Raw genomic sequence first — 72,089 nt, forward strand, 5'->3', positions numbered from 1 at the left:
AATGCCGAAACGTTTAGAGATCGGTTTCGTTTACCCAAAGAATTATTTTTAAAGATTGTTGGAGACATCGAAGCAACCGAGGAATGGTTTCAAGAACGTTACGATGCGAGGGGCAAACCAAGTTTCACGCCGATACAAAAATGCACGTCCGCCATTCGCCAACTAGCGACAGGTAACCCTCCCGATCAATATGATGAATACCTAGCTATGTCGGCCAGAACTTCACGTGAATGTTTGCAATTTTTTTGCAACGCGGTCATTAAGTTGTATGCTAAAGAGTTTTTACGTAAACCGACGAGCCACGACATCTCACGTATTTACGCCGCACACGAGGCTAGATGGCATTTTCCCGGGATGCTCGGTAGCATCGATTGTACACATATCGAGTGGAAAAATTGTCCAAGAGAGTTGCGAGGGGCGTATGTTAGGGGAGACATCAAAAGACCAACCATCATACTAGAAGCGGTGGCGTCGAATGATTTATGGATTTGGCATTCGTATTTCGGTGTTCCAGGTTCAAACAACGACATCAATGTGTTGCACACGTCGCCGTTGTTCCAAAGTGTAACGGATGGTACCACACCTTCCTCTCCTTTCTATGTTAATGGTCGACATTACAGACGGGGCTTTTATCTTGTGGATGGTATCTACCCGTCTTAGTCTGTTTTTGTGAAAGCTCCCTCATTTCCTGTCGAGGCTAAAGAAAAGGCGTTAAAAAAATTGCAAGAATCGGCAAGAAAAGATGTTGAGAGGGCATTTGGTGTTTTAAAGGGTAGATGGGGTATACTACACCGACCGGTTCGTGCGACGAGCAAGAAATCAATACATAGCATAGTGTATGCATGTATCATATTGCACAATACGTTGATCAAACAAGACGGACGTGCAATATCCCCGGATTGGGTGCCGGATCCTCATACACAAGTTCAAGTTCCACAAAATATCCAACTAGAATTGCGTAATGAAGAAACTCACTTTCGGTTGAGATACGATTTAATCGAACTAGTAGGTTCTCTAGGTTTGGAGTTTCCGGATTCGGACGAGGAGTAGGTTTTTTTTTTTTTTAAATTGTATGTTTCTAGTATTGAAATTGAAGTAGTATGTTTTAAATTTAATGAAATTTTTAATTTTAGTGTTTTATTGTTAATTTCTAATTTAAAATAAAAAATTAAAAAATTAGTGAAATTTATAATTTTGTTTTAAAATAAAATTAAAAATTTCTAATTTTAAAATGAAAATTAAAAAAAATTGGGAGTGATAGAATTCATCACTAGTGATACCACTCCCCCCCCCCTACATTTCTATCACTAGTGATAGAAATTTGGTTGATGACATGCCATGATTTGATTGAATAGTTGGAGTGATAGAAACTATCACTAGTGAACCACCCCTCCTCCCCTTACTTTTGTTTTTTTTTTCTGGTATATTAGAAGTGTCTAGGTAAAACCTTGAACTTTAATAATTTCCGTTACGACCCCTTAAACATTAAAACTTACTGTTTAGTTTAATAATTTGCATTACTTTTGTTTTTTTGGTATATTAAAACTTACTATATTAGAAGTGTCTAATTAGAATCTTGAACTTTAATAAGTTTGACCCTCTCTTATTCTGTTTTCCCTTTGATTTTTTAGAATTGTCCAAACTTAAAAAAAAAAAGTTTGAATGTACCGTAATGAACTAAATCGGTAATCAAAAGTATAAAAATTAAGCGTAAAAAACGGTACAACAACACGCACAGAGCACAAACTAGAGCAAAAACTAGTATGAAACAGTACTAAAATCTTTTCTAACAAAGGTGTTTTCGAGGATAAGGAAACTTAAAAACCTTCTTCATGTGATTCGAGCAGAGGAGCACTGATGGTCGATGCGCTTTCGTTGTCTTCTTTGGCTTTCCCCCAAACTACCACATAAAATCCTATTGTTATTATGCAGCCCCCTAAAACACTGCACAATGCAAATACAATACAACAGATTAAACCGATTAAATAAACTTCATTTTTTTGTAATTTTTATATTTATATTTATGCTAGCCTGCTATTGGAGGAATATAAAAATGATTATTAAAGTTATAAAACATATATTTGTAGTTAAGGAAAGTTGGAATTAAATAATTCAAACTTTGACTCATTAGTTAGTAATAAACTAATAATCTATACATTCAGTTTAACTAAACTGATGACATTTCGAACTTTCACTTTGTTGTTAAGGAAAATCTCACTCGCATGATCATTGTAGAATTACATTTGATTTTCCTTATTATGAGCGAATTGAGGAAAAATGCCTTCTTTCTTTCAAAGTGAAATCACATGTTAATCTATGATAATTATACGAGTTAAACCTTAGCAACGAAAATGAAAGCTACGAGAGCCATAGTTTAAGTTATTAAGATCCAGTTGACCTATATTTAAAAATGTTACGATGGTTCAATTTCTAATCTTGAGCTTTAGACTTGTTTTTACTATATATTTTTCTTATAGATTTTTAAACATTTTAAAAACAAACTAATCCTTCCATACAATGAATAGTTTCACGAGGGTTTAATTTCCCATCTTAATCTTTCTTTAATCGGATAATATATTTAAAGTTATGTAATGTTGACTTTCTTGATGTATCTTAACAGAATAATTAAAAGGTTTATCATTGTTCTTTTTAAAAAATTATTATGATATGGTGTATATACTTTCTAGGACCCAAATAGTTGCGTTCAGTAAGCATAGTACGTTTTAGAAAATTATTATGATATGGTGTATATACTTTCTAGGACCAAAATAGTTGCATTCAATAAGCATAGTACGTTTTAACAAATTATTATGATATGGTGTGTATACTTTCTAGGACCAAAATAGTTGCATTAATCAATAAGCATAGTACGTTTTAAAACAATTCTAAATTGATTTTTTTTTCATTTAACATCTAAACCTTATTAATTTCGTTTATTTATAACATATAATGTTTCATTTCTAATTATTAAAAAAATATAAAATAACAACAAATAAGGAAAAAACTAAGAGGAGAAATATAGTATTTAAAATAATAAATCAATCGATCAATAAAAATAATTATAATTATAAGAAGAATATATGAATTAAGTTTGATTTTATAACTTTAGGATCAACTATTTTAAAATAAACATAAGTGTTTAACTTGTATTTTACCTGTTAATATAAAGCACTAAGTGAAAGAAATAAAATAAAGAGGGTTTAATTTGTATTTTAACTATTAATATAAGAGCCTGAGTGAAAAAATCTACCCAGAGATCAGGGATTGGTGTTCCTAGACGGGGTAAATTTAATTTTAACAAAATTGAAAAATTAAGTGAAACGTGTGTTACGTTTTGCTTTATTTTATATAACATTTTTATTGAAAAGTGCTTTTAATATGATAAAAAAACCGCACATTATGTTTTGCTATTTTTTTATATAGAGTATTTGTTGAGAAGTTCTTTTAATAAAATAAAAATACTACGCAACGTGCGTGTTAGGTGTTTGTTGAGAAATGTTTTTTTAACTATGTTTTTGTTTTAATTTTATTGAAAATTGTTAGGTCCCCGCCGTGAAGTGTGAGTTCTCCCGCTGGTAGTAATTAAAAAAATTATGTGTGAAGGCAAATGTGTAACTATTTAACTGTTATTTGGTATATTGAACTTTTAGATTGTAAAGTATGGAAAATCTGTTTATAATAATCCGTATAGCAATGTGATTAATACACTCGTAACTTTAACTTCAAATTCCTTCTAACGGACAAGCAACTTCGGTTGTCCCTAACTTTCATTTATATCGTTCTATAACAACATAAAACATTTTGATTGGGACAAAAAATTAGTCAATTATTAGTTAAGGACATACAAAGATACTCTTTTGTCACAATGAAATTATGGTTGGTAACGGGAGTGAAAGTTAGGAGTCTCATGTGTCACATTGTTCGTATAAATCATTATAGGCTAATGAGTGATATTTTAGATTATTCAATCCAATTTACCTTGTTATTTAATTTTAATCTATCATCTCCACCCCGATCGTCCCACCACCATATGATTAAGCAACACCACCTCGATCAACCCCACCCCACTGGCATCACTACCAACCCGACCACCCCTATCAACAGTACTAACAATAATCAAGTGCATAAAACACAAATAACTTGAGGTATTGTTCGCATAAGAGAATAAAAGAGAAGTTGAGATGAATAACCTTCCAAGTTGCAGTGAATCGCCAAGGATCAAGACACCCATACATACCGCTATCACAATTGTTAACGGCTTGAACATGGCCACATACACTGGACCTTTCACTCGCAGCACCCAAATTTGTACCACAACGTTAAAGAATCCAGAAGTAAACCCCTATACAACAAATACACAAATTCTTACGTTTTTTCTTCACATGTTACAAACAAGTGTATATTTTCTTACATTTTTCTTCATGATTGAATTTCTAGGCAAAACCAGTAATTGCATTTTTTAGAACCAAAGCGATTGAATATTTTTTTGGTGGGATCATTAGTCGGATTAACTTTCTTATACGGATATTAACATACAAAAATGCATATTCAATTCTTAAAGCGCACACACATATGTAGTGAAAGTGTAAAATACAAAATTCCTTAATGTACGAGCGTACGGTGTGAAATTACGCACGTTATAGAATGCAAAACCCTAATCACGTATGTTGGAAACCATAATCACGCATGTTAAAAAAACAATAAGCATGCATGTTGACAAATCATAACCGCTTTTCAACATGCGTGACTATGGTTTTTCAACATGCGTGATTAGGGTTTTACGTTTTACCCCGTGCGTAATTTCACAGCGTATGCACATATGTTAAGGAATATTGTATGTTAAAATTCCCCTATATATATATATATGTATAGGTTTAGAGTAAAATGAAAACTTATACGAGTTGTGAGAACTTAGAGAACTCGGCCTTACGAAAGGTTTTTTTTTCAATTTTTTTACCAAAAATCCTAAAAAAACAACTTTTCCAAAAAAAAACTTTTTTATCCATTTACGGCAGTTGTAAATGCTGCAAAAGTGATGTCCTACTTATGTCATCACTTTGTATAGCTGCTGCAAGGAGCCGAAAAACAACACTTCGAATTTTTTATGACACTCTTCTCTAACGTTTTAATCTCGGGGTGTGAAAAAATGGGGCCAAAACTCGCACGGGAATGCCGAGTTCTCTAAGTTCTCACAACTCGGAGGGGTTTTCCCTTGATCTTGATCCTATGTATGTGTGTGTGTGTGTATATATATATGTTCATTTGTGAATATACCCCTTCATAGTGAACACCATGGTTGCAAAAGTCGCTAGGCGCTCCCTAGTCGGTCGACCGGGGAGTTGAGAGTACTCGGTCTAGGCGGAGAGTACTCGGGGAGTATTCGGACATGTTAAATTATATAGAAATTAATTTTTGGAGATTAAATATATGTAAAATAACACAAATTTACTAATATTTATAACAAAATATGTGAAAATGATATTCATTCCTTAATATGATATGCATAGAAATTATGTTTTATTATTATTTAAGTCAAACTAGGCCCGAGTTGACCTACTGATCCAATTATGGCCAAGGTTGACCGCCTTTGACCGACTCCGAGTAATTAGGCGGAGTCGAAGAAAGTCGCCTCGGCAGCCTACCTTGTAGCGACTACTCGAGGAGTACTCGGCCTTGGAAACCTTATTTTACACTGAACACTAGTGAACTAATCCCAGCCCTTGATTATTAATACACAAGTGTAAATCAATGGCGAAGATTTGATGATGAGTGTATTTTATGATTTGATGTCTTCTTTTTGAAATGATTTGTTAATTATTGTGTTACATGTTAAATTAATGGTTTCTCGATTCGCTATTTTTTAGTATTCCCTATTGAACCCATATATATAGGGAGAGGATAATAAGAAAACTAGATGTAAACGAGAAAACTAAAAAACCCACCAATTGTTTTTTTTTTTAATTTTTCTTAAAAATCAAGATTTTTAATACATAAAAACTTTAAAAAAAATATAGTATTACACATGTGTAGCATATTTATAAGTTGCACATGCTTTTTAGCCTTAGGGTTTAGGTTTTTTCGTAATACTCACATGTGTAATACTAAATTTTTTAAATTGTCTCTTAAAAATGCTAGATTTTTATTTTTTTCTTAAAAATCGAGATTTTTAATACATAAAAAACTTTAAAAATTATAGTATTACACATGTGCAACATATTTATAAGTTGCACATGCACTTTAGCCTTAGGGTTTAGGTTTTTTCGTAGTGTTCACATGTGTAATACTAATTTTTTTTTTAAAAAAAATTGTCTCTAAAAAATGCTAGATTAATTTACAGCCAAAAAATGTTTAAAAAATGGTGTTTTTCTTTTTGCAGTTTTCGATTTTTCTTAATAAAACAAGTTTTCTCTTGAACACTTGGTCGAACAATGTAAACTCCAAACTAATCAAACAAAATAACACTTTGTTTTGATTTCTAGGTGTTTTAGAAAAATAGGAAGTGTTTCTTGGATGATTTTGAAAGTGTTTTGGTTTCTAGGGAGTTTACTTCTCTAGGTAGCGGACTTTAAGAATATATGACACAAAGTTATTCTTGTGGCATAAGAGCTCTTTGAATACGCTGACATAACACAACTAAGTGTGCCCCTTTGATTAGCAAACTCCCTAGAAACCTAAGCAAGTTTAAACATAGTCTTACCATGTATAGTATAGTGGCTAAAACAACATCAGGTCTTAGTTTCCAAGATTCTAAATCTCTGGCCATGATTAACGCTCCAAGTCCAGCTACTAACAGTCCACTTATGCCGAATACAAACACTACGATGAGGTCCACAGAATACTCTACCAATATCTTTGCCTGCATGCAACAATATTCACTTTTTTTCAAGAACATAGAGTGCACCTCTTGGAACCATGCATGAATAATTCAAATTTAACTAATACCTGGGCAACTAAAGCGAACGAAAGTAGAAAATATTGACTAGCAAGTAAAATGCCACCAATAATCCAGTCCGTGTTCATTGAGGTCGATAAAAGTGATGGACCGCTATAAACGGTTGCTGTAATTGCTCCTGATATCGACAATAGTGTGCCTATAATTTTAGCCTGACTGGTATAGCTTCGCAAATGTACCTTTTCCATACTGTAAAATGCAAATAATATAGTTATGGGACGTGATAGAATCACTATCCTTAAAGTTAATTAACACTTGCTATAAGTCGAGACAACATAAGTCGCTTAGCTATGGGAAAATAATATTCAATATATAAAAGTAAAATTAAATTAAATACTAAAACTAGACATGTCATCGGCTATACGTAAAAATAGTCGACGACTCATTTGGAACTAACGTCTAAACATCGTGTTGGTGTACACGGGTTCGTCGGCAAAGTAATCGGCCACCAATCAATCTATTGTGGGCACCTATACGTACGTTACAAATAAAAATAAAAATATAATAATGATATAATTAGTTACAGTGAAAATAAATTATTAAGACAAATAATAATAGCGATATAAAATCTATAAATACATATATAAACTAACATTCTCGGGTCTCTGTTTATGGCCATTTGCCTAGTTCATGGTTTCTTCTTCTTTACTCGCAATGATCAGTTGTGCCGTCTGCATTACAGTGTTTACAAAAAACTGTACGGCTTCACCAGATGATGACGAATCCCATGAAAATGAAGAAGACATGTTTGATTTTTTTGATAGAGTTCGGGATTTTTTAAAGATTGTGGGTGAATATATTTCAGAAAATGAGGGTTTGATTGGTTAATATAATAAAGATTTTTTTTTTTTATAAAATAGCCGTTGTAATGGCTATATTGACCAAGGGGGGCTCGTCGCATTCGTGGGTGAGGTGATGGAAGGAACGGGGACGGGCCTGAGGGGTGTAGATGGTCCTCGATGGAACTTTTGGCTGTGATTAGTGTTTCGAGAACTTTTGGCTTTTGACACCCGGGGACGGCCGCCATAACCAAGAACCTAATGTAAGGTTGTGATTTGTGTTTCAACATTTATGGTATGGGCACCTGATGTGGTCTCAAAATTGAGAATTTATGGTATGGGCACCGGATGTGGTCCAAAATTGAGAATTTGTGGTATGGACTCTGGATATACAAGATCTACTTGCGTATAATAATTCATGGTTAAATAATAATAAAAAAAATGATTGAGAAGATAACCTGAAGAAAAATGCAAGCACGAAGGTAAAAGCTGGTGAAAGGTTGCTCATGATCGATGATAGAGTTGGAGAACCATACTTGAGACCAATATATCCGAATATTTGTGACATGTACCTATCATATGACATTTTAGCTTTGTTATTATAGGTTAATCATGGGAAAATGCATCATGTATGCGACCATTTATTTACTTTTTACCACGTTATAATACTTGAGATGTATCAATCTTGGCACAAATTGGTATTGTATATTATTAGCTCTTTTTTTTTTCTTTTGAATGACCATTAATGTTAGCAACTAGCAAAAAACGAAACCGCAAATATCATACCATACAAATTAAAGTACAAAAGAAAAAAAAAACAACCAAAAGATATATCTTAGGGCCGGGCCGGGTTGCCCTAAATAGTGGTGTCAAACCGGTTGCGTTTATGGGTTAGCCGGTAAAACCTAACATGCATTAACCTGAAAAGAGTATTAGACAGTGACACATGACCCAAACATGACACAAGTTTTCACGAGTTACCTAAACACAACATGTTTAACTCTTAAAATTTTTATTTTTTAAAATATCAATACTCTAAAATTACAAATTTACAGTAGAGTATACAAATGTATGTAAAATAGTTACAATTAAAATATGAAAAATGATGTTTATTTCTTTTTCATTTTTCAAAGTTTGACATAAAATGCTAAATTATCACGTAAAGCACACCTTTAAAATTTTATAAAAGATACGTTAAAAGGGGTTAACTCAAAACCTATTCGTTAAATATAGATCGATACACGGCCCATGTATGCAAATCTGAAACCTTCAAACGGGTACCAATTCACAACTTATGAGTAGTATAATTAATAAAAAAAAAGGTAAAATCTATTATTAAACAGAAATGTGTTCAAAGAATCAAAGACGGATGCAAATAAAACATGTTTATTGGGAAAAAGAATGAAGAATACTTATTGGAAAATAGAAAATAGTAATGTCTTTATAACACACCAAATCATTGTATTGTATGAATAGCTGAAATATTCTACAAGAAAATAACGCTTACATGATCACACTTAGGATAATTATCTTCCCAGCGACAGAGAATTTGATGGGTGGGACACTTGTCCTTCTACAAGCAATCATTTCAAAAATTATAATTAAACGATAAGATTGTCCGTACTATGCTTGAGGTTTCGATTGATATCCATTTTGGCTCAGTATAGCATTCGAAAGAAATAGGCTTTTAAAAAAAAAACCAACATATGTTATACATGGATCGTAAACTATAAGAATAAATTTAAATTAGACAATGGGACAAACTGATTTTAAATTAATAGTAAATGAAAACGTAAACGTTATCTTAAATATAACTTTAATATAAAAAACCTAAAACAAGTATGATAAATCAGTAATATCCGATTTAAAACCCTTAATTTGTTTATAAAATATTATTTATAAGTTTGAATATGAAATACCTGTGCAGGATAAAGATGCATGGCAAGAGGAAGATGAAGCCAATAAGGAAGACATAAAAGGTGAAAACGTAAGAGTCAATGCCTTGAACACTTGCTGATTTGTAGAGTGTGTTACCTCCAACAAGGATGAACTCGACTATCATCATCCCTGCAAATGGCAATACATCTTTATACACCATCCTGCCTCTCTCTTCAACACCCATACTCGCTCTAGACAGGACTATCTATCTCTCCCTCTAGGTTATCTCTTTGTTATTCATGGGAAGGTTAGGGAATATGTAAAATATCACAATAATAATACCACACTAGCTTTCTATTTGTGACATAATTCTCCTTCATTGTTTGACAATGACTCCAAGAAGGTTAGAGAATACGTAAAATATCACTATAATGATACCTCTCACCTGCTTTCTAGTTGTGACATAATTCTCCTTCATTGTTTGAGAATGACAATTTAATTTGGGAAAATTCCTAAAATAAACAAGTTTTTGAACAAGAAAAACTTAACAAAATAAACATAGCTTTGCAAAAATAGACATACTAAAAAAAACTAAGGTCATGGGGTGTGGTTCCTCCTTCTACCACTTGATTCACGCGATTCTCGCAAAGACCCTATGGCCACCTAGGCGCCACCTCACCAGCTAATCCACCTCATTAATACTACCCCATGGGTCGGGTGGGGTTCCCCTTCCCCCTTTCATCACGTCACTTTGATAAAATGTGTGATAAATTTTAGTCCACAAAAAACATTGACATATACTTGAATGTGATTCATGAAAAAAAAACAATTAAAACAATAAACGTGTAAATTGTGAGCAACATATATATTGTAGCCAAAATTTAACCTTTGAAAAAGGTGTCATCTAAGACCACAAGGAGTGGGGGCGTGGAGAGGAGAGTGCCGCCTAAGACCACACAACCGTTCTTTCGATCCAAACAGTCCATTTTGTCGACCCAAAACCCTGACTACCCCAACAAAATCCTAGCCCATAACAAAACATTTCCTCTTCGCAAATTTCGCTACTAAACATCCCTCACCACCAACTTCCTATATCCCCAATGGACCCTACACCTGATATGGTTCCAGAAACCCAATCGCAAAATTAGATGAATTGTCAGCTTCAAGGGTCAACAAGTAAAGCCACAAGAAGAAGGCCCAATCGGAGAAGCTCCCAGGCAGACGTCGAGTTGCTATAAAATGGAGAATGGAGGAAGAAGTGGTTTTAACCAAATCTTGGATTTTCGTATCAGAGGACGCGGTGATCAGTACATTATTTTTCGTTTTTTAAAGAAAAATATATTCTTTTGGTTGACGATTTTTGTTTTAAATAAAATATTATTGCGGGCAAATTACACTTTTCGTTCTTTATGTCTGTATCGAATTGCAACGGGTGACCTTTAACTTCAATAATTACAGTCACAGTCCTTTATTAGTAAAATTCATTACACCATACCTCCTTTGACTCTAACAAGGTTAAAATTTTAAATTATGTTTATTCACTTAAGGATATACTGGTCAATTCATACTTTTATTTAAATGTTTAATAAATAAAACCAAAAAATTGCACATATACATCATCTTCTCAAATTCTCAAATTCACTAACCCTAAAACCATAACCACCACATCTTGCCACCACCACCACATACTGCCCGCCACCACTTTACAAAATTATATAACCCTACAAAAAGTAACTTGGGGTACCTTAGGCTAACTTAATAGTTGTGTCTCTTCACATCACACCCTTAAACAATACCCTTGCATTAATAAACACATACCACAACTCAAATCAATAAATGTCCCAATATACACACCCCTTTAATAAATTTATTTGGGTTATGTCTCATTTGTTTAAAAGTCACACCGTTTACTTCATTTTACTCACACCCTTTCATTTTATACATAACTGCCTCTCACATATGTACCTGATTAAACTCTTCCAATGAACCGAGACATACTTGAACCAACGCACAGGGATAAGATTCAACAATTCAATGGTTTAGATCACACCCCTTAAAAAAGTCACAACTTATATAATACTACAAAAAGTAACTTAGACACAATGGTTTGGATCACACCCCTTCAAAAAGTCATAACCCTTCAAAATACTTTTGTATATATCACACTCTTACAAAAAATCACAACCCTTCATAGATATACAAAAAAAAAGTCACAACTCTTCAATCTACTTTTAAATATAGCATACCCTTTACCAACGTGAGGTTTGTACCCCTTCGTTTAAAAGTCGTGTTGGTTAGAAATTATATAGATAAGTTTGTACCTCTTCGTTTAAAAGTCGCGTTGGTTAGAAATTATATATAAGTGTGTATCTCTTCATTTAAAAATTTATTATATATATATACAAAAAGTTTACTTGGGTCATACCCTTTCGCTTAAAAGTCGTGTCGGTTAGAAAATTATATTATTATTATATATTATATAAGTAACAAACACTTGGGAAGTAATTAACTTGTTTTTTAATAAAGCGATGGTTGCTGGTCTTTTTCATGGTTTTCAGCTTCCAAATGATGGGCCAACTCTCTCTAGTCTTTGTTACGCTGACGATGTTCTTTTTATTGGCAAATGGTCAGATCAGAATGTGGTGACTCTCATCCGGCTTCTGAGATGGTTAGGTCTTGTCACGGGGCTGAAAATTAATAATAAAAAGTGTAAGCTTTTTGGCATTGGAGTTCAGGAGGAGGAGGTAGCTCGTTTGGCGTCTAAATTGAATTGTGAAGCTGGGGCGCTCCCGTTTTTGTATCTGGGAGTTCCAATCGGGGCTAATATGAAGCGGGCCAAATTTTGGGAACTGGTGGTGAGCAGGGTGGGAGCTAGACTATCAAAATGGAAAGCGAGACACCTTTCTTTTGCTGGTAGGCTCACTCTCGCTAAGTCGGTATTGGGGAGTATTCCTTCGTATTATATGTCGTTGTTTTTGGCTCCAAAGGTTATCAATAATAAGATTGATAGAATTAGGAGGGATTTTGTTTGGGGTATTACGGACGCTAAGAAAAAATTTAGATGGGTCAGATGGGAGTCGATGTTGCGTTCGAAAAAGTCCGGGGGTCTGGGGGTTGGGAGATTAAGTGACTTCAACTTAGCATTGTTGACTAAGTGGTGGTGGAGATTCAGAATGAATCCGAATCAGCTTTGGGCTCGTGTGATTGGTTCGATTCACAATTTCAATTATGCGGATCAAATTATTCCGGTTTCTAAGTCCTTTCCAGGGGTGTGGAAGGATATTGGCTCCATGGCTCAGGAGCTGAGTAAAAGGGGTATCGATGTTAAGCATAATCTGGTCGTTAACAATGGCAGCTGGAAATGGCGAACATGCTCGGATGACTCGTTCTCAGTTAAGCAAGTGCGTAGTGATCTTGAAGACTCGATGAGGCCAGATTTGGGATGTCTTGCAGGTTTCGAGTGGTCCAGTTGGGCTCCGCCTAAAGCTAACCTCCTTCTTTGGCGAGCTACCCTTGGTAAGATTGCGAGTCGGTCGGTTTATCTCATAGAGGCATCTCTATGCCTGATGTCTCTTGTCCTCGGTGCGGCCTCGGTAATGAAGATTCCAACCATATTTTCATTAATTGTCTTTGGGCAAGAAGCATTTAGTGGAATGTGCTTTCGTGGATAAGGATTCGATTCCCTGACCACTGCGAGTCGATTGCTGACTTAATGAGTTATGTTAAAGAGACTCCCGGAGGAAAGGTGTGGAAGAAGCTGATTCGTACTATAGTTATGGCTACAATCTGGAGGATATGGAGTGCCAGAAACGCTAAAGTGTTCGAAGACAAGTTCATTCCTATAATGAAGACGGTAGAGCTCGTGAAAGAAGATGCTTTCCTTTGGATCAGTAATCGTTCTAATCTTAATCAGCCTGATTGGAGCAATTGGAGGTGCTTTGATTTAGTTGGCATTGTATGTTGAGTTTCTTTTGGTCGTTTTGTTTTGTTTTCTTTTAGTTGTTTTGTTGTATCTGAGCTTCTTGCTGGCTCTTTATATGCATATATAAAGTGATTTTGCTGTTAAAAAAAAAAACAAACACTTTACTACAGACTTCGTATATAAGAACTGAAAATTATACCCTTATACAATTAGCAACTTGGGTTATGTCTCATTTTTAAAAGTCACACCCTTTATTTCATTTTACTCACACCTTTTATATAAAAAGTAACTTAAGACACAATGGTTTGGATCACACCCCTTCAAAGAGTCATATTCCTTTAAACTACTTTTAAATTTTACATACCCCTTACAAAAAAAAGTCACAACTTTTAAATATGTCACACCCCTTAAAAAGGTCACAACCTTTCAAACTACTTTTAAATATATCACACCCTTATAAAAAAAGTCACAACTTTTAAATATCACACCCCTTTAAAAAGTCACAACTCTTCACACTACTTTTAAATATATCACACATTCACACCCTTACAAAAAGTCACAACTCATCGTATATAAACTTTCGTTTAACCGGTTACAAGAAATCTTTAAACTAATATAATTATAACAACTATTTTATAACACGGAATTTTGGAAATAATCGGTGGAATTCTAATATGCATGACATGAAATAGCATGAATTAAATTGGATTTACCATATTTAAACTAGATATAAAAACACACAATTTTTCAATAATGAATTTCTGATATGCATTCATTATTATATCATAAACAATTGTCTTTAACTTAGATTACAGAAGACAATAGGATGAACCGATGTGAACGTCTAATTAATTTTGCTTTTTGAATCGTCATCACTTTTCGAAGAGGGACGGACGAAAAACCTTTAAAAGTATAAATACATACCATAACCATTAATCCAAAAAACATCAGATTGACCAGAAAATCATCAATCTGATGGTTTCGCATCAATGTCGGGCGTTTAAGGTGATATGATATTACACCGTCTTGAGTTATTCAAATATACTATATTACCTATTGTTGAGTTAATCAAATTTAAGATACAATCGGCAAGTTTTCTATTGATTAAGAATCAAAAGTAATACAGGGATGCAATACAGAAGGGGGATGATAATATTAGATGGAAAGGTTAACGATGGGAAGAATCTTTCTCTGATCCATTTTAATGTTAGGCTTTTGTTAATCCTTGATCCATTTAATTGTTGGGTTGCACGATTGGTTACGTTTCGAATCGTCAGAGAGAGAAAGAGAGGAAACATAAATTGATTTTCTTCAATCTCATTTCAACTTTTCATATAGCCCTGTTATACTATCACCAAACTAATGGTTGGATTTAAATTCTAATAACATTAAATTTAAATTTATTATTTTGCTACGAGTGCGATTTTTTAATTTCCGTTTTCAGAAATTTATAAAATAAATGTCTTAGTTTGATGTTGTAACCATGGATAAAGCAAAAAGAAAAATATGTTTCGAATTAAACTAATAATGGCATCTCATATGTTAATACTAAAGACATTTATAATCAACATCCCGCCGCAACCTGCGGCTTTACGTCTAACTCGTAATATACATAACAAAAAGACAATTTATGGGGTGGCAGTCACGTCGGTTCAAGACACCTTCCTAGCCGATTCCGATTTCCAACTCTCTAATTTCTTATATAAATCCAAATCTCTATTAACCCCTCAAACTTCATTTGTAAACCCACTACAACACAAAAGTAACCATCTCCATCAAAGGTAACATTGTGTACAATTGATTCAGTCGATGATTTTCATATTATTTTCTCCTTGAATCGTGATTACTGTTAGCATAGTTAACTTTTTCTTGAATCTGGGGTTCTCAAAAGATAAAAGACAAAAAAATTGATAGTAAAGAATATGAATTTCAACAACTTGGTGTCAATGATTTATGTTTCAATCCGTTGTTTACATAGTAAATTATTTCTGTGTTTAAATCTACCCTACTTTCATTATCATCCACATGTTCTGAAATTTTTTTTGATCCATATTTATTTGTTAACAATTTAGTATTTCAAGATAAATCAGTTTGTTCATCAATTTTTTATTCTATTGGTTAAATTATCCTTTTTGCACATTCTAACATGTTTTCTGACGTTTGCTTTGCGGCTTTTGATCCATTTATGGTGTTTGTATTGTTGATCTATCACACTTTTTCTTCCGTAAGGCTTTTTAATCTATTAGTATTATTATGATTATTGAATTGATTGTTGTTGTAGACGATTGTGTGGATGGTTTAATGGTGATAATTCTATCTCATACAAGTTTCGTGTGTTTCGGACAACCTCTGCCTAAAATCAAAATGACCGTGATCTAACTTCTAAATATTGGTCCACAATTTAATGTTGACCCAACTATGATATGGAATATATGTTATTTGTATTTCCTATTAAAGTTTCCATCAAATCTATGTATTAGTAAAGTGTAAAACTGAATTTGGCCGTTTGCAACTCATAAGGGTATCCGGGGCACACTCGGGGAATGAATGCGGTGACCCCTAACCCCGATCGGGAACACCGCCGCCATCAACGCGGGGACCCGATTCGGGGAAGGGTTTCGGTGTGTATTCACCGCGTTGAATGGCACATTTTTTGAGGAACGGGTCATATTTAAAACGGTCGAATTTAAAAAAAAAATCACTTTTTAAACAAATATAAATAACCACACCCATCACTCATTTTTTATACTCTCAAACCACACCTTTCACTCATTTTTTATACTCTCAAATCACACCAACTTCACTCATTTTTTATACTCTCAAATCACACCCACTTCACTCATTTTTTATACTCTCAAACCACACCCACTTCACTCATTTTTTATACTCTCAAACCACACCCACTTCAAACCGATCAATGGAGAACCAACCCCGCGAAGCCAAGAAAAAAACTAAGGGACGGGGCTTGCAACCGTCTCGTGGTGGTTCGAGCGGTGCAAGTGCACAACCACAACCCCCTTTCGGATATACTTCACAACCCCCGTTTTTTTTCCAACAACCTTCACACCCCTCCTTTTACAACACCCAACCACCCACCTTCAACCCAATTTCGGCTATTTTCAAAATTTGTTATCAATGGATACTCCTCCTCAATCCCCCGCCTTCGACCCATATGGTTTTCGTTCCCCACAAGCATGGTTGTAAAAGTCCCGCCTAGGATCCGAGTACTCCCCGAGTACTCGCTACAAGGTAGGCTGCCGAGGCACGAGTACTGGTCTCCCAGGCCAATTACTCCCCGAGTAATCTCCGCCTAAGCCGAGTACTTCCCGAGTATTCCCGAATCCGACTAGGGAGCGCCTAGCGACTTTTGCAACCATGCCCACAAGTTCCATCTACACGAGGAAATGTTGAACGTCCTCTACCTATTTACGACGACGAGGACGATGAGGTAGTGCCCGAAACTCAAAATTTGGGCGACGAGGACGAGGACGATGAATATAATGTGGATGAAGACGTGGGCAACGAAGAAGATGACGCTCGGGATAAAAAGGGAAAAATGACGAGCGCAAAATGGACAAAGGTCCAAGAAGAGGCGTTGGCGAAGGCGTGGGTACATTGCTCTACCAACAAAAAGAAGGGCAATCAACAAAACCGCGATAGTTTTTGGCGTAAGATTTTAGATCATTTTAACGCCACCGTTGGTGGAAGTAATCGGACCGTGCATCAAGTACGGTCTAAATGGAACCCGATACTGACGAAAATAAACTTTTTCAACGGCCTATACCAACAAGCGGTAAAAATTATATTTTTAACATCGTATATTTTTTAATTTTCTTTACTAAGTTCATATTTTTTTAACACTTATTATTTTATAACATGTAGGATCGCACACGAGGAAGCGAATGTAAGGATCTCGACGTGATGAAAGTCGCTTTAAAAGAATTTAAAGAGAGATTTCCGAACGGTTTTCAACATGTCGAGGCGTGGGAGGTCGTTCGAAAACACGACAAATGGGCCCAAGTCCCATTGTTGGGTGAGGAAGGGGAAGGTTCGGCATAAAAAAGAAAGCCCGTTGACGTGGACCCTTCCATACCCGATATGAACGAAGACCCCTCGCCACAAAGAACACAACGGCGAGACAAGCGTCAAGCGACATCGTCCGAGGGAAGCTCGCACTACAAGAAATCAGGGTGTTTACCTACACATAATTTACCAACACATGTAAATGTGTGGGTAAATACCTACACATTTTTTATATGTGTAGGTAATGACTGATGATATATTTTCATAATAACTAACATTTAATATGTGTTGGTAATTTGTTTTATCCACATTTGACAATTGACAATGGTGGGAAAATTTCCCCCCAAGAATGAAGAGTCATTAATAACAAATTACTCACACATCTGACATTTTTTGTTATGTGTAGATAAATTATCTACACCTATGTAAAAAAATATATGTGTGTGTGGGTTATTGATTATCTTTACCAACACATATATTTGTAAATAAAATATAGACAAATTAAGTAGATACATATATATATATTTTTTTTGTTAGAAATGACGTGACAAATGAATACCTACAGATATTTAAAAATATACAATATGTGTAGATATTAACCACATATAAATTAAGTAAATTAATATTTATTTCACTTTTTTTGAATGACCATAATGTAATCTTACTTTACTCGAACCTAAATTTACTCAACGCCTAAATTGAGGTTAAAACCCAACACCTTTTGTGTGAGGGCTTAACTACACTGATGTAAAGTGAAAATGGGTGTTAGGAAACATGATAATGTATTAAAAATGTTGAATAAAACTTACCTCAAAAAACAGATTGGCTGGGATTTGAATAAATTTAAACCGAAACAACCTTTGTTTGTTAAAGATTTTAAGTAAATAAATTATTAAGTTTAAAATTTAAGTCAAATGGTTTTTTTTTTAGGAAATTAAGTAAAAAAAAATATTTGTAGGCTTATAGAATCTATTAATAAGAAAACTATTGAAAAATCAAATGCTATATATTTTTTACGTATTAGTTAAATTAAAGAAAAATGCTTTATATTTGTACATATGAAGTGATTTAAAATTTAATTATAGTATATACTTAGGCATAGTTGTCAATAGCGGCTATAGCGACCGCTATAGCGCGCTACATGGCGATGCGACCATGAGTTTCATACGAACATCATTATCATATAACTTTTTTGGTTGATTTTCTTTAGGTTCTCTTTTAGTGTTTTATCTAAATTTTTTAATTTTTGTCAGTGGTTCCGTGCGCAAGGCACTCGTAGTGATTTCAAAATACAAATAAACACGGACTAAATAACAAAAGAAGTACGCGGCGAACATAATAAACCTAGTTGAATTTATAATAGAAAATTTAATATGTAGGTATATTATAAAACCCGGTTAACTTCTTAAAAAAACAAATCCAATTAAATTTTAAATCTTTTGGGCCAATTAAACTCCTTTATCCCAATTAAAAACTTCAAATTTTAAACCTAAACTAACACTATTTTAGCGGTTATTAATCGTATTTTCCCAGTCAAAAACTTCAAATTTTAAATCTAACCTAAAACTCTCTTAGCGGCAACTAAAAAATTGTATGTGATGAGCGGGAAAAGGAGGGAGGACGAGACCGGCTATTCTCTTATTAACCTTTTGTTTGATTCCTATTATGATTGTATTCTTAATCGAAGCATCGCATATGAACCTTGCGACATCAGTCGGTTATGGATTCATCTACAATACCATCTCGTTTTTGTATTTTGGATCCATTGTTTACATCATGACCCGACCAAGACATGTTTTCTTAGTTGATTATGTCTGTTCTGCAATCGCTGTTGGACAACCAGAGTCTGCTACTAAGCTTCGCACTTGCAATTGATTTATTGAATCAGCGATTAGGGAGAGCCGGAGACAGACAAACAAATAGTGAGTCATCTTTTTTTTTTTTTTTTTTTTTGTAATTCAGTTCGCCTAATCCATAGTTTATGTTTATCTAATTTTCTTATGTATAATTGTATATCCTTCTACCTGCACGAACCTAATCGGCATATCAAAACAATAATTGACTCTCCCAGGTTTGATTTGGAACCATGTAAGGTCTTTTTTTCCATGGTTTATTGTTCTATTTGATAATCTTCACACAGTATTCACTATTGTGACTTTGTAGATGCAAGTAAGTTCATAGGGTTTGGATAAAACATAGAATGTACAAAATTTATGAATAGTAGTTTTTTTTATTAAGATACAGATTTACATGCGTATATTTCTCTATGTTTAACTTTTGTTTTTATGTATATTAGGTCCTTGTTCAAGATTTCAATTGTGCATTACAAGAGAATTTTATACTTCAAGTTTGTTTGGTACTCGAAGGGTAATTACCCGATGAATACCCAACTGGTTTTGCGTTGGATATGGTTTATAACCAGGTATGAGTATGGGCAGGAGCGGTTCTTAGAAGTGTAGTGGCAGGGCCACGGCCCGGGTAAGTTTTTCGGCCGTAGTGCTAATTTTCCGTATTTCGATCGAAATTTTTTATATATACTATGTTTGGCCCGGGCTTGTCCGGGCTTTTTTTAGTGCCCATGTCTTTCGGCCTGGCATGTTCAACATGCAAGATCCGCCACTGAGTATGAGATTAGCCATACCCGACCATTGCCATCCCTACTTGTGGTAAACGAGGGCACATTTCTTTTGGTTTCTAATTATTCTTGCCTGATATGTTGTAGGTCATATGTACCTGTCAACTCATCACATATGCTTCTACATATACTTATTTGGATTTGAGACAGGTATTTTATGAACCCAAAGTAATTTTTTTCTTAAGCTACTTTTTATTAAATTGTTTTTAGTTGCTTTGGATAGAAAATACTGATTAACTATCTTTGTGTGTCCATTTTTTGGTGTTTTTTTCTTTTTGTTCCTTGAGAATGTCATGCTATGATCAGATTGTATTTCATAGAATTCTATGCAATTGGGATGCGGAAGAAAGTTGGATATCTAAAGAAGCGACTACAATATATGTAAGTTTACATGTTAATTTGTACCATTTAATATTCATTATTTGGTAAATAGCTAATTTGTTGTATGTCTTATACTTTTTCCCTTAAATGAAGATATGATGAAGCCGAGAAACTAGCATACTATGGAATCAATGAGCGACAAGTCCATTATGAAGAATGGAGTTGGCGGCACAACTCAAATAGTACACCGCCATGAAAGAAACGAAGCACGCGATGGAATTGGAGGCGATTGAATTGAGGAAGAAAAGAGAGTCGGAGGCTCGCGAGCTCATATCGGAACAACGCGAGACGATGAAAAACTACAATTACGATCGAGATATGAAAACATTCCTCAAGCTGCACGACGATGCTCCGCCAAATATGTTGCCGTTCTTCCTCGCCCGAAAGCGCGACATCGCTAACAAGTACGGGTGGCCGTGCGATTTCTAAAATTTTTATTTTCTAGTTTTAATGTAATTTTTATTTTCTTGTTTGAATGTAATTTTAATTTTCTAGTTTGAATTTAATTTTTATTTTTATTTTCTACTTTGAAATGTCTTTTATTAAATTTTATTTAATTTTTATTAATATTTTTTTATAAACATGCATAATTACAACAAATAAAAAAACAAAAATAAATAAAAATAAAAAACCAAGTCCCCTAAGAGGGGAGTGCCGCCATCAATTTAGGGTGTTAGGGGAGTTTAAGTCTTTAAGAGGAGAGTTGACGTGGCACACGAAGATTGATTATGCGTAAGAGAGGGGACTCCCCTCTTAAGGGAGTGCCCCTCTCACCCTAAGTAAGATATCACAAACAAGTGAAACAACAATAATAACATTAACTAGCAAAGTAAAGTAAAAGAAAACCAAAGTATATACTAACACATTACAATTATTAACCACGTATTATTAGATATGTTAAATTGAAACGCTACTTTTAAGAATTTGAGACATCACCAGTCATCTAAACACGAAGATTATCCAGCGTATTATATAGCTGTTTTAATCCGAACCTATATATAGCCAAACTCTGATCTTGATTAATTGAATTGAATTAAGTTGGATGATGATAAGAGGGAAGATGAAATCGGATTAAAAAGGCAAGAAAACAACAAAGCCGCCCTTGATTTAAGATGTGTGATCCGAACCTATATATTGTTTATTTAAATACTAGGTTATTCCCCGTGGTACCCACGGGTTGCTATATTTAACGGATATTAATATTTTATTAATTTAATTAAAAGGGTTTTTTTTCTAAAAATTTGTGAAGACATATATGCAATAATTCAATGTTAATCGTATATAATAATATAGGTTATCACCCGTGAATACTCACTGGTTGGCCATTAAAATAATGTAAACAATGAGTGTAATTTTTTTTAATTATGTACTATGTGTAGGATTGAGAATAGTAAAATATTCTGTAAAAAGCAGGTAGACTTCAAAAGTAAAAACAAAAAAATAAAACAGATGAAGTATTAGTTTAATGTATACTTTATTAAGAAATGAGTAAGGTATTAATTTGGTTTACATAACAGTTTAACTAATAAGGTGTTCTTTAAATAAATTAAAAGTTGTAATTTTGAAGTGGGTATTTTATTACCCAATCGATCACAAAGAATAGCAAGATACCTTTTTAAAAAGTAAAAAAAAGGTCAAACCAAATGAAGTAGCGAAACACACTATATACATACAGACCATCTACACACATATGTCAACATGAAACATAACAAAATCAATTATTATACGCTTAATATCACTTGGTTAAACAAATTATAGTGTAAAAAACTCAATAAGGCCAAAATTTATTAAACTTATATGACAACTCAAGCCAAATTCCTTAATTTTAAAACAACAAAGCGAGTAAAGTACAGTTTTAAGCCACGAAACCATGAATTTGCTTGATCTTTGTCATTGCATATCTGCATAATAAAACACGAAATCTTAGCTGAATCAAAAACTTAACATAGATCAAGTTGAAAACCTACCCGATCAAAGGATGATTAAGCTTGATACTCAGTGGCGGACCTAGGAATTTTTCCATAGGGGTGCGGAACATTTTTTAAAATTTTAGGCCCCTAGGTATATAAGTAAAAAAATCGGTTCGTATCGGGTCGGGTCATTTTTAAAAACTTTAGGCCCCTAGGTAAAAGTCAAACACAAGGTTGACTTTCCACACGTATATATAAGTTGGTGTTTACCTGGCCCTGTAATGGAAATGCTTTCTTTTTACCGTAATGGAACTCCTTAGGATTATAGTGAATGATCTCGGGCTCAGAGAATCCACCAGCCTGCAAGATTTACCTTAGCGCAAGCTCTTGCTAATCCATCGAAAGTAACATATCTATCTCCCGAAAAGTTGTACACTTGTTTGCTTGCTTTTCATTCCCCAAAACTTTTATAAAAGTTGTGGCCAAATCCTCCATTTGGTCAACGTTGACACATCAAGACCGTTTGACTTTTGAAGTCACAAAATAATTATTAGTTGTACACTTTTACTAACCTTTACGTGACCGAGTTGAGTTACTTGCAAACCTGATTTGGGAATGGGGATGGGTCGGCCCGCTTTCAACCTATGGAAAAACCACTCTTCGACAGGGTTGTAGTTCAGCGGGTCGTAGATATAAACGGGTCTTATAGAAGTGTAGTTGACACCTTTGACTCTAGTTGGGCCTCGGTCTCGAGATTCCCCTTGTGTCGGCCTTTAGGGTCAACCGCATCAATCTGTAGCATATTCAATTATATCAACTTGGTTATATGGAATAAGATGAGTAAAAGGTTGTTTAAAAAATGTTGAAAAATGGACCTCGCAATGTGGTAAAATATCGGATTCAAGGTAAACACCGGCTCTTAGAGCAGTATATGTACCTGTAATTTAGTAAAATATTCAAAAAAAATATATATAAATAAAATAGGAAACAAATATAACTTATCATCATCAGTTAATTCTTATGTTGATAACTTACTGTTCTAGATTGACAGTGCATCTCGTATGGGCTCAACCTCTTCCGCCTCACGCCTTTGGAAATAAATATTAAAACGTCAAAACTTATAAAAATGGTGTGGAGCATATTTATATAGAAGCTGTAGCCAAAACCTGCATTTGGTCAAATTTGACTCATCAAGACGTTTGACTTTTGAAGTCAAACAAAATAATTATTAGTTTTACACTTTTACTAACCTTTATGTGACCGAGTTGGGATACTTGCAAACCTGAGTTGGGAATGGGGATGAGTCGGCCCGCTTTCAACCTATGGAAAAACCACTCTTCGACAGGGTTGTAGTTCAATGGATCGTAGATATAAACGGGTCTTATAGAAGTGTAGTTGACACCCTTTGACTCTAGTAAGGCCTCGGTCTCGAGCTTCCTAGTAAAAGGTTGTTTAAAAAATGTTTAAAAACGGACCTCACGATGTGGTAAAAGAGCGGATTTAAGGTAAACATCGGCTAAAGAGCAGTATATGTACCTATAATTTAGTAAAATATTCAAAAAAATATATAAAAATAAAATCGGAAACAAATATAACTTACCATCGTCAATTAATTCTTATGGTGATAACTTACTGTTCTAGATTCGGCAGTGCATCTAGTATGGGCTCAACCTCTTCCGCCTCACGCCCTTGGAAATAAATATTAAAAAGTCAAAACTTATAAAAATGGTGTGGAGCATGTATTATAAAAATTTGACTATTATAACTTATGAAAACTTAAACAATGACCATCATAATGTAAAGATAAAAACTCTAGGATTTTACACAACATTTGTTTTTAATCTGATATATCAACCATGCATTCTAATTTCTAAAACAACTTTTTCCCAAAAGTGTAATAATAGGTAGAAAATGCTTCCAAAACATCTAGCAATTGTCAATGAAATGTTGATATCTGCATACCATCCATCCCAATTTTCTGTCCAAAGTACTGGTTTTTCGTTGGAGTTAGGTTTAAAACCATCACAATAGTATCCATTGCAGGCATCTATCTGCAGGAAATAGTGGGGAGAATAGAGTTTGGTTACTGTCCAAACAAAATCAGGTTGTCAAGTTAGGTTCTGTCTGAATGTAGTTTGGTTACTGGTCAAAAGGGGTATTTTTGTCAGTTGAAACGGTTTAGGTTGGTTTGACCCGATACATGTTTTGTCCAAACTAAAAAATTCTTATAAACAACTCGTGTATCAAATATGATTACAAAAGCAATTCATTTCAATGAAAAAACTAAATTTCTTGGGTATATCATGCATTAAATATATACTTAGAGCATTCACATTCGACCATTCATCATAGTTATCGATAGCGAATAGCGGTCAATAGCGACAGACGACCTATATGCTACGTAGCGATAGCGACGAAATAGCGCCCGCTATTTTGTGTATAGCGATAAGGTAGTAGAAAATTTTAAAAATAAAAATATAGCTATTTATAATTATATACATATATTATAATGTTAATTTTATACTTTATATTCATAGATTTGTAAGTTTAAGAACCAAATGTAAACTAGTAAAGATAGAGGGGGGTAAATGTTAAAATGCACAAACTAATTTTACTTTTTTTATCTTAAAAAATTACAAGTTAGAGAATAAATGTAAACTACAGAAAGATTGAGGGGTTAAATTGTAAAACTACAAACTAATTTAAACCTAAAATAGCTGGATCGTCACCCAATTGTTACCTCCGCCGTCAGAACTCCAAATCTCAGAACTCCAATTCTGTAGACGACGACCATGAAATTACAGAAAAGCACTAGAAAAACTACTATGAACGCCATCAAAACAAGGTATCTCTTCTTTCTTTCCTATCAATTTGAGCCTTCGATTTCCATCTTCCTCGTTTCCGGCAGAATTGCAGCACCGGCGCCGGAATTCGCCGCCGGAATACGTGCCGAGTCGCTATTTTTCCCGCTTTTCAGTCGCTAGAGCCACTTAGCGCCGGTAGTCCGCTTCGCATCGCTAAACGCAATAGCGCTCGCAACAGGCGCAATCGATAACTATGCCATTCATCTCTATCTATATAATAACACTAAAAAACACACCTTTCTCTAAAAAATATTTCTCAAAAACCTCCCACATCCAACTCTCTATCGTTATCTCTATCATACTCACAAACACTTATTTTCTTAGTTTTTTTCTCCTTCCTACACACTCACAATAAACATATAGAGGGTTAAATGTGAGCCTCTATATATAGAGGTGTACTTTAGTTTCTATATATTTTTCTCTAATTTAGAGATTCCAATGTAGTAGTGTTTTTGTTGTTTTCGCTTTTCTCCCCTCTATATTATATAGATCGTATGTATATAAAGGCTCCAATGTGAATGCTCTTAGGGACACTTTTGACCAGGTTGAACCTTACCATTTACTTTTTTAAGCTGAACTTTTATTTACCCATTTAACCCGATCGACATAAAACACGAATCAACCCATTCATATGTGAACATGTCAAAATTGCCACTTTTAACTCTGAATAGTGTTTATTGAAAGTAAAGTCAAGAGAGTAGGAAGGTACAATGTATTCCGGAGCATCAGCTTGCTCGCACATAACCCATGGGACGCCAACTCCAAGTCCAACAGCCATTTTTGCAGCCCATTTTACGTAGTCTTTTCCTTTTTGGCCATAAGACTCTTCAATATTTCCATACTCATTTTCAATCTGATACAAAAATTCAAGTCATGAAAAGCCAATGACTAACAAATGCCAAAAAAGGAGAATAAGCATTTACAATTCTAAAACAACTTATACCATCTAACTAAAGTAATCATAAAAAATAGAGGACACCCAAGTATCGAAAGATCTTATTCCCTTTTATGCCAATCAGGCAAAAAAAAAAAAAAAAAAACTTGAAGAAAATTCTAAAATGACAAAATTGCCCCTAACTTGAGACTTTAGCTATATTTCGAATTGCATATTGATAAAATTCTCACAAATTTTACTAAAAACGATCAAATGTACATAGAATTAGAAAAAAAAAAAAAACATTCGAGTGGATTAAGGGTAATTTTTGTCACTTTACAACTTTAGAAGTGACAAAAATTTAAATCTAGTCTTTTTACCATTTTCAGCAACTTTTTGGCTAGAGTTGGCATAGACAAAACCAAATGGATATCCAGGTGGCATGTAAATGTAAATGTAATGTTGTTTCGATATTTAAATAAGTGTCGGTTAATGAAAACTTGTATTATATGTCTAGGTTGCATATGATACATTATACCTAAACTTAAAACAACCTGTAGCATGATGATTGGGCCACCTTGCCAAGAGAAGAGAGATTCCTCTCGAATCAAACCTACTATTTTTTAGCAAAACGTTTCATCTCTTCCTGCAATAAAATGGTGTGGCCATTAATTCATAACACAAAGAAATAATAAACCTCACAAAAGCAGTAGTCCATTATCTCACATGGGGCATGTTTTTCCAACTATGGTGGTTTTCAAAGAATATATGACTATGAAAAAAAAGGATCTTCAAAAAACTATGTTTCACAGAAGCAAGAGATGAAAGAAAAATGATGAGGAGGTCCAGTTGTACCTTACCTTAAAGAGTTCATTGTCAGTACAGAATACAATTCCAGGAATATCATGAAGCCACACAGGGAAACCCCTGCAAAGGGCAATAAATTGATGGTAAACAAACAGAATGATAGCCAGGCAGGCAGGGGAAAAGTTGAGACCGACCCGAAGTTCCACTATGCACAAACATATGGACCGATCCGGAGATGAAGATAAAGGCCACTTGCTCCCACCAATTTAACAAACTTGACAAAATCATATATCCCTTCAAAATTATACTAAAAAAAGACACAGCATAAGCCCAATTAATTAGCAAATACATAAAATTAGAGAGAGTACTACCTGTTGCCTAACTGGCTCATGGCCACTCCAGAATACATAAGTTTGAATGACATCAGCCCCACCGTCCTTGCTCTTGGCGACCAAATTAGGCCACATCTGAGATGAGATGAAAGTGATGAGAACAACATACATGGATTATAAATGATGGAAATTAAGTACCTGAGGTGTGGCTCAAGGGTAGTGAATTCCGGCGGAAATAAGCATTCTTCGTTGGCGGTGACGTTGAACGGCTTGAAATACTCACCGCTGCAAGGTCCATTGAAATCATATAACAGATAAAATCAGTAGATATCGAAGATCAGAGCAAATATGATCTTAAAATGTGGATTAAGAAGACAGAAAACTATAATTCGATCAGAAAATACTGCATACCTGTGCCACCATCAAGAGTGTTGTAGACGAAGATTCGGCCAAGTTCGCCCATTGCGATTAGGGTTTTTTTTGTTGTGAAAATGGAACGGGAAAAGAGGAGAGCGGCAGGAGGAGAATGGAGATGGAGGCTCTCTAGGGTTTTGGAAAAGAAGCACAGATATCGTACAAATGAAGTCGGGTCAAAATTAAAGGAAATGGATCCCGCGTTAACCCATATACACGAATTTTTATGACCCGAATTTTGGAGCCAAAACCAAATTCTAGAGTGCCTATGGTGATGCCACATCATTTTCCAAGCCCTTACATCATAACACATCAGCTCTTATTTATCATATTTATATATATACTAGGTTATCACCCGCGAACTTCGCGGGTAGAAAAATTTAATTTATATTAATTGAATTATGTCATTAAATAAAATAAAAATACATGTTTTCGAATGTAATTTTTTTTATAATTGTTTTGAATTGAAAGTTATAGTTAATGGGTTGCGAGTAAGGTCAGAAACTTCGGGCAAGAACCAGAGGCAGAAACTTGCCTCATTGAATGACCCAAGAAACAAAAAAAACATTTATTTATTATAATAAAATATACGCATGGAGTTGTTCGAACCTACAAAACAAACTCATTTAATTAAATTTAGAAATTAATTAAAAGTTTACATAAGAAAATATAAACAACAAAAACTTTATTCATTAAATATACATTATATATTTTTTTAACAATCATGACCAATCGAAATATAACAAATTAATAACATGGATATTAATTAGTGTTGATTGTTCCCATTTTCAAATAATCACTTGCTTATTAAAAAAATCCATTAACTTTGAAGGCATTAAACTGACTTGCTAATGGTATTCATTCATACCTAATACGATACGCTAATCAATAAATAAAACACACACACTAAAAAAACATTCAAATAATACTGTTGAGTAAATCATTCAAAACTCTATCCAAATGTATGCCATTTAGTACTCAATGGTAACAAAACACACAACAAAGTGAAACCATCATGCTGCCTCCTGCAATTGAGGTGCCTACATAAAGATGTACTGCAGAAAACATAGATTAAACTAATCGCTCTTAACACGATACATTTTTCGTATAAAATGAGCGAAACTTAATCTTCCAAGTACCTCGAATGGTTTGCCGGATCGTTCAAAATCCAGTATGTTTAGAGCAACTTCACAGCTCTATGAAACAATCGGCTCTGGAACTTTAGAGAATTCCTCAAGTAGAGATATACACTGGTCATCTACAAAAATGGTTTATTAAGGTCAAAAACATAAAGTTTTTCATAAAAGTGTCCCGAGTCAACCCAACAGAGCCGTTTTGACCCAAAAACCATATTTGACTACCTACCCAACATAGTCCATTTTCCACCAAATGTTATTAAAAAGTATAGTAGATTTTAGAAGCATGATTACCTTATATTTTTTGTTTTAAAAAATGTGGCAACTCTCTCTCTCTCTCATTTTCTTTGTGTTAAATTGTTTTTTTTTTCCTTTTCCTTTCAGTTTTTCGTTCAGTATATAATTGAGTTTATAACAACCTCTCATTTTTTATACTTAAATGTGAATCTAATAAGTTCTGTTCAAACTTATTTGTCTACAATCAACAAAATCTCATATAACCAGCAATTTCATGCGCAATCAAAGGTGTCACAATCAAACACATACATCAATAAATCTACACACTTTCTCAAAACATAATCTCTAACATCACTAACCTGTATCAATAATTCAAAACCCTAACTAATGTGTTGTGCACTCACTAATATCTACTACACACGTCTCACTTATTTATCTTCACAACTTCAAACACATTTTATCTAATACCTTATGCCAATCAACAAAATCTCATATATCAATCAGCAATACAATGCACAATCAAAGACCTCACAATCAATTTCAAACATCAATCAATATACAAAATTTCTCAAGACACAAAGTCTAATATCACTAACCTGATGCGCTACTGCTCAATAATGTGTCGGTGCCATGAAAAACTTCATAACCCTAACTAATGTGTTAACTTGCCAAGGCTCAAGGCTGTATCTTATTCCAATGTTGTTTGTCCGACGCATCGTCACAAATCTAACAACCGAGTCAATCAAACTATTAGCTAAAAAATTAAAATAATGATTGAGTTCAAAATTTAAAATTTAAAATCTGAAAATCAAATCACTAATATCTAATCTCGTAAATCAAGCAAACTTATTAGGAAAGTCTAACCTTGCCAAGCAAAACCAACCGACATGGTACCAATTTCCAGCCATAGCAAGCATATCTCTGTCCAACATAGTTGCAGCCAAAAACTCCGGACCATCCAAAATAAACACCTAATGAATCAAAATAAAAACACATAAACCTTGAATATTACTCAATTTATGACTACTATCCCATAAAACAAAACTTTGCCAACAAATTATACTAACTTATGCAATGGTAAACCATAAAAATAACAAATTAATTTAGATGATTAGCCTTGCAGAAAACCTAAATCGGGAAAGTTTACCTGAATTGTTAACGAAAAAAATCAGACTCAGATTGGGTTACTCAAGCGGATATTAATCACTGGAATAAGATCTGGTATCAAACATAAGAGCACACATGAGTTGATTAACGGAACAAAATGGTGAGGAAAAGAATATACATTAGTTAATCGAATAGAGATCAATTTCCCATAGGATCCCATTCAAGATATATAGATATATAGATATAGATAAAGAAATGTGCAAGATATACCTTTCCTTCAACTTCTCATAGGATCCCATTCAAGAGTTCCTTGTAAGGGAAGGAGTCTGGAAGAAGTTTATCACCAAAAATTACAAAACACAGTTTGAATTAGATATGCAACTCGAGTACAAAAACAATAGTCGAAGACTCGAAACATTCCTAAAATTACAAATAATATAGTCAAAGCATCTCATAAAAAAACATCAAGATTTCAAAGCATTCAAAATTTAAAATCAAACACAATAATGGTTTACTTCAAAATTTAAATTTAAAATAATGATAGGCTTCAAAAATTAAAATTTAAAATCTGAAAATCAAATAACTAATATCCAATCCCATAAATCAAGCAAACTTATTAGGAAAGTCTAACCTTTCAAATTTAAATTCAATTTACAGATTCAAAATTTAAAATCAAACATATTAATGGCAAATTTTCAAATTTAAATTTAAAATAATAACTGACTTCGAAATTGAAAATTTAAAATCAAGCACAACAATGGTTTACTTCAAAATTTAAATTTAAAATGATGATTGACTTCAAAATTTAAAATTTAAAATCAAGCACAACAATGTTGTTTCCAGCCATAGCAAGCATATCTCTGTCCAACATAGTTGCAGCCAAAAACCCCGGACCATCCAAAATAAACACCTAATGAATCAAAATAAAAAACACATAAACCTTGAATATTACTCAATTTATGACTACTATCCCCCAAAACAAAACTTTGTCAACAAATTATACTAACTTATGCAATGGTAAACCATAAAAATAACAAATTAATTTAGATGATTAGCCTTACAGAAAACCCAAATTGGGAAAGTTTACCTGAATCGTTAACGAAAAAAATCACACTCAGATTGGGTTACCCAAGCGGATATTAATCACTGGATTAAGATGGGGTATCTAACATAAGAGCACACATGAGTTGATTAACGGAACAAAATGGTGAGGAGAAAAATATACATCAGTGAATCGAATAGAGATCAATTTCCCATATGATCCCAATTAAGATATTTACATATATAGATATAGATAAAGAACGGTGCAAGATATACCTTTCCTTCAACTTCTCATAGGATCTCATTCAAGAGTTCCTTGTAGGGAAATGAATCTGAAAGAAGCTCTTCACCTAAAAATACAAAACACAATTTGAATTAGATATGCAACTCGAGTACAAAAATAATAGTCGAAGACTCGAAGCATCCTTAAAATTACAAATAATATAGTCAAAGCATCTCATAAAAATCATCAAGATTTCAAAGCATTCAAAATTTAAATTCAAACACAATAATGGTTTACTTCAAAATTTAAATTTAAAATAATGATTGACTGTTATGTTTTATCGTGTGAAAGATATATTCAATTGTTGTATTTTTTAATAAAAATATATAAAACTAACATTCGTATTGAAAAAAAATACATAAGTAACTATCATAATTCGAACAAAATATCGAATCAGAAATACTTACATCAGAAAAAACTATGGAGGACACACTCGGCTCAGAAATAAATATCTATAACTGCAAAGGAAGTAAGCGATTTTTTTAAAAAATATAACCGTTACATATTTATAGAAACAATGTCTAATTAAAGAAACAGACTTATAATTCAAATTTCAAAAATTAACCTTAAAAACAGTAGTCTATTTATAGGAAAAAATAAATTTTAAAAAGAAATTAAATGTTTCTTTAAAGCTAAATTGAACAAATGATAACTGAAAAATCAAAGAATATGAACTTCAAAACATTGATAATTTAATAAAAATAAAACACACTATATATATCAAAAAAAATATGATAAACTAACAACTGATAGTAGTTAAAATATAAATGAAACCATAATCTGAAATCAACAACAAAATATAAATAAAAATTTAGTTGATACAATTAGAAAAATTAAAATAATAAATTTTGCTCACTTTTCCTTGAATGTCAGCATCTGATCAAAATTGTCGTTAATAAAAAGTCGTGTACCATCAAAATTTGTAGATATCCCTCATTTACTTGTTATTAAGTAACATAAATAAACATCACATTTACTCGAGATCTTGAAGCTTAAGATTGAGGCATTTTCAAATTAACATGAGATTGAACACTTACCTGCATAACCCAACTTTGATCAAAACAAAACCTAAATTTCAAATAGAAAACTGTGACAATAAAAATCAGGATTTTTTTATTAGTACTCAACAAATGATCGTTAAATAATTAATTAAAAGTGTAATACCATATAACAAAACAAATATTATATATATTTTAATAAAAAAATAAATTATCTACATCAAAATTATTTGTCATTCTATTGTAGTTTCCATTTTACTTAAATAAGATTGTCAATTAATAAAGAAACAAATTTATCTAAAATAACTTTGATATGTTATTGTATTATAAATGGAAATATTACTTTACAAAACTTTGGAAATTACGAATAGACAAAATCGACCAAATAATTTAACATAAATAAATTATCATTGTTTTGTTAATTATTATAAATATTTATAAGTTTCCTAAAATTAATAATAAGTTAATAAAATATAAGATATACATCTAGAAATAAGTCAACATACAAATTCAAACATCAACTTATTTGGTAATTTGACTGTTATGTTTTATCGTGTGTAAGATATATTCAATTGTTGTATTTTTAATAAAAATATATATAACTAACATTCGTATTGAAAAAAAAAATACATAAGTAACTATCATAATTCGAACAAAATATCGAATCAGAAATACTCACATCAGAAAAAACTATGGAGGACAGACTCGGTTCAGAAATAAATATCTATAATTGCAAAGGAAGTAAGCAATTTTTTCGAAAAATATAACCGTAACATATTTATAGAAACAATGTCTAATTAAAGAACAGACTTATAATTCAAATTTCAAAAATTAACCTTAAAACCAGTAGTCTATTTATAGGAAAAAATAAATTTTAAAAAGAAATTAAATGTTTCTTTAAAGCTAAATTGAACAAATGATAACTGAAAAATCAAAGAATATGAACTTCAAAACATTGATAATTTAATAAGAATAAAACACACTATATATATAAAAAAAATGATAAACTAACCTCTGTTGCTTGACGAATGGTGGGATAGATTGTTATAACGGATGTAAGGAATCGCATGAAAAAATACAACCACCAAAATCATTAACTGCGATAAATGTGGAATAGATGATTAAGAAAAACCCGGAAACTTGATTTTATACATAACAAAAATCAACAAAAAACATCTGATGTAGATTTTGGTTTAAGAAAAAATAAACATGTTCAATCTCTTAGATTAAAGATGTATACTACATAAACAACAAAGTAAAACAACCTACGTTCAAGATTTATGGTCGGATCTACAAAATCAGAAAAAAAAGAAGTTAATAGAGTTAAAAAAAAATTAAACATGTTCAATCGCTTAGATCAAAGATGAATACTATATAAACAACATAGTAAAACAACATACCTTCAAGATATATAGGCGGATCTACAAAAATCAGAAAAAAATAACTTAATAGTAGAAAGAACAAAGATTAAACATACCTTTAAATACAAAGGAATAACATAAATTCAACATCAGATCTTCATTCGGAACATATAATAATGAAGATTTAAGTTCGATTTGGTGTACGGAATAACATAAAATCAACATCCGATCTTCATTCAGAACATATAATAACAAAGATTTAAGTTCGATTTGGTGTATTTACCTTTGATCTTGATTCAATGGTTGAAAATCCGGTGAGAAGATGACGATTCTAGAAGAAAGAGAAGAGAGCAAAGAGTAAAGTTGTGGTAGGTATCTATGATTGTTATGACAATTCACATAGGTTTTATATGATCCGAATATATGCAGAAACAAAAGACCCGACCCAAAAACAAAACGGATCCCGCCTCTTTTCTATAGAAATCGTGAATGTAGAAACCAAAATGTGATTTCCCTCCTAAACTAAAATGCCACATCAGCAAAAATGGCCAAATACAAATGCCACATAGCCCACATCACATCTCATTTATATATATATATAGATATAGATTCTAGACTAAGGATAATAATATCAAGAACACTTAATAAAACGATGGGGATAATTTCAAAACACATTTGTCGGTTACAATTTGCTTTCATTAGTGCAAAAGGTTGTAAACGGTGTTGTTTTTAAACGTCCCTTTTGTTATAAATATTTTTTTAATGTGATAGGTGGTAAATGGCAACCATCTAAAGCTTTGGTTATGCGGTTGTTAAAGAGGTTAGTACCAGTAGGCCAAGAGATCACTTGAAATTGTGCCTATTATGAAACGTATTCAAGAAATACATTTGTTTGCAATTGATTTTTTTTTTTCAAGAAACACCTCTATATCTATTATTGTCGAATGGGTTTTCTTATCAACAACTAACCACATGTTATGCCCCATCTTTTGATATGATTCATTTTAAGTTTTAAGAATGATAAATTTGTTTTAGGCGAAGATCGAATAAAAATTTGCTACCAAGTTCAGTTTTGTGGTATTTTGTTGTCGGATTTTGTTATTATTTTCAAAAGAATTGAAAATTAACCAGGGGCGATGCTTTGAAGGGGCCGGGAGGGGCGCCCGACCCCCGAACTTTTCGGCAGTAGTGTTATATATGTAGTTTTCGTATTGAAATTTTTGGGTATATATGTTTTCGACCCTCCGGTTCCATAGAAATTTTTGAGTATATACGTTTTCGACTCCGCCCCCTGTAAAAAGTTTCAAGCTTCGCCACTGAAATTAACCCACTTTGGATGCAATTTGTGAATAGAATAGTCATATTAAAATAATTCATTTTCAACACGCCGCTGCAACGCGCGGATAAGCGTCAACTCGTAAGTCACAATCTGCAACCCAGCTGCCTTGTCGGATCCTAACCACAACATCCCTGTCTGATCTTCAATGTCGGACCCTTCAAAGATCTGCAACCTAGTTATCGGCCACCACCAAATCTCATCACCACCACCACTTCGGCCACCACCACGTCACACCCACCACCCCTAACCCTTGATTCAGATCTGCAACCTACTGCCCCTAAGTATTGTGAACAAGTTGTTAACTGTTGTGATCAATTTGATGGTTTGGGATAAATACTCGACGTTTATCGAAACAATTTGTTTATTGATTTTTATGCTCGGTGGTGTCATGTACCAGCAGTCTGTCTACTAGCAAGAAGCCCAAGCCTGAAAGTGTCAAATAGAGAATGTAGAAGAAGAGCAACAAAAGTTGCTTGAAATGGACAATATGTAGTATGTTTTTGAATTGCAAGATGTATTTGTTTACAAGTCAATGAGTATTATATTTATATACAATTTTTTAATTGTTTTAAATTGCTTTTATCTTTTTTGTTAAATATATATTTTAAATATAATGAATGAGATTACCAATCGACCCTCATTTGCAAGGCACATGTTCTGACTTAACTTAATATTTTACTCTGGTAAGAGCCAAAGGACGTATGGTGTAATGAGTTTTCTAAATAGTGACTGTGACTGTGACTGTAATTATTGAAGTTAAAGGTCATCCGTTGCAATCCGATACAAAAATAAAGGACGAAAAATGTACCTTACCCTATTATTAATATGTTGCTTTGTTAAGGGAATGCTCAAAAGGGGGATAGATTTTAGGACCGAATTTGTGAAATATTTCACGAAACTTTGAAGGGAGATGTATATTGGTTTAGTGATAATATCCCGTCAACGTGGTGTGAAATGAATAAATGGAACACAACCTTCAATAGTTACTTCAACAACGCAAGAAGGCGATGAAAATGGAGCCGACTTCTTGATGAGAACCTTTAGTGAATACGGAAGAAAAAAAAACATCACCCTTTCCAATTTATTGATTCGTGGCAGGTAGTACGTCACCACAACAAATGGGCAAAAGTACCGCTCACCACCCAATCTTCCAAATGAAGCAAAACAAGCTTGTCTACTCGTTCCGATGCTCGTAACGAAATGGATCTCAACTTAAGCACTGATAATGTCGAAGTTGAATCAAGTCGTCCACTCAGTAGAGATAAATTCAAAAACAGACCATCAAAATCATCAAGTACCAATGTAGACTACACCGAAAGTTTAGCCAACCTTACGTAACTTATTGATACGTTTAATAATATTCAACAAGAAAAGTTGGAGGAAAAAGAAGTATACATGCACTATTTCAAGAAAAAGTGAATATGACAAAAGAAAATTAAGAAGATTTGGAGTTCCTCGCTATGAACGTCAATCCCTTTACCAGACCCGGAAGACAAATGTGCGAAGATATGAAAAATGAATTAGGGAAAATATAGTATTAAGTTAGTAATGTTTTTAGTGGCTTTTAATTCGGTTATTTTAATTATGTTTTTTTCGGATTTCTTTTAATTTTATGCAAGGTATTATTTCTTATACTAATGCTATTTTTTAATTAATATAAATATTTTTTATTTAATTGTTTTGTTTTGTCCTAAAGAATATGAATAAATAAATTGTTTAATTAAAAAATTAGGGTTTTCACCTTGCCCTTAATCACCTTATAGTGTTTGTGATGTGGACAACAAAGTCCTCAAGGTTGCCCTTATCCTTGCCCTTTTTCATGAAATGTAAGGGTATGTTTGTTTACCTCTGAATGAGACTTTTAATGGTTTAGACTTCTTTCTGGTTCAGACTGTTTGTTTTACGAGCAGATGTCTGAATGGTTCAGACATTTATCTCTGAATGGTTAAACATTATACAGAGTCTGAATGGTTAAGACCTCTAATTTGAATTGATCAGATATTTGCCTCTAAATGGTTAAGCATTATACAGGCTCTTAATAGTTCAGATCTCTTACTGATTCAGATGTTGCCAAACAGACACTAAATTCAATATATGGATACCCTACAAATGTTATGGCTTGTCCATAATTCTCAAAATCATTATTTTGCATTAAATTTTTTAAAAATGGGATATGGATACGTCCTCCTCAAAATCATTAATTTGCATTAAATGGTATATGGATACTCTAGAAATGCATAATTTTTTTTAAGAAATATTATATGAATACTCTACAAATTAGAAACGGGTAGGTTTCATCTAGTGGCGGATCCAGGATTATTTTCCAAGGGGTTCACTTTTTAAATGTTCCTATTTTATATGTCCGAACATAAAAATATTCGGGTCGATTCGACAGTTCGGATTGAGCAAGTTCATCTATGGCATTCAGTCCTTTATTACAATTAAGTAACAACTTAGTGTTATGCATTCAATCAAATAACAACTTATGCATTCAATTAATTCACATAATTTAGCCCCTAGTGACTGTCTTATTGATCGTATGGTGTTCATTGTACAGACCGGTTGAAACAGACTAATTATATGGTGAGGTAATAATTAATTTAATAAGTATTTAAATATTACGTGAATTTAAATTTAAAACAGTATTATTGTTAGGTTAGTTATTTTTAAGAAATAGATAAAATATTATATTGAGGGAAGATGAGGTTGAAGTCATTGAAGAAAGATGAAACTCAATTGAGTTTCTTGGGCCGGGGTTAAACACTATTAGAGCATTCAGATTCAATCCATCGTATTTTTAGTTTTTTATCGCAAATTACATAAAAAACACTATATTTTCTCTCTCATTTTCAATTAAATAATATTTTTTATACCTTTATCATTATCTTTTCTATCTCCTCCGCTCACAACCACTTTTAAAATATATTAAAAAATTATAGGGGGTGAATAGTGTCCCCTCAAAAATACAGATGAACAGTAACATTTTATCTCTCCTCCACTCACAACCACTTTTTATACTCTTTATATTTTAAAAACACTACACACATAATTTGGTTATTTGGATGTGAATGCTCTTAGACTGAAGGGTATGGGGGCTGGCTGAGGCCCGGCTAGGACCGGCGTCGGTCCCCACACCGCCCCCTGGGCTCGGCAACGGCACAAACGGCTCCCCACAGCCGGGGAAGACGGGCCCATGTTTGAATCATATAGCCGTTGTAACGGCTATTTTAATAAAAAAATACTTTTTCAATTTAAATAAATACCTCTATCTCATCCATTTTTATACAATTCTCTCCCATTCTTCTCCAATTCTCTTCCTTTTTTATAAAAAACACTCCATATTTTTATACCATTTGCTCTAATCATGAATCCATTCAACCCAAATAACCCCAACCCGAATAATCCCAACCCGAACCAACCTAACTTTTTTTCGACTCCCGCTTACACTCCGACTATGGATCCTTCGTGGGGGGCTCCGCAATTTCCGTTTTCGGGTTTCCAACAAACACCCAACGCCTTCTCACAAATGTCTCAACTTCAACAAATGCAACAATACCAAGCACTCCAAATCATGCAACGCAACACGTTTGAACAACTCCAATCGCAACCGCCAACTTCCCAACCGCAACCCCCGATTCAACTTGACGATGATGATGAAGAAGTTGTCCCCGAATCGCCACCGCAAGAGCTCAAGCGCAAAAAAAAAAACAAGAGGAAGGGGAAGAAGGTTGAAAACGTACCCAAAACTGCGCCAAAAAGCGGTTTGAGACCAAAGGGGAGACCTTGGACGAAAGTAGAGGAGGAGGCGCTAGCAATGACGTTTGTTAAGTCCTCTACTTGCCAGATAGTCGGTATGAACCAAACTTTTAATTTAAAATTTAAAACAGTTATTTTTTTATTTTTACTATTGCAATATTTTTTAAAATTTAAGAAACAACCAAACGGGTAGTAGTTTTTGGAATGCGGCAACAGATAGATTTAACACGATTATGGAGCATGGTCCGGATCGTGATGTCGAATCCGTCTCGAGCAAGTGGCGTAAAATGAGCAAAGTCATCAATAACTTTAACCAGATTTATAACCAAATTTACACTTCTCCTCCTAGCGGGAGTAACGACCAGGACATTCTTAACCTTGCTATCGCAAGTGGGACTCTCAAAATTCAACGCCTTTCCCGCACTTCCGAGCATGGAACGTTGTAAGGAAAGAACAAAAATGGAAGCCGGTTCCAAATGAGGTCGCAACGGCCAAACGGACTAAAACTTCCGAGTCCGGAAGTTATAGTGCGGGAGGCTCCACCGCTCGTTGTCAAATCGACATAAACGACGACCCGGAAGATGACGAGGATGTGTTGCCCGTTCATGAGTCGGAACGTCCCACCGGAAGGGACAAAGCAAAAAAAGACGCGGCCGGAAAGCGAAAAGGGGCCGGCTCGAGTGGAGGTGGCGGCTCGAGTGGAGGTGGGGGCTCGAAGGCATCGTCGAAAATGGACGAGTTGATAAACGAATTCCGTTCGTTCAAAGAGTTCGCGGCCGAAAAATATACTCACAAGAAAACCGTGTCGGCCGACTATGCTCGAGCGGAGGATTTTAGGATTATGAGGTTGGATCTCGACTCGGTTCCGGAGGATGAACGCGAGGTTTATTGGAGGATGAAAGAAGAGGTGAAAAAAATGGACGTCGTAGATTGTCTAGTTTTTTAATCGTATCGTATCGTATCGTAATTTTTTTTTCGTTTTTTATTTATGTTTTTCGTTTTTAGGATTAGTAATTTTTATTTTTAGGAAATGTAATTTTTTTTAATGTTATGAAATGAATTTATTTACGTTGTTTTATGTTGTAATTTTTAATGTTTTTAAAGTTTTTATTAAATTAACAAAAAAAACTTAGAAAATTATAAAAAAAATGTGGGGTAGGCTCATCCTCCACCCCTCAAAATGAATGAAGGCCCATCCTCCATGAGATGGTTATGTGGCGCCTACGTAGCGGCACATCCTCATGAGGATGAGCCTTACCATACGCCTTAGTCTTAAAGGTTTATTTGTTTTTTAGCCAACCAGTTTTCACTCATAGGACACTTTTTCGAGAGTTAAAAATATAGACGTGTTAAAAGACTTTTAATAATGATGGAAAAAATTACAAGTAAAACCTCCAAAATTATATAGAAAGAAATATTCACAAATATTTAATTATATTAAGTATGGTTGTTTATTTAGCATTATATTATTTATTTTAGCCCGTGTAATACAATGGTATTATCATTACTTTGATGATAAACGTATAATGTTTTTTTTATCAGTTATTTCAAAACATATTATTTTGTTTGACAAGTGAAATTCACGGATACTAGCACCAGTATAATAACAAATCAATATATATTATGTTAATTATTATAGACCTAAATCAATATAGGTAGAATCAAATAAAAAGTTGATGTTGTTTAACTAGGGTAAGAAATAACCTTTATTTAAAATTTCAAATTAATGGCTCAGATGAAAGTGGAGGAAAGAAGGGGTGTAAAGATATTTTTGGAATACATTATTTGTGGACTTTCTCTCTCTACAAACAAGGCATATACATATTCCCTTCATTTTTTAAACGTTCAGAATTTTTTATACGACATTATCTTTTTTTTTAATTGAACCATAAAATATAAGATAAGACAACTAAAAACCCCAAAAATTGTGTTGTATTTTTGTGCTTTATAAGATTTTTGTGCTTGATTTTTTGTACTGTTTTTTTTTGCTATATATCGTATTTTTGTGCTAGATTTTTTGTGATAATTTTTTTTACTAATTTTTTTTGGGTTGTATTTTAAGAAAACAAAAAGGTTAGAGTTTTTGTTTTAGAAACAAAATGTCTTTTCATACTACTTATAATGTCATCTCTATAATATTTCTTAAGCTACTTAGAAAAAAACCTATTTCTTAGTGGATCCCCCAACCTAAACACACACACATATATAATAAGAAATAACTAATCAACTAGATACATCTTCTTTGCAGGCAAGATCTACCTTGTGTCCGACGATTAAGACATCTTGAAAAGAGTTAATTGCCAAAATCGTCCCTGAGGTTTAGGCACGTTTGCTATTTTCGTCCAAAATGACACTTTTGTACCAAATTGCCCCCAACGTTTGTAACTTTTTGTCATTTTCATCCAAACCACTAACTTAGTTTATTTTTTCGTTTAAGTTGAGGATATTTGGATGAAACTGGCAAATATAAAACCAGAGGGACGATTTTGGCAATTTACTCAAACTCTTTTTAATTTCTTTTATTTAATTATTTTTGTTACATATATAATAAAAAAGAATATACATGGAGTTTTTAGAAAAAAAAAATAATAGTTTTGTCATGTAATTTTTATAAATTTTCATCCAAATCACTAACTTAGTTTATTTTATCTGTTAAGGTGAAGGATGTTTTAACTTTTATAAATTAAGACAAAAATTAATTTACCGCTTCTTTATATAAATCAGTTTGATAAAGAGAAAACTTCATTGGTGTGCAACACATAACAATCGATTACAACTTTTAGTATTTATTAGTTGTAGAGATAGAAAAAAATTGTAAAACGTTACATATTTTTTAAATGTCTTTAGCACCTAGGAAATATGTTGGTAGAAATAAAATATTTATTTAATTAAGATTATGAGGGTAACTAACTAATACTTATTCTGAGTGGCTTGAGTATGAAACTTTTGGCTGGTAATTTTAAGGTTTGGTAACTATACGTTGTTTGATGAGGGGGGGGGGGGGGCACTGGCTTCTGTTTTTCCTAAGGAGCGAATTTAAAAGAGTAGAAGATGAATTACAAACTTGGTACATATGATAAGATTTTTTTATTTGACCCTTTTCAATAAGGTCACCAGCATTTTAGTTTTATAAAATTTAGAGGTTTAAGTAGATTTTATTTTTATAAAACTGATCTATATAAAAAATTAGAAATTAATTTATATCTTAGTTTATAAACATCCTTCGCCTTAATAGAAAAATTAACTTAGTTAGTGGTTGGATGAAAATTTATAAAAATTATGCGACAACACTATTATTATTTTCATATAAAAATTGCATGTATATTCTTTTTTATTATATATGTAACAAAATTAATTAAATAAAAGAACCTTTAAAAGAGTTTTAGTAAATAGCCAAAATCGTCCCTATGGTTTTATATTTGTCAGTTTCATTCAAATATCCTCAACTTAACAGAAAAAATAAACTAAGTTAGTGGTTTGGATGAAAATAGCAAAAAATTACAAACGTTGGGGGCAATCTGGTACAAAAGTGTCATTTTGGATGAAAATGGCAAACCTGCCCAAACCTCAGGGACGATTTTGGCAATTAACTCTCTTGAAAATTTTGATTTCTTTTTATATGATTATATTTAAAGTCAAGAAAATATTTAATGACCCATAAATTAAAGATGTTGCAATTTTATTTAATAAGTAGATTAGATTATTAAAGAGATTTATGTAACTCTAAGCTTGGCTCCTTAGTTGAAACTCACGTAATTAGAAATCTGATACACCTGATGAGTGTGTATGTTTGTGTGTCGACAACAGGGAACAGAGAAAGAAAGAGAGCCAAGAACAAAGATGAACTGAGGTTTAATTCTAACAAAGATCATTGATTAAAATTATGGATTAAAAGTTGTTCTAGTCATCCTCTTGGTAAAAGAAATATGATATATTAGGTATTCATAACCTAGAACTTCAATTCAAATATTTTAGTTAATGCATGTGTAGGGATGTAGTTATAATATGAGAATCTTTGTTTATATGGCTTAAGTATATCATCTTCATGCTTTGATTTCATAAAAACACTAAGACCTCATTTGTTTAGGGTTTTTACTTGCTAAAAGATAGAATCATCATCTGCACACAATTACTTGTTAATGTTCCTTGATGTTCGAAAATGTTATAAAAAACTTACATTTTTTGTTATGTTCAACCTTGATGGAAATAAATTGATATGATGGGAGTAAGAACAAACTCTATATAGTTTAAGGCCTTTAAAGTTCATGCATTCAAGATGTTTGATAAAATGCTTTAATGAAATTATGTGCCCATTAAAGAATATTTGAATGTCTAATCTGAACCCTAACGATAAATACCAAACCTATGATTTGAAAGCATTATAAACTTGCGTATACTATGTTAAAACCTCGTGTATTACACGGGTTGAATAAATGTAATTTTATATATTAAATAACTAGGATTACCACCATCCGCAATGCGGCGGGGATTCGTTAGTTATATATCATGTTTGATGAAAGGGAAATGTTTTTCACATGACCACGAGCCTGTGTGTAAACCCGAGAAAAAATAACTAAGTTGATCTCTGACTCGCGCGTTGCGACAGACCTATTAAACAGGGAAAAGTGGACGCGTTGCGACGGACCCGTCAAACGGGAAAAAAATAGATGAAAAAACGTTGAACCCCATACACATGTTCCGGCGTGTTAACTCGGAAAATTTAGAATGAAACGTTAAATGGTGAACTTGTTAAAGATGAAAAGTATAAAGGATTAAAGTTGAAAGTAAAAAAGTGTTTAGGTTAAATTGCAAAAGAAGAAAAGCATTGGGTTGAAAGTAAAATAAATTAAAGGGGTTAAATTGTAAAATATGAAAACTTTTGAATTAGAAGTGAAAAATCAAATTAATCAAATGTGTTAAAATATCAAGAATTGAAACTTTAGATCTAAATTGCCAAAAATTGAAACTTTAGAGTTAAAAAAGAAATCAATTTCAGATTATGAAAACAAAAGAGATAAATAGATTTAGTTATATTGATGCTTATTATTATTATTATTATTATTATTATTATTATTTAATAGAAAAGATAAATAGAAAAATAAGAGTGAGAAATTATTAGATAATGACACGTGTTCACAAATGATTTTTATTTATTAGTATAGGAAGATAAAAGTTATATCTTTATGAACCCCGTATATTGTACGGGTTAAATAAATATAATTTTATATATTAAATAATAAAAAAATTATATGTTTAAAAACCATGTATATTACACAAATTAAATAACTGTAATTTCGTATACTAAATACTAAAAATGTCGTATCTTTAAAAAACCTTTGTATAATCTGGTTGAATAAATCTACCAAATAATAAAAAAATTACATCCTTAAAAACACCGTATATTACACGTGTTAAATAGATCTAAAAAAGAGTTATATCTTTAAAAACCATGTGTATTACACATATTAAATAAAGGCAAATTGGAAATAAATAATCCCAACTCACTGTTATTGGTCAATAATAATCCCAACTCATTTAATCACCAATAATAATACGAACTATTCACTTTTGTTTGTAAAATACTCCCACGTTAAAAAAACACTAACTAGGTTAAAATATTGCTGATGTGGCTTAACATGTATGGACTGACGTGGCTTATTAACATCTTACCTGTGTATAAAATGATTATCAGCCTCATTTGCACACATAATCGCACTCTCCTTCAAAACCCTAATTCTACAAATTGGGCAAATTCAGTCGATTGTGTGAGCAAATGAGGCTGATAATCATTCTATACACAGGTAAGATGTTAACCAGCCATGTCAGTCCACACATGTTAAGCCACATCAGCAATATTTTAACCTAGTTAGTGTTTTTTAACGTGGGAGTATTTTACAAACAAAAGTGAATAGTTCGGATTATTATTGGTGATTAAATGAGTTGGGATTATTATTGGCCAATAACAGTGAGTTGGGATTATTTATTTCCAATTTGCCTTAAATAAATGTAATTTTGTATATTAAATACTAAAAACGTCGTATCTTAAAAAAACCCGTGTATAGTCGGGTTGAAAAATCTACCAAATAATAAAAAAAAAATTATATCCTTAAAAAACCCCGTATATTACGCGTGTTGAATAAATCTAATTTTACATAGCAAATGATAAAAAAAGTTATATCTTTAAAAGCTTCGTGTATTACACGGGTTATATAAATGTAACTTTGTATAGTAAATAATAAAAAATGTATTTTTAAAAATCCCGCGTTTTACACGAGTTGAATGAATATAATTTCGTATAACAAATAATAAATACATAAATGTAACTTTGTATAGTAAATAATAAAAAATATATTTTTAAAAACCCCGCGTTTTACACGAGTTGAATAAATATAATTTTGTATAACAAATAATAAAAAAAGTTACATTTTTAATAAATTAGGATAACATTTAATATTAATTTATTATTTATATATTTAATATAATATAAGTAGGAAAGAAAGGTATTTGTTTTAAAAATATATTAAATTAATAATTTAGATTTGATGATAATATTTTATCAAAGTATGATAAGATTTAATATTAATTTATTATTTATTTATTTAGTTAATATAAGATAAGTATAGATTTGAGAATACCTTCAATGAATGACACGTGTCCAAAAGTTGGTTTCTTTTATTATAGTAGGTACATTTGATGGGAATGCATTGTTCTGATTAAGGGGGTGTTTGGGATTCCTTCTAAAAAACAACTTATTAACTTATATAAGTCATAAGTTATAAGTTACAAATACAACTTTTCAACACACAAAAACAACTTAAATAAGCTAACCCAAACACTCCAAAAACAACTTATTAACTTTTATAAGTCAATAAGTTATAAGTTGCTCCAAAATAAGCTAACCCAAACACCCTCTAATAAGCCGAGATTTTGGTGATTAAATTGAGTATAGTAAAAATGTACGTTGATTGTAGGGAATCAATGGGGTGGAATGATCAAGCAAGAGAATAAGAATCAACAAGACAAATGTAAGTTCTTTAAGTACTCTATTCATATAAAAATGAGTGAATTACCTTTTTTGTCCTTTATCTATATACCACATTTCAGGCGGTGTTCTTTCTCTTTAAAATTGATAAGTTTTGTACTTAATATTTTCAAATGCTACACATTATGTCCTTTCGCCCTAACCCGGTTGAATACTTCTGTTAAATGTGATCATGTGCCTAATGTGATCATGTGCAAGGCACATGAGGGTAATTTTGTCATTTACTCTTATCAGGGACTAATTATGTAAATAACATTATAAAGGTTTAAAAATAAGATCATATATATCTACAACCTGCTTCAACATTTTCATCTCTCTCTACCCTCTCTCTCTAGCTCTGTCAATGTGACAACCCTCACTAAACCATGTATCCGTACGATTTAATTAATAATTAATTGCTGCTTAATTACTGTGCTTACTTGAAATTACTGATGAACTGCTACTTGACTGTTGATACTTGTACATATCTGCATCTTACTTTGATTTCCGTCACTACCTAATTTACATGCTGTACTCTAGTGACAAACATGATGCACAAAAGCACAGTAGCACCGTGACCGGATAACCTATTGAACATGCTGATAAAGCCAGCATCAGGCAGACACTGCCTCTAAGGCCTGTATGGGCCAGAAATATTTTACTACACCCATAGTGAGTGTAGGGATACAAGGGTTGTAGAACTGCGTCTCTAGGAATAAGATATAATGACTGGATGTGCCTAAAACGTACTCTAAGCACGAAACACAACACTTTTATTTATATACTAGCTTCTGGCTAACTAATAAAGTGCCAAAACATGAGGAAAATATTCCTGACACTTTGGGAAATAAGTTGTGTCACTAAAAATGGTATTTACGACACTTAAAAGCTTTGTTAAGCACTTTAACGGATTACTATCCAACCGAACAACCGGACTATACCCGGGACATAAAAATATTGACAGTAACACTACTGGTCTTTTTCTGAGCCAGCTAGGGTCCCTGAATACCCTAACACCCGCTATAAAACATAACACACCACTAACCGAGTTAAGTGCTTAACTAACCTACTTAACTAAACTCTAAGCTAACTAATGGTTAGAATTCAACTAGAACCCCCCCCCCATGACCGATTTCGGTCCCAATGTAACTAAGCTTGTACCATTCTTGATTATTTTATAATTACTTGTTCCATATCTAGTAGACAAGGGATCCATTGGATCATAAACTTCCTAATTGCCTATAAGTAACATAATAGTGCACATGAGATTAAACCCTCCATACTTTTCACCACAACTCTCTCTCTCCCTCTTGCTCAACTCACGGCCGAGACCCCCTTGGACACCCCATCCATTTTCGAGTTTGATTCTTCTCATTCCAAGGTTACACAAGTGATAAGGGTCGCATACGAGGAGTCTTGGAGCTAACGGAAGGCGAAGGACCTCTCTATCTAGCTTTTATCCACCTCTTTTTTCGCATAGATTCTTCCCTAGCCTCGAGCTAGAGGTATAATGCTTAAAACACTCTCTCGAACTATTCTAAGGTGGTTAATATGTGTTGTAATGGTTAAAAGTCGGAAACTTACAATTTGAAGCACAAAAGTCTACTAAAAATGCAAGTATTGTTGGTTAAAAGATCATAAGTTGTGTAAATGATGTAGTAATTGAAATTTGTGGTTATCTAGGCCCGATCTACGTTGTGGTAGCTCGGATCACCATTTAACCCGGTTTGGTTAAGATCATGGATCTTGACATAAGCTTGTTTTGAATGAGACAAGGGTTAAAAGGTGAAACTCTACCACACGAGAAACATGAACTTGTGTAAAAATATTTTTACTTGTAAAATAGTGTTTGAAACTAGCGGATCTACGTATGTACAAATGGTATTTTCAAAGAACCACGTATCAAAGAAAACATGTTTTCTAAAAAGACGGATCTTACACTAACAAGTATGATTTTTATAAACCACAAGTGTGTAGACACTTGTGAAATGAAAAGGTTCGACAAAATAACAATCTTTGTGAAAGATGACGGGAAGTTGTAAAGATGGATTTATTCTAAAAACGAGGTTTTTACGAGATTAAGCTACTTTATATAAAGATCCACAAAAATATAATGGGATTTACACTATAATTTCGGAAAAACTACAAGTTCATGTGATTATGCAATTTACATACTTGTCGACTAGTTTGATGTGTCGGAAATTGTTGATTGAATAAAGAAGTTGTTGAAATGATTTTGTAAAAGAAAATGATACGCTTGAAAGCGTGGCCACCTCCGGTTACAGGGGAAACTCTGGCGAAATTTTTCTAAAACCTAACACTTAGAATTATGTACAAGTGTTAGAATTATTTTTGACATGTTTTCAAAATATATTTAGCCACGACCTTATTTACAAATGTTCGGAGGTGGGATTTTCACAAAACTAAACGCGATAAATATATATTTGGTAAATATATTTTCACAACACTGTTTATGATTATTTTGTGAAAAATACACAAATATTATTTTTAGAGTAAGAATAATATTTACAAACGTTGACGAATCCAAAATAATACGAACGCTTCCACGATAAACATATAAGTTACAACGGTAATTATTATTACCACTCGAACGATAAAAACGTAACTTACGCATTATGCGGAAATAATTACGAACACGTATTCTATCAACGTATTATTTTTGGGAGTGTTATGTGAAGTGAAAATATAATATTTTTGAGAAAAATACTTATATTTTGGGATTGGAAATAAATATATTAAGTGAGACTTAATGGTGTAATTCGAACGCACATGTATTAAATCCCCATCCTTGGGAAGGAGATTAACTACCAAGTATATACGAGAAGTAAACACGAAATAGTTGTCTAACTATTTCCCAAAAACTTAAACTATAAAGCTAAGGCACGGCCGTCCGTCTAATAGAATTAGCACATGTAGGTCGTTGCACAGCTGCCCGATTTGGAGTACTTGGTAGAGATGCACCGACTGTGAGTTCATGTCCCTCTTTTCTCTTAACTGTTTTCAGTTTTCTAAACTGCGGGGGTGAAATACATGTTACAATGTTTATGATTACTTTATACATGGTATGGTTAGCGTAAGGAGGGTTACTTTTTAGATCATGTGAATGGGTAGGCGGAAACTTGAGGTCATTAATCCTCAGGGTAGGACCGAGGGGCAGGAGCGATAGATCTATTTGGGTGTAGCGAGCCCAGTCCCAGGCCCAGCATAACGGACCTCGGGATGACTTTGTACCCGACGCATAAATCTGCTAGGTTTGAGCCTTCCTACTTGCATTTCACACATATCAATGGCCTTGCAAACCATTGGTGATCTCTTTTTCCTTATTTGCTACATACCAGGATTTTGATAAATACAAAGGTTTATTTACTCACTTGTGCATGAACTCGCTCAACATTATTGTTGATTTTTCAACTTACATGTATTTCAGGGAATTAAAAGGTCTGGCACGGTATGGCACGTTTTCCCGCTGCACTAGTTTCCAAGATCATCCGGGGTTTAGGGAATGTGACTCTTTCCTGGACAAGTCACAGTCCTTAAACTGTGTTTATGTTATGTTTAAGTTCGTAATGTTTGTTGAACAAGGATATGGTTGTTAGGGCGTGTTTCCCGTTAAAACAATGGTACTGTATTTGGTTTTTAAAACTTAATGGATGATTATTGCATGTTTTTAATTCATATAGCTTTGTTATGATTAAGCTATGGTATTAAGAAGTCACACCAAATTAACCACGCTTCCGCAAAGCCAGGGTGTGACAGTCAACCACCACCAACAGCCATCATCTACCACCAACAACAACCACTCTCAACATCACCAACACCACCATTGTTCTCCACCGCCCACCACCATCGTTCTCCACCGACGTCACCGTCATTTCTCCATCACGACTATTCTTCACCGTCACAGTTCTCCATTGACATCACCGCCATTTCTCCACCTCGACTATTCTTCACCGTCACCGTTCTCCACTGACATCACCGCCATTTCTCCACCTCGACTATTCTTCACCGTCACCGTTCTCCACTGACATCACCGCCATTTCTCCACCAACATCGTCATACTTTCTCCACCACCACTGTTCTCCACCGTCATCTGTTTCTCCATCGTTGTCATCGTTGTTTCTCCCGCACCATCGTTTCTCCACCACAACTGTTCTCCACTGCCCAATCTCGATGAGGTTAAGGTTTACATCTCATCAGTGTTAATTGGATGTTGAATGTTCATGATTTTTTCCTTAATTTTGTGTAGAAGGTAAACAGAATTAGGGTTACTGAAATTTAGGGCTTTGTGGAATTAGATGGCTGATGATATGGTTATAGATTTGGATTTGAACAAAGTGTCATTAGTAGAACCACCACCACCATTGTCTGGTCATGGATTATTTATAAATGAACTGGAAACCACACACGGTAGACTTGAAGATAGACTTAGGTTGTAATTGGTTGTCCGTAATTGAGTTATATGGCTGTAATTGAGGCAGATTGTTTGGGAATCAGAATCGAGAGAGGGATGATGTTGGGGTTATTATTAGGGTTCTTGAAGGGGATGATGTTGGGATTGTTGTTTTGAAGTTGGAATCTAGTAAAGGGATGGGTGGTGTGGTGGTTTCGCAGGTGTGGGCAATGGGTGGTTGTTTGGAGTGGTGCAGGCAGTGAGTGGTGGTTGGGAGCAGGCTTGTGGTGCTGGCGGTGGTGATAAGTTGGTGAGAGGGAGATGTGAAAATATTGCAGCAGGCTGTAGATATAAATGTACTTTTGACTTTTTCTTAGAGTTATTTACACAATTAGTCCCTGATAAGATTAAATAACAAAATTTCCCTTATGTGCCTTGCACATGATTAGATTTAATAGAAAAATCCATCTGGGTTAGGGCAAAGGACATAACGTGTAACATTCGGAAACATTAAGTACAAAACTCATCAATTTTAAAGACAAACGACACTGCCTGGAATGTGGTATAAAAATAAAGGACAAAACTTGCAATTCACTCTATAAAATTATACAATATCCTTCGAGATTTGAAATGGTTTCCTCTCTTTATTGGAAATAAATTATGATTTATACAATAGTATTTGGTAGTTTAAAGGGATTATTATCCATAGTCCTTCATTCATGAGAAATTTCTAAGGATTTTGAGATCATGGATGTAGTCATAAGTATTTCTTAATTATCGTTTTAATGATGGATTTCAAAGAATGCTTATTGAATGCAACATGGATTTAAAAGAAAAAGGGATTTATAGATTTATGTCAACATAATGGATTTAGATATTAGACAAACTTATTCCTAAATGATTGATAAAACTAATGATTCGGATTGTTGTTTTGTTTTGGATTTGTAAAAGGTTGTTAGTTATGTGGCTAATGATTGTTAGAAAGGATTTATAAAGAAAAATAACCACCGGGTGGAAAGGATGAGTGATATTAATGAATTGATGTGAGTTAAGTCTATCACGCAAAATATATCGGATTTCCAAAGGTCATATTACACGTATTTGAAAATCAGAGTTATAAATTGATTTTTGGTGTAAAAGTTGCAATCGGAACTTGAAACACCAATTTTGGCATTTGGAATGCGAGGGACAGGGCTGAATAACCCTCTTTCTATGTGAAACACTGGGAAAACGCCTAATCGACGTTTGCAAAGAAGAAAGTGATTTTTCATTTTTGTTCACGATTAACTTGATTTAACTCATTTAATCTAATTCCTTATTATGTTAATATACCATTGAAAGTTTTTACATGGTGGTGCACAACGTTTAAGAGTATAAAACAAGCAAAAAGGTAAGTCAGGCGACCATCAATATCATCGATTGTGGCATCGACTGTTATAACAACCCTCCTAAATAATCCGACACCCTAAAAATGTTTAAAATATCCCAATACGTCCTAAAATACGGCCCGTATACGAAAACAGGCCCCGAATACCTTTATTTTTATTTAAATTAAATAAAAACAAAAATAAAAGGGCTCTGGCGGGCCGCTAAGACCACCCCTGGGTCTACGCGGGGCGCGAGCGAAGGGCCAAACGGCGAAACCCTGAGCTACCACGTGGCAGCATCGTGTCAAGTCTATATGCGTGACCAGTCAAAGCTAAACCCTAGGCAACCTATGTCGCGGGCCGCGTAGCCCTTGGCTACATCCTTCACGGGCCGCGAGGAACCTGAAATCAGGCCCTATAAATAGAGGGCATCGGCTGTTCAGTCGAATTCGCTCACAAATATTTTTCTCTCTCGAATTTCTGCATAACTAAAGTAATTCTCGGGTAGTATACCCCCTAATTAGCGAAGCCCTGCCTCGTTGTAAGTATCATAACCTCAGTTGCGTATTAGATACGCTACCCGATTGATTCAGGGTTTCGTAACGGCTATTGTGGTTCTGCCCGACGTAGTCGTTGGAATGCCGTCTCGGGGAGGGTATTACTAATGTAAATATTGCGTTATTATACTAAAATGTGTGCATTTATGTATTTAATAGATAATCACCAGGAAATCCTTAAGGAAAACCCTAAGACAGCAATGTAAGTAATCTCCTTTTTGTAAACTGTTTTCACAAAACCTTTAATTATTTTAATTTATAAATAGCAGTGATTGAGTCTTTGTAATCTTCAATTACTTCCGGTATGTTGGGGTTTTGTATACAAAATGTGGAACACGTTACCATTGGACAAAGAGTTAGCCAATGTGTAATCTGACCCACCAGTCAAGATTGACAGTACTGAATGAGTAATTGTGTAGATATAACCATTGTAATCGTTCTCAATACTGTTAATTAATAAAACTCTTCTTGATTAAACTGGGATTCACTCACCAGTATTTCCTATTGACAAAATGTTTTTAAACGCGTTTCAGGTAACAAAATGTGAAAGCCAAGTAGAAGCCAGCTGGACAGCACTGAAGGCTTGGAAAAGTGGCTATAAAAGTTACCTAAATAAAGAGATGTTTTTATTAAATAAAATAGGGTTTACCCTATGAAAATGTGTGTACTGAAAACTTGGGATTTTCCCATGTGTTTAATATTATAATAGTGTGGTATTTTACTCCGATAATATATTTCCTAACTACGGTCCTGATGTAATTTCTGTTGTCAAATTGATAAACACCGATACCACTGAAACTGGCCGCGACCGCCCGTTCCTGGGTAATTAGGGGACGGGGGTTGCGACAGAAGGTGGTATCAGAGCTAAGCCACTGATTCAGCCACAGAAGTGTACTGCTGACACCAAGATATTATTCAAAATGTTAGGAAATTATCTACGAAAATACGTGCATATCTGTATATTATCATTGTGTGTTATTTGACTCTTTGTTAGTTTACAGTATGAGCGACCAAGGACCTTCCGACGCCTACCGTCAGTTGTCCAGCTCACCTAGAAGCGAAGGCACCTCTTCACAGCCTGCCCTCTCAGGGTATTCAGCTGACAATGAAGATGGGATATTCGTGTTTAAGACTCAGTCTGAAGAGCCATTCCCACCTAAAAAGAGAGGATGGTTCAGTAGAGGAGCGCATCAACGTAGGAAAAGGATGCGAAAACTCCAGCAACAGCGTGCTGTAGCAGCCGCCAATATAGAAACAAATGCTCATACCCAGGAGATGCTTAATAGGAGTCTAGCAAACTTTCATATTCTAGCAACTACAGCTACAGACCCTAATTTAGAGCAACTCATAGCACCCAAACCATTACCCTTGTTTCCCACATAACCAATGGAGATTGAAGCCAACCCAGAAAATCAAATTCAAATGAATGATTTTGACCCAGCAGAGATACCTAGAGTGCCAGCACCCAATCCCTTAGACCCAAACTACGACCCGTGGTTTGACGACCATAGGAATTACCAGCAACGTTACCCAATACCAGAAGACGAACCCATGCCAAACCTAGCAGCCTACCCAGATTTGGACCCTCTAGATACCTACTATGATAACGATGAATACATTAGGGAAATTCTAGAGAATCCTTACCCTTACCAAGAACCCATGCCCCAGTTCCCAAACCCAGTGCCAGCACCTGCACCCCCAATGAGTGCAGAAAATGTGCAAGAACTCCGAACCTTTGGTGAGGAGATTTTAGAAGGTAGTGAGAGGATGAGACAGATCAGAGAACGAATCGTTTGGAAGTATGACGAGCGTAATATGGAGTTCTGGATGAACCTATATCACTGATGGTGATAGTAATAATATAATAATATAATAATATGTGTGTATGAAAAAAAATCTAGACAATAGATACAGATGCCTACTAGTAGTGTAATTTCAATTCTAGTTGTATTGTAATATATATGGATGCATACTATATAAGAAAGAGTAAGTCGCAATGTTTGACGATTTTGAACAATATGCGTGTTATGTGATTGTTTGCATTAAATATTATTTTGTGATATTAATAATTGGCCAAATGTTTAAAATTCAGATGGACAACGAAGTGAACTAGGAAAACCAGAATAACGATAATCAGAATAACAACGATAACCCGAACAACAATAATAATGGAAACCAAATGGATAATAGTGTCATCCAACACATAGTGGCACAAGGGATTATAGACGCAATGCCATTTATTATTCAAACGGTTAAGAACCAGAACACAACGTGAACAATGGACCCATACTTCAAATGCCCATTCCCAAAAGAAGAAGAACCATGTCTTATGGTTATTCTTACAAGGAATTCTGGTCGTAAAACCAATAAATTCTTGGGCAATGAAGGACCCATTTCAACTCTACGTTGGGTAAAAAAGACTGAGGGAGTCTTAAAAATAAGCAAGTGCGCGGAAGAGGATAATATATTGTTTGCTTCCAATCTGTTTAAGAATTCAGCCTTAGAATGGTGGAACACTATCCTCCAGTCTAGGGGAAGTGACAGGGTTTATAATATGGAATTGGAGGAATTTAAAAACATGGTAGAAAGAAAATTCTGCCCTCCCAATGAAAAAGAACAGATAGCAAATAAGTTCTTAAACCTTAGAATGACTGGAGTAGATAGTAAGGGTTATACTACTACTTTCTTTGAATGTGCTAGAATAGTACCAACCCTTGCATCACCAGAACCAGTATTAATCTCCCGTTACATCTGGGGATTAGTCGGGAAATTAGGCATGTAGTCAAGGCAGCTAGACCCCAAACTATAGAAGAAGCTGCAGAACTAGCAAATGTAAGGACCTTCAAAAATGTCCCTAATTTATCTATACATGAAAACCCGGACCCCTAAAACTCTAGCCAGCTTGAAAAATCAAAGAAAACAAAGAATGTGTGTTTTAGGCGGGCCGCGTAAAGGATAGCCTACCATTACGCGGGCCACGTCAACTCAAGGTTGACCGGATAAGGATGCCGGGGCCACGTGTTGACCAGCTGGGGACCTACTTGTGACCAATCAACCCTACGCCTAGACTAGGCAGCCTCGCGGGCCGCGTAAAGTATATGTATGGTTTTACGCGGGCCGCGTAAAACCCTAGTTTCAGCTATAAATAGCCTGTTGCATGCACAGTCCACTGATGTCGAAATATTTTCATAAAAACGAGTTCTTATCACTGTAAAGGCGAAATTTCAATTAGTAGCAGGGTGCTGCAACGATACCGGGTATTAACTCGATCACTATTACGATTCAACGTCCGATCGATTGAAACTATCCAACGAGTGTTTAAGTGCTGCTCAAATTGGGTTTATACTTTGTTATTCGTCGTGATTCCGACAGGATATTTGGATATTGCCCAAATCCGGGCTATGCTCTGTTATTCGTTGCGAATCCGCTGGATATTTAAGTATCGCACTTTGTCAATCGTTGTGAAGGTTTAATCTCGTGAATTGTCGTAAATGTTGTATTAGTTACTAACCCAGTTCGTGTGCATTGTTATTTAATTTAGGTAAACAAGCTAATCAGTAGATTAAACTCTGCCCGCATAAATCTGCACGCATAAATCTGCAATGTGAGTCATTCTCTTTTTATCAAATATGCTTTACAAAACTCCAAACTATTTTAAAAGTTATAGTTACAGGGATTAAGTATTTGTAGTCTTCATTACAGCCCGTATGTGGGGTTTTGTATACATTACTTGTTAATCCATCACCATTGGACAACGAGATAGCCAAGGGGTGATATGACCATAGTCACAGACACTATCGGACAACGAGATAGCCAATAGATGGTCGAGTGACAAATACCGTGGGTATATGGTTGACATGTAGAAACATTGTAATCGCTCTTAATACTGTAAATTATAACTAAATATTGTTTTAAATAAAAAGAATGATTCACTCAGTATTTCCCCGCTGACAAAACCTTTTTCAAACATGTTTCAGGTGATCTGGTATAATCCAAGAAAAGTGTCGTGAAGCACTATCAGCTTAAGGAAGTGGCTCAAATATAAATAAAGAAAGAAAGATGTTTTGTAAAATAAAGATTCCCAGTGAAATCACTATATTGTAAATTACGGGGTTTATCCCGAATTACGAAATAAAATAACCGGGCATTTTATGTTTTAAAAGATCCTGAAATAAAAGACTTCTGTTGTCGCCTAAATTAAATACCACAGGATTCCTGTCCTGCGGCTCTGAACCGGGTCAAACCGGGGCTAGGGACGTGACAGCTGATGCGTGTGTAGTGTAATATATTTTTATAATATAATTAAGCCCTTTTTACACCTTTAGCCAAGTTTTAAATTTATAAAACACGATATTTACTAACACTAAACACACATATGGGCAAGTGCACCCATCGTGGACGTAGTATAGTGTTGGTAAGATACCGAGGTCGTCCAAGGACACAAGAGCTTTTAATACCGGTTTATCCTCAACGTCTAATCAAATCAAAAAGTTAGAAAAATGATTTTAAACTAAGAAAATAAAAACTAACTAAATGCTGAAAAATAAAAATAAATAAAAACAGATAGACAAGATGAATCACTTGGATCCGACTCGTGTATTAGTATAACCTTTGATTATTTTCGCACTTTTGCACTTGTTTAAGAGATTATCTTAGTTATTGTAGTAGGCCCCTCTTTTGAAGGTGACGTTACCCTCAACCCAGTAGTTTGAGTCAGCAAGAATACAATCCTAAAAAGGTTGGACTATTGGAAGATAATGAATTAAGTTATTAATGCAAATTATGGTAGGCCCCGCTTTTGGCGGTGACGTTACTCTCGACTAAGTAGTCTGAGTCAGCAGGGATACAGTCCTAAATAGCCGGGTTATAGTATTAATAGTAGTTAACTTATGAGGGGGTCAAAGAGTTTGGATCCCCGCCATCCAATACCTATGGGCATTGAAGGAGATCCTACTAAATTTGACCCAGGTCCCTTGCAGGACCTCTAAACGCTGAACAAGGGCAAGACCATTACCAAACCGTTCCCTTAACCCCGACCAGGTAGCCAACATACCTCCATATAGACCGTGGAGATATGAATGGTGAAAATATTTTATTTTATATAGACAGTAAAATAATGCCAAGACACCACGGACAAACGATAAGGAAAGATCACCTTCAACATAAGTAACTAGTTATTAAAGTCATTAATACAAAACCAAATAAAAAGTGCAAAAGATTAAAAATAAAAAGTATTATACTAAACACTTGTCTTCACCAAGTGATGTAAGAGACTTAGGCAAACATGGCCTTGATTGTCAAGAACTCTTACTATCAATCTTGGATCCCGAGACGACTCACACACTCTATGATGGACAATGGATGATGGTGGTGGATGATGGTGTTGTGATGGTGGTGGATGGTGGATGAAGTGTGAGAGAGGTGGTGTGCCAAGGGATGGATTGGAATGAAGCCAAGCACTCCTATTTATAGGCTGAACAGAAGGCTGGGCACGGCCCCGTGTCCGCTGGACACGCCCCCGTGCCCGTTTGACACTATATCTCTTCATTAATTGTAATTCGCAATTACAATTAATGCGCCTGCTGTACTTTCGCCACGCCCCCGTGCTCACTGGACACGGCCCCGTGGTGGGCAATAGAAGCTTCTACAGGTTTGTCTTTTCTGCTGCTTCTTGGGCACGGCCCCGTGCTGGCTGAGCACGGGGCGTGTTCAGGCTTCTGTTTTCTCTTCTTTGCTTGGGAAGATGCCGTTGAGGGTTCGGGCAGTCTACTTTTATTCCTTTTCTTGTATTTGTGTTAGAATTGGCTGTCTTTTTGCTTCTTTTGTGACTTTGAGCTCATTTCATCCTGAAAATACAAAAGGAAGACAAAAACACTCTTTTTCCAACATTAGTACTTAAAAAGGGTTAGTTTTATGCCTTATTTGATGTAATTTATATGTTGCATTTTACACACATCAAATACCCCCACACTTGAACTTTTGCTTGTCCTCAAGCAAAACTCTTTAAATGTGGCTTACACTCCCAAATGGAATAGGTAGAAGAGAAGGTTTTTGGCTTGTCATAGAGTGTCGGGAATCCAAGATCTTTTTGGGTTTTATTTTTATTTATTTACAATCCTATTCGTTATGATTTATTTAGAACGTTTCATAGGATAAATTACTTATTTGGGCATAACACGCCTTTTTTAAAATTTTATTTATATACAAGTTCACATACCTCACGGGATAAATCACTCAACACTCGGCCGAAGGTGTATTTTTTTTTTAGTGAATCACTCGAGAGCGGCATGGAGCTTACGCCTTCCATAGGCTTGCCAAGCAATCAATCCTCCTCCTTTTTAACTTTATACCTTTGTAAATATCAAGAGGACTTTTGGGGTGAAGGGTTAGGCTTGGGCTAAAGGTGGGTGGTTGGGTTAGTGGTTAGTAAAAGGGCGAAAAGCGTAAAAAGCGTCGGTTTTCGTAACACAAATTTTTAGTGACTTTTTATTTTGAAGTATTTCTCCAAACAAGCTTTTGTTTGTATAGCTTTGTTTGTTTTTAACTTCATCATCATATAATTTTTTTTTTAGTCACATAAAAGAACGAGCTTGCGAAAAACCGAGCTTGTTACTAAAATAAGGAGTGAAAAATAAAAAGGGTTTTTGGTGGGTAAAAAAAAGGGTTTAGGGTAAAGAAACGAAAGGTTTAGGCTCAAAGGGGTTAACTAGGGGGATTTTGGGTAGGTGGTAAAAAAAATGAAAAATAATGGTGTAGAAAGAAAAATGGTTAGTCCTAATGCCTCCATCATTTACTTACTTGGGTTTAAGTTGGTAAGGACCGAGAATGAATCGTCGTGGCAAGTTCTAGAGTTGTAAGAACCAAGCGTCTATTCACACAAGAAACGAAAAATGAGCATTTAGTCTAAAGATGTAAATTTGTATGCTCAATAAAGGCTCAAAACTCACTTTTGTGGGAATGGGTTTTTTTAATGTGATCAAGTATATATAATCAAATTTTAACTAGACTTGTTATGCCGTTTCATAATTTTCTTATGTTGGTTCTTGTTATCACGACGCTTTCGGTTGTAAATTTTATAAAAATATAACCTTATTAATCTTGTGATTCCCAACTTAAACTTTAGACAAGTAAGAAAAAATGAAAATTTTTGAAAAAAATTTGGGGTGTTTAGCGGTTCCAATAGAGTTTTGTGTAAGGCTTGTTGTTAGGACTTGCAAAATTTCAAAGTGTTAGCTTCCCCCCCACACTTAAATTACACATTGTCCTCAACTGTGTCCCAAAAATAAATTTTTAGTTTGATTGGATGTGTAATGTGGTGTTAAAAAGCAAAGAATTATGTTACTGGCAGTCTGGACACGGTCCCGTGTTCGCTGGACACGACCCCGTGGTGAACTGCCAGTATCGAAAACTTACAGAAGGTGAACACGGGGGCGTGTTGGTTAGACACGGCCCCGTGTCTGGAAAATAATTGCATGTCAGTAGCCAAACAGCAGGTCTGGGAGATGAACACGGGGGCGTGTCGGCTGGACACGTCCCCGTGTGGACAGTCTGTGAGCCTGAAAAACAGGTTTTGTCTCCCGGTTTCTCCATTTTGGGCCTGTAAGCGCTAAGGTTTAGCACTCTAACCCTTGCATTGTACCTGTTTCATCACTCAATACCACACCAAGCAATCATAAAACATCCTACATTACCACAGTTAATTGTCTCCAAGCATAAAGTAGAAAAATAAAACGAAAATAAAAAGTAGTTCAGGAAAGTAAATTGTTCAACAAGTGGCACGCAGGCCATAAATTGTTCGATAGAAAAGGTGCTTAAACCTGTGGGCTCACCACCAACCCGCTCCTTGTTCCTTCAAGCCTCCTACTCCATGTCCTCATCGCTATCCTCACCTCCACCCCCATGCGCCGCCATATACTCCCGGATGCTACCGATATCATCTTGTATATTGTTGATGTTGCGCTCAATAGCTCCGACCCGGTGGTATGTGTTGTTGGCGAGATTGTAGGTGTTCCTGGTACACATGAGGTTTTCCTGCAAAAGATCATGTAAACTTTGAAAGTTAGGAAAACCGCTTCCTTGTGAGGAGGATTGACCCGGTTCGCCATGGGGTTGGTACTGGTAGTGGGGAGGTGGTGCGTGAAGAACTAGGGCCTCCTGTGGGTTCCATGCATAACCTTGCGTTCTTTGGAAGCTCACCGTCCCGTCTTCCGCCTCATAAAGCAAGTTCATGGCTCGGCAAATGTGGTAGTCAACTCGTCCCGACCACGGACTTCTTTCAAAGGACCTTGGAATGTTCGTGAAGTGCTTGAAAAGACGGTACACCCATCCCCCAAAGAAGATAGGTGTTGGAGCTCGAGCAAGGCGATTGAGATGCATATTTCGCAACAGGAGATATGGAACATCGAGAGGCTTCCGGTTGTGGATGCAGTGAAGGACAACCAAATCTTTTAACCCCACAACGCCACTACTGTCGTGACGCTGGTTCAGCGAGTAGGTGAGGAGCCTGTGAATGTAGCGGTATAGCGGGTCCCTCAGTTTGGTACTCTTAGTGCTGCTAGGGTTGTAGATTCCTTCACCTATTTGAGCCCATGCGGCTTGACGTTCGGTCTCGTCCAAGTCTCGTAATCCCCCAGTGTTTTCCTCATTTCCCGATTCTTCTTCACCGTATAGTCCTATTATAGATCCAAACTGTGCCATGGAGATTGAGTACTGTGTCCCGCCACACCGAAATGCGACCCCTTCATTGTCAAACGGGTCAACCCTCGTCTTGAAAGCGAAAGTACTGTAAAACTCCATTGTGCATTGAGGCACCGACCGAAGTCGAGTGTTCAATGCAACTGCTAGTGGCCCTGTCACGATGTTGTTGAATCGGTCTAGTTGGTTCACCATGGTTAACAAGTCCGTACATGCTCGCCTAGGGTACTCCTCGGGTCTTGTTTGGAGTATCTCATATCGTGCCCTAGCATCGAGTTCGCTTACGTTGAACCTTGAGAACTTTGACATCTGAAAGAATACACCAAAAAGTTAGTACGAAACAAAGAAATTTTAAAAGAAACTGCAAACAGTGGGCTGGACACGGCCCCGTGTTCAGTGGGCACGGCCCCGTGTCCAGGCGTCTGTAACCCAAAAACTTCATTTTTCGTCCTGGTTCCGAAAACCTGAAAATTTTTAGCCCAATAGTTGCGGTTTCCCCCGAAAATGAAACCCTAAGTGTCGTTTTTCCCAAAACAAACCGTTTACCCTTCCAATTTCATCTTTTTCGGTTCAAAAACAAGGGTTTGGGGTTTTAGTAGGAAATCGAACGAATCTATCAACAATACATGTTTATTTACTTTCTACTACACTAATCTAAACTACTACTAACAGATTGCATCAAAATTTTGAAGTTCGATCCGGATGAACACGAAGAACCCTAGATTTTCCCCCAATTTTTGATGTTTTAACTACATGAAAGTAACTAATCTAACTACTAAAGATGGTAGAATCATACCTTGATGTTGTTAAACGTGGTAGTGACGTCGGAAATCTGCGGAAAATTGCCTGTAACCAGAGCGTTTTCGGCAAAACGGGGCGTGTGGAATGAGGTAACTGTTGTGAGAAGAGGGTTTTATCCCGACAGTCGCCTTGACACGGCCCCGTGTCCAGCGGACACGGCCTCATGCCGAGCAAAGTTTTTTTTTTTTGTGCTCGTGTGCATGCCCCTTTTTTCGAAAATGGTTAGAAGACTTACCGGTTGTTTTTGACGTACATTTGCTTGTTCGTAACATGTCAGGTACGATGTTGAGTTTATTCGTTAACCGTTTGAAGCGAGATCTCCTCTTCCTCATCCTCAATGGATCCTCGGTAGAGTTTTAGCCGTTGGCCATTGACTTCAAATGGTATCCCATTTCGAGCTTTAATTTCTACTGCACCGTGAGGAAAAACATGGGTGACGGAAAAAGGCACTGACCACCTAGATTTTAGTTTACCAGGAAATAATCGAAGTCGTGAATTAAACAATAGAACTTGATCTCCTACCCGAAATTCATTAGTCTTAATATATTTATCATGTAAATTCTTCATTCTTTCCTTATAAATTTCGGAGTTAGAATATGCATAATTCCTTAGTTCGTCTAATTCATTCATTTGACAAAATCGATTTTTACCGGCAGTTTCTAAGTCTAAGTTTACATTTTTTATTGCCCTGTAGGCTCTGTGAGCTATTTCTACTGGCAACTGACAACTCTTTCCATAGACGAGCTTATATGGGGTCGTGCCTATAGTGGTTTTATAAGCAGTTCGAAAGGCCCATAAAGCATCATCTAATTTGTCGGCCCATTCCTTTTTATTTAGTCCTACGGTTTTTTTCGAGTATTCTTTTTAAACCTCGATTAGTCACTTCGGCTTGCCCATTTGTTTGAGGGTGATATGCTGTTGAGACCCGGTGATAGACCCCATACCTTGTTAATATTTTTTCGAGTTGATGATTGCAAAAATGGGTGCCCCTATCACTTATCAAAGCTTTTGGTGTTCCGAAATGAGAAAATATTTTTTTCAGAAATTTTACAACTACTTTTCCATCATTTGTTGGAAGAGCTTCGGCCTCCGCCCATTTAGACAAATAATCGAGTGCCACAAGTATATATTTGTTTCCTTTTGACGGTGGGAAAGGTCCCATGAAATTGAGTCCCCACACATCAAAGATTTCACAAACGAGAATGCCATTTTGGGGCATTTCGTTTTTGGAAGAAATATTACCTGATCTTTGGCAAGCATCACATGTCTTTACAAGGTTTTGTGCATCCTTGTAAATGGTTGGCCAATAAAACCCTGAATCAAATACCTTTCGTGCGGTACTCGCGGCACCATGATGTCCTCCGTATGGACCTTCATGACAGTGACGGAGAATTCTTCGTGCTTCATTACCATGGACACACCTTCGGATGAGCTGGTCGGCACACATTTTGAAAAGATAAGGATCTTCCCAAAAGTAATGCTTTACATCAGCAAAGAATTTCTTTCTTTGATGATGCGGCCATCCTTTTGTGACTATACCGCTAGCTAGATAATTAGCATAGTCGGCATACCATGGCTCTTGTCTACTCTCCATCATCTCCAAGGACTCGGTGGGAAATTTTTCGTTGATTTGTTCGTCCCTGGTCGCTTCCCAAGCTGGGTCTTCTAGGCGTGAGAGATGATCTGCAGCAGTGTTTTCTGCTCCTCTTTTGTCCTTGATTTTGATGTCGAATTCTTGGAGGAGTAGAATCCATCTGATCAAACGGGGTTTTGCATCTTGTTTCTTGAAGAGGTATCTGATGGCTGCATGGTCTGTATAGACTACAGTTTTAGAAAGAACAAGGTAAGAACGGAATTTATCAAAAGCAAACACTACTGCTAGTAATTCTTTTTCTGTAGTTGTATAATTTTCTTGTGCATCATTAAGCGTTTTACTAGCATAATAGATTGGGTGGAAATGCTTTTCTTTTCTTTGTCCCAAGACTGCTCCAACGGCAAAGTCACTTGCATCACACATGATTTCGAAAGGGAATTTCCAATCGGGCGCTATCATGATAGGTGCATTGACTAGCATTTCTTTGAGGGTTAGAAATGCTTGATTGCATTCCTTGTCAAAGATGAAAGGCGCATCTTTTTCAAGTAATTTTGTTAGAGGCCTTGAAATTTTTGAAAAGTCCTTGATAAACCTTCTATAAAATCCGGCATGCCCTAAGAAACTTCTGATTGCTCTTACGGAGGATGGTGGAGGTAATCGAGAAATAGTTTCTATTTTTGCTCGATCAACTTCCATTCCTTCGCTAGAGATTTTGTGACCGAGTACTATTCCCTCTGTTACCATGAAATGGCATTTTTCCCAGTTAAGGGCGAGGTTAGTTTCCTCACATCGGGATAGCATTCGTTCAAGATTATTGAGGCATTGGTCATATGAGTCTCCAAAGATGGAAAAGTCGTCCATGAAGACTTCCATTGTCTTTTCTATCATATCATGGAAAATGGCTACCATACAACGTTGGAATGTTGCAGGTGCATTACATAGACCGAATGGCATGCGTCGATATGCGAAAGTTCCGTAGGGGCATGTGAAAGTTGTTTTCTCTTGGTCTTCTGGTGCTATCGGTATTTGAAAGTAACCTGAAAAACCATCTAAGAAACAATAAAATTTATGACCGGATAGTCGTTCTAACATTTGATCAATGAAAGGCAAAGGAAAGTGGTCTTTCCTTGTTGCTTCATTTAATCGCCTATAATCTATACAAACTCTCCATCCTGTGACGGTTCTTGTTGGTATTAACTCATTTTTCTCATTAGTTATTACCGTCATACCTCCTTTCTTTGGGACTACTTGGACGGGACTTACCCACGGACTGTCGGAGATAGGGTAGATTAGTCCGGCGTCAAGTAGCTTGATGACTTCATTTTTAACCACTTCTTGAACATTAGGATTCACTCTTCGTTGTGGTTGAATCACTGTTTTGTAGTCATCATTCATTAAAATTTTGTGCGTGCACATGGAAGGGCTTATTCCTTTAATATCTACAATCTTCCAAGAGATTGCATTTTTGTGTTTTTTAAGTAGATTAACTAATTTCTCTTTTTCTATGTTACTTAATTTAGAAGAAATAATTACAGGTAAACCACCATCTTTGTCTAGAAAAGCATATTCCAAACCTTTAGGAAGTTCTTTGAGCTCAATGGGTGGGTCTTTAGAAGACACCTTATTTTGTGGCTCATCTAGATCAAGAACCTTAAAGGTTTGTTCTATGGCGATCTCTTCTTCGACAAAGTGGTCATCTTCTTGAGTTGTATCGGGTGGTTCTGCTTCATCTTCAATTAGGGGGTCATTATTGCCAAAAGGATATTTCATTGAACGCTCAAGATCTATGCTTCTTTTGAATGCCCCTAACTGAAGAGGTAGATTGTTGAATTTCCGGTTTTTCAAAGCCTTATGAGTTTGTACAAAAGGTTTTCCCAAGACTAGAGGGGCGTCATCAAGGATGACAAAGTCGGTTGGGATTACCATTTGATTTGTTTGAACCAAAACATCTTCAACTACACCGATTGATCTTATCACTTTTCGATCGGATAGAAAAATGGGTATTCGAAGTGGAGTAAAATCACTAATACTTAATTTTTCAAAAATGTAGTTAGGCATTATGTTAACACAAAGATCTTTGTCAATGGTGATATTACTAATAAATGAATTTTGAAAGAAACACGGAACCGGTGTAATGTTAATTTCAAAAGGATCTTCTTTTATTAGCGAAGTTTGATCATTAGTTAACTTAACACTCACTATTTCTTTGATTTTAGCACTAGTGTTTAACTCTTTTAAAAACTTAGCATGAGGGGTTACTAAACAATGATTTTCGAAAGTAGGTGACAAGAGGTTAATTTCTTCAAAATTAGACTCTTCTTGTAATTTAACGTTATCGGATTCACCTTTTTCATTGTTTAACGCATGTGTCGGTTTTTCACTTTCTTGTTCTTCCATTTTTACATTTTCAACTATCTCTACGTTATTATTACAATTTAATTCTTCTCTTGCGCGGGACTCCTCTTCCCTTGCGCGAGATTCTTTCATGTAACGTTCGATAGTTTTAATGTGTTCTAATATCCTATTGGTCACTTCGGTGAGAGAAAAAGAATTTGGATCCTCTAAGCTTGAATCCGGTTGTTCGATCCTTGGCTCCTCATAGTACTCATATAAAGTAGATGGTTCACACCATTGTTCTTCATTGTAAGTATATGATGGATAAGGGTCGAAATTTTGTTCTTCATAGTACTCATATGAGGTGGGTTGTTCATGCCATGGTTCCTCATAATAAGAGTATGAAGGTGGTGGTTCATATCTTGAATCTTCAAAGTATGAGTATGAGGGCTCATACCTTGGTTCATCAAAATATGAGTATGAGGGAGGAGGTTCATACCTTTGGTCTTCATAGGATGTGTATGAAGTTGATGGCTCGTACCTGGGCTCCTCATAGTGGTTGTATGAATTGGATGGTTGATATGAGTTATTATACTGAACCGAGCGTGCGTTATGACAATTAGTGCAATAATTACCCCTATAATCATCCTCATCATAGGTATAGTTGTAACCTCCTGAGTATTGATCCATAAGAATCACTCAACAGACCACAACCGAGTCTTGGGACCAGAAAACAAAAATAAAGACGGAAACAGAAGCTGGACACGGCCCCGTGTTGGGTGAACACGGCCCCGTGTTCAGGGTCTGTATCTGCGCGTTTTAATTAAAGTTACTGGTCACGTTGAGCACGGGGGCGTGTTCAGCGAGCACGGCCCCGTGTTCAGACTCTGTATCTGGGTATCTAACTAAAAATGTGCAGCACGGGGGCGTGTTCAGTGAGCACGACCCCGTGTTCAGGCTACTGTAAATGCAAACTAAACTAAAATGCAGAAAAAATTGCGCGCGTTTTAAAAAGGTTTTGAAAAACTGATTAGGCCGTCGATTTTAAGCTTTCTTAAAATCCTTGTGTCCCCGGCAACGGCGCCAAAAACTTGATGCGTGTGTAGTGTAATATATTTTTATAATACAATTAAGCCCTTTTTACACCTTTAGCCAAGTTTTAAATTTATAAAACACGATATTTACTAACACTAAACACACATATGGGCAAGTGCACCCATCGTGGACGTAGTATAATGTTGGTAAGATACCGAGGTCGTCCAAGGATACAAGAGCTTTTAATACCGGTTTATCCTCAACGTCTAATCAAATCAAAAAGTTAGAAAAATGATTTTAAACTAAGAAAATAAAAACTAACTAAATGCTGAAAAATAAAAATAAATAAAAACAGATAGACAAGATGAATCACTTGGATCCGACTCGTGTATTAGTATAACCTTTGATTATTTTCGCACTTTTGCACTTGTTTAAGAGATTATCTTAGTTATTGTAGTAGGCCCCTCTTTTGAAGGTGACGTTACCCTCAACCCAGTAGTTTGAGTCAGCAAGGATACAATCCTAAAAGGTTGGATTATTGGAAGATAATGAATTAAGTTATTAATGCAAATTATGGTAGGCCCCGCTTTTGGCGGTGACGTTACCCTCGACTAAGTAGTCTGAGTCAGCAGGGATACAGTCCTAAATAGCCGGGTTATAGTATTAATAGTAGTTAACTTATGAGGGGGTCAAAGAGTTTGGATCCCCGCCATCCAATACCTATGGGCATTGAAGGAGATCCTACTAAATTTGACCCAGGTCCCTTGCAGGACCTCTAAACGCTGAACAAGGGCAAGACCCTTACCAAACCGTTCCCTTAACCCCCGACCAGGTAGCCAACATACCTCCATATAGACCGTGGAGATATGAATGGTGAAAATATTTTATTTTATATAGACAGTAAAATAATGCCAAGACACCACGGACAAACGATAAGGAAAGATCACCTTCAACATAAGTAACTAGTTATTAAAGTCATTAATACAAAACCAAATAAAAAGTGCAAAAGATTAAAAATAAAAAGTATTATACTAAACACTTGTCTTCACCAAGTGATGTAAGAGACTTAGGCAAACATGGCCTTGATTGTCAAGAACTCTTACTATCAATCTTGGATCCCAAGACGACTCACACACTCTATGATGGACAATGGATGATGGTGGTGGATGATGGTGTTGTGATAGTGGTGGATGGTGGATGAAGTGTGAGAGAGGTGGTGTGCCAAGGGATGGATTGGAATGAAGCCAAGCACTCCTATTTATAGGCTGAACAGAAGGCTGGGCACGGCCCCGTGTCCACTGGACACGCCCCCGTGCCCGTCTGACACTATCTCTCTTCATTAATTGTAATTCGCAATTACAATTAATGCGCCTGCTGTACTTTCGCCACGCCCCCGTGCTCACTGGACACGACCCCGTGGTGGGCAATAGAAGCTTCTACAGGTTTGTCTTTTCTGCTGCTTCTTGGGCACGGCCCCGTGCTGGCTGAGCATGGGGCGTGTTCAGGCTTATGTTTTCTCTTCTTTGCTTGGGAAGATGCCGTTGAGGGTTCGGGCAGTCTACTTTTATTCCTTTTCTTGTATTTGTGTTAGAATTGGCTGTCTTTTTGCTTCTTTTGTGACTTTGAGCTCATTTCATCCTGAAAATACAAAAGGAAGACAAAAACACTCTTTTTCCAACATTAGTACTTAAAAAGGGTTAGTTTTATGCCTTATTTGATGTAATTTATATGTTGCATTTTACACACATCAACAGCAAACACCTTGACTGATGAATTAGTGCATACGCGAGAAGAAGACCAGAGGAGAAACCTAGCTCAAAGGCTTACCCAAGAATTCCGTTCTGGGAATTCCAACCGTGGGAAAAAATGTAGGTTCTACTTCTGCACCTTATTGCAAGTATTGCAAAAGGAAGCATTCTGGAAGATGCTCCATATACTGTAACTTCTGCAAAATATCTGGACACAAGGAAGAAGACTGCAAGAAGAAACCTAGCAATAGGATATGCTACAACTGTGGAGAACAAGGTCATATCAAGCCAAACTATCCAAAACTAGCCCCAGCTATGAATACCAAGAATACTAAAAATGCTAGAGCATTTGTTCTGACTGCAGAAGAAGCAAAGATGATTCCGGACGTGATTGCTGGTACGTTTTTAGTTAATGATGTTTTTGCTAATGTATTATTTGACTCTGGTGTGAACCAAATTTTATTTATACCTCGTTTTGCAAACTTCTCAATCAACCATTAACTAAACTCCCACAAGAATGTCTAGTAGAGACAGCAAATGGGGAAATCATTAAGATTTTTGAAATCTTGCAGGGAGCAAGAACAAAATTTTTAAATCAAAAGTTTATTGCAAATCTTTACCCAATGAATCTGGCAGGATTTGATGTTGTATTAGGAATGGATTGGTTAATAGCCAATAAAGCCACTATTTTATGTGATCAAAAGTCAATCCAAGTAAATTCACCAAAGGGTGAAAAGATCACAATTAAAGGAGAGAAACCATCTAGATCCACGAAATTCATCTTTGTAATGAAAACAGCTAGTTATATAAGAAAAGGATCATTAGTGTATTTGATTTCTATAATCACTAACACTAAAGGAAATGAACTGAAAGATATTCCAATAGTATCCCAGTTTCCAGATGTATTTCCAGAAGAACTACCGGGACTACCACCAGACAGGGAAGTTGAGTTCAGAATCCATCTGCTACAAGGAGCAGCACCGATTGCCAAAGCACCCTACCGCACCAGCAGAAATGCAAGAATTAAAGAAACAATTGGATGAATTGTTGGAGAAAGGATTCATACAGCCGAGTTCATCGCCATGGGGAGCACCGATTTTGTTCGTTAAAAAGAAAGACGGATCGATGCGAATGTGCATTGATTACCATGAATTAAACAAAGTCACGATTAAAAATCGGTATCCATTACCAAGAATCGATGATTTGTTTGATCAATGCAAGGAGCTCGATTTTTCTCTAAAATCGATTTACGGTCAGGATATCATCAATTAAAGGTATAGGAAGAGGACATTCCTAAGACCGCTTTCAGAACAAGGTATGGCCATTATGAATTTACTGTCATGCCATTTGGTTTAACCAATGCCCCAGCTGCATTTATGGACATGATGAACCGAATATGTAAGCCATATTTGGATAAATTCATAATTGTCTTTATAGATGATATTCTCATTTATTCTAAGAATAAAGAGGAGCATGAAGAGCATTTACATGCACTTCTAAGTTTATTGAGAAAAGAAAAGCTTTATGCAAAGTTTTCAAAGTGCGAGTTTTGGTTAGAACAGGTACAGTTTCTTGGACATTTAGTCAATCATGAAGGAATTCATGTGGATCCCACCAAGATCGAGGCGATTACCAAATGGAAAACCCCTGAATCGCCAACTGAGGTTAGAAGTTTCTTAGGATTGGCTGGTTATTATAGAAGATTTATTCGAGATTTTTCTAGAATAGCCATTTCCTTAACTAAGCTAACCTGTAAATCTGTTAAGTTTGAATGGGGACCAAAACAAGAAGAATCCTTTAGAATTCTTAAACAAAGACTAACCAACGCACCCATACTAGCGTTACCAGAAGGAACTGAAGACTTTGTAGTCTATTGTGATGCTTCTAAGTTAGGTTATGGATGTGTGTTGATGCAACGTCAAAAGGTTATAGCCTATGCCTCTAGACAACTTAAGAATCATGAAGAAAATTATTCAACCCATGATTTGGAGTTAGGAGCCATAATTTTTGCCCTTAAGATCTAGAGACATTACCTTTACGGTAGTAAGTTTACCATTTTCACCGATCATAAGAGTTTAAGGTATGTCTTCGGGCAAAAAGAGTTGAATATGAGGCAAAGACGCTGGATGGAAATTCTTAGTGATTATGATTGCAATATCCAGTACCATGCAGGAAAGGCTAATTTAGTAGCTGATGCTTTAAGTCGAAAGTATCAGGAAAAGCCAAAAAGAGTGCGTTCTCTTAAGTTAAACCTGCAAGTAGATTTAAATGAACAAATTAAAGAAACACAAGAATCAGTAATCAAGGATGATACTGAAAAGTTGAAAGGAATGATTAAGGAATTAGAACGAGGAACAGATGGAATTTGGAGATTCCATAAGAAAAGAATGTGGATACCTAAATTAGGAAACCTACGCCACCGTATATTAGAAGAAGCCCATAAATCTAAGTATACGACGCATCCTGGAAATAATAAGATGTATCAGGATTTAAGAAGGAATTTTCGGTGCATAGGAATGAAAAAGGATATAGCAGCTTATGTTTCTAAGTGTTTAACCTGTTCACAAGTCAAAGCTGAACATCAGAAACCTTCAGGATTGTTGCAACAATTAGAGATATCAGTTTGGAAATGGGAATTGATAACAATGGATTTTGTTACCAAATTACCCAAAACAAGAAAAGGTAATGATACAATCTGGGTGATTGTAGAAAGGTTAACTAAGTCAGCTCATTTCCTACCAATGAAGGAAACTTTTAGTATGGAACAATTAGCTAAGTTATATGTAAATGAAATAGTTTCATTACATGGAATTCCTTTACCAATTGTTTCTGATAGAGATAGCCGTTTTACCTATCATTTTTGGACAAGTTTCCAAAAAGCAATGGGAACCAAATTAAATCTAAGCACAGCCTATTATCCTCAAACGGACGGACAAAGCGAAAGGACAATTCAGACCATGGAACACATGCTTAGAGCTTGTGTAATTGATTTTGGAGATAATTGGGACGATCACTTACCATTAATAGAATTTTCTTACAATAACAGCTATCATACCAGTATTAATGTGTAACACCCCGAAAACGGGTTTGGTAATCAAACTCAATTAATACTAAAAGACGGGTAAAGCACCGTTAGTAGTAAAAATAACCAGGTGAATATTTGGATTTAAATAAGAAATCATAATAATAAATACAAGCGAATCAAAGTTTTAAGGAATTGAGTTTATAAGAGCCCGAGTTAACGGGACTTAAAATAAAACGGGTTATAACTCCCGGGACCCACTAAGTAACTAGGGATAAATTGTAACATCCCGACAATGCGACTTCTTAAATTTGCAATATGGTTGCGAATAAAATAGTGAAATAAACTGACTAAGAGTGGCACTAACCAAGTTAGTTGGTCACTTATAAGTATTTAGGAGTTAAAACAAATAAAGTATCAAAAGTGAGGGACTAAAAGTGTCTAAATGAGAACTATTTTTAATAAAATAGCTAAAA

At 35.0% G+C, this 72,089-nt stretch overlaps 3 protein-coding genes and 3 long non-coding RNA genes across 20 annotated transcripts; 3 read left to right on the forward strand and 3 right to left on the reverse strand.

Annotated features, from left to right (window-relative positions):
* Positions 1–1,673: 1,673 nt before the first annotated feature.
* Positions 1,674–10,001, reverse strand: LOC110915696 (WAT1-related protein At5g40230). Of its 2 annotated transcripts, XM_022160425.2 has the most exons (7): positions 9,651–10,001; positions 9,239–9,304; positions 8,190–8,303; positions 6,943–7,141; positions 6,698–6,856; positions 4,191–4,342; positions 1,674–1,944 (listed from the first exon to the last, which is right to left on the reverse strand). In XM_022160425.2, exons 1-7 carry the CDS (start codon positions 9,851–9,853, stop codon positions 1,818–1,820), a joined length of 1,020 nt encoding a protein of 339 aa, XP_022016117.1. In that variant the 5' UTR covers positions 9,854–10,001; the 3' UTR covers positions 1,674–1,817. The 2 variants fall into 2 exon arrangements, with proteins under 2 accessions (XP_022016117.1, XP_022016118.1); XM_022160426.2 differs by lacking the exon at positions 9,239–9,304 and having other exon boundaries at positions 9,651–9,971.
* A 2,136-nt stretch (positions 10,002–12,137) lies between these two features.
* Positions 12,138–13,280, forward strand: LOC110920433. Its single transcript, XM_022164646.1, has one exon. It carries the CDS (start codon positions 12,138–12,140, stop codon positions 13,278–13,280), a length of 1,143 nt encoding a protein of 380 aa, XP_022020338.1.
* A 3,668-nt stretch (positions 13,281–16,948) lies between these two features.
* LOC118490211 (glutathione S-transferase T3-like) lies at positions 16,949–18,306 on the forward strand. The gene is made up of 2 exons (XM_035987613.1): positions 16,949–17,324; positions 17,414–18,306. Exons 1-2 carry the CDS (start codon positions 17,088–17,090, stop codon positions 17,588–17,590), a joined length of 414 nt encoding a protein of 137 aa, XP_035843506.1. The 5' UTR covers positions 16,949–17,087; the 3' UTR covers positions 17,591–18,306.
* A 384-nt stretch (positions 18,307–18,690) lies between these two features.
* On the forward strand, positions 18,691–20,931 carry LOC110915695. 2 transcript variants are annotated; one of them, XR_002579174.2, is made up of 6 exons: positions 18,691–19,476; positions 19,626–19,642; positions 19,851–20,032; positions 20,277–20,339; positions 20,477–20,570; positions 20,664–20,931. It is a non-coding gene; the product is annotated as an uncharacterized LOC110915695 (long non-coding RNA). The 2 variants fall into 2 exon arrangements; XR_002579173.2 differs by lacking the exon at positions 19,626–19,642 and having other exon boundaries at positions 18,696–19,476.
* Positions 20,932–22,216: 1,285 nt separating this feature from the next.
* LOC110915693 lies at positions 22,217–28,166 on the reverse strand. Of its 13 annotated transcripts, XR_004888679.1 has the most exons (15): positions 27,769–28,166; positions 27,556–27,642; positions 27,397–27,492; positions 27,220–27,332; positions 27,079–27,145; positions 26,773–26,864; positions 26,054–26,197; positions 24,443–24,531; positions 24,081–24,168; positions 23,731–23,917; positions 23,516–23,646; positions 23,356–23,417; positions 23,085–23,273; positions 22,751–23,007; positions 22,277–22,471 (listed from the first exon to the last, which is right to left on the reverse strand). It is a non-coding gene; the product is annotated as an uncharacterized LOC110915693 (long non-coding RNA). The 13 variants fall into 13 exon arrangements; XR_002579165.2 differs by having other exon boundaries at positions 22,277–23,007; XR_004888678.1 differs by having other exon boundaries at positions 22,277–22,969; positions 23,053–23,273.
* Positions 28,167–28,683: 517 nt separating this feature from the next.
* LOC110918370 lies at positions 28,684–30,658 on the reverse strand. The gene is made up of 6 exons (XR_002581267.2): positions 30,522–30,658; positions 30,292–30,362; positions 30,009–30,115; positions 29,741–29,870; positions 28,911–29,029; positions 28,684–28,826 (listed from the first exon to the last, which is right to left on the reverse strand). It is a non-coding gene; the product is annotated as an uncharacterized LOC110918370 (long non-coding RNA).
* Between the last annotated feature and the right edge of the window lie 41,431 nt (positions 30,659–72,089).

Source organism: Helianthus annuus, chromosome 3 (genome assembly GCF_002127325.2).
Source record: "Helianthus annuus cultivar XRQ/B chromosome 3, HanXRQr2.0-SUNRISE, whole genome shotgun sequence".
NCBI lineage: Eukaryota > Viridiplantae > Streptophyta > Magnoliopsida > Asterales > Asteraceae > Helianthus > Helianthus annuus.

What these genes read in the sequence shown, in the direction of transcription:
- LOC118490211 (XM_035987613.1), top strand. Translation starts at nt 17,088, where the DNA reads ATGACGAGCGCAAAATGGACAAAGGTCCAAGAAGAGGCGTTGGCGAAG. An exon ending in ACGGCCTATACCAACAAGCG is followed by an intron (nt 17,325 to 17,413) that starts GTAAAAATTATA and finishes TATAACATGTAG; the next exon opens with GATCGCACACGAGGAAGCGA.
- LOC110915696 (XM_022160425.2), bottom strand. Translation starts at nt 9,853, where the DNA reads ATGGGTGTTGAAGAGAGAGGCAGGATGGTGTATAAAGATGTATTGCCA. An exon ending in TAGCCACTATACTATACATG is followed by an intron (nt 4,343 to 6,697) that starts GTAAGACTATGT and finishes TTTGTTGTATAG; the next exon opens with GGGTTTACTTCTGGATTCTT. An exon ending in GATTCACTGCAACTTGGAAG is followed by an intron (nt 1,945 to 4,190) that starts GTTATTCATCTC and finishes TGCATTGTGCAG; the next exon opens with TGTTTTAGGGGGCTGCATAA.
- LOC110920433 (XM_022164646.1), top strand. Translation starts at nt 12,138, where the DNA reads ATGGTTGCTGGTCTTTTTCATGGTTTTCAGCTTCCAAATGATGGGCCA.